General features: G+C 38.2%; 2 protein-coding genes across 41 annotated transcripts; both read left to right on the forward strand.

Moving 5' to 3' along the window:
- Positions 1–52: 52 nt before the first annotated feature.
- Positions 53–3,806, forward strand: LOC130908817 (uncharacterized). Of its 5 annotated transcripts, XM_057824667.1 has the most exons (3): positions 53–1,111; positions 2,055–2,180; positions 2,259–3,806. In XM_057824667.1, the coding sequence occupies exons 1-3, from the start codon at positions 1,070–1,072 to the stop codon at positions 3,804–3,806; spliced, it is 1,716 nt and encodes a 571-aa protein (XP_057680650.1). In that variant the 5' UTR covers positions 53–1,069. The 5 variants fall into 5 exon arrangements, with proteins under 5 accessions (XP_057680650.1, XP_057680649.1, XP_057680653.1 ...); XM_057824666.1 differs by having other exon boundaries at positions 2,055–3,806; XM_057824670.1 differs by having other exon boundaries at positions 53–1,106; positions 2,055–3,806.
- Positions 3,807–6,364: 2,558 nt separating this feature from the next.
- LOC130908814 (uncharacterized) lies at positions 6,365–34,410 on the forward strand. 36 transcript variants are annotated; one of them, XM_057824652.1, is made up of 6 exons: positions 6,365–8,151; positions 14,382–15,188; positions 21,418–22,224; positions 28,468–29,274; positions 30,218–30,343; positions 30,422–34,410. In XM_057824652.1, exons 4-6 carry the CDS (start codon positions 29,233–29,235, stop codon positions 31,967–31,969), a joined length of 1,716 nt encoding a protein of 571 aa, XP_057680635.1. In that variant the 5' UTR covers positions 6,365–8,151; positions 14,382–15,188; positions 21,418–22,224; positions 28,468–29,232; the 3' UTR covers positions 31,970–34,410. The 36 variants fall into 28 exon arrangements, with proteins under 36 accessions (XP_057680635.1, XP_057680624.1, XP_057680615.1 ...); XM_057824641.1 differs by having other exon boundaries at positions 28,468–29,269; positions 30,218–30,323; positions 30,403–34,410; XM_057824632.1 differs by having other exon boundaries at positions 30,218–34,410.
- Positions 34,411–55,486: the final 21,076 nt, after the last annotated feature.

Raw genomic sequence — 55,486 nt, forward strand, 5'->3', positions numbered from 1 at the left:
AGTCACCCCTACTGAAAATTGACCCTAGATAGTACTGACCCTAAAGGTTTTTAACCCTAATGATTATTATGTATAATAATTTGATTTTATTTACAGAGGGGATGGCCTGAAATGCCACCATCTGGAGGAGTCCTTTGGGTACTGCACCCAGAGGAAGAGGGAACCGTTTTGCAGCACTTCTATTTTAGTGTATTTAATTTGTAAATAGTTTTAATTGTAAATAGTTTGTTGTTATATTTGATTTTACTGCATGTTTTTTTAAAGCACTTATAGGTTCCCTCTTCTTCTGGCTTATGTATCCAAGGACTACAGTGGAGAATTTTGGAAAGGGCGAAAGGAAGGGGCGAATTCCGAGACAGGAAGTAAAGATTTTTTTTCTTTCAGGACCAAAATGTGGAAATTAAGGTAATTTTTATTAATTTGTGGCCATTATGTATGTATATGTAAAATTTAGGAAAATATAGTTAATTGTTGGGACCTAATTATTGATCGTTTTTAATGAACCAATTTTTGGATTTTATTGAAAGTATATTTTTTTAATAGGGATATTATTCCCCCCAAAAATACTATTAGAATTTTTTATTTTTATTAAAAAAATTTTTTTAAAACGATACTTACCAGGAAGGTTTTTTGATATTGAGTTTCTGTGCCAGTGCACGCACATTCCGTAGGAATGCGCTTCCTTTTATACCAACTAACCATAGCCAGAGCCAGACAGAGAAGTATATAAATTCTTAAAATTCCTTACCTGTGAAACCAGACCGCGTGGGACGATCGCCAAAAGTTTGTTTAGCCCGGAATGGGAACCGGAAGGGTGGGACTTCTACGAAAATACTTCCGGTAAAAACGGGGTCTCCCGGAAATAAAAGTCCATGCAAAAAAGTTTGACAGCACACCCTCTGATGAAGCCGATCCAGGCGAAACGTCAGGCTGCTGTCCTCATTCTCCTCCTGTGGACTTCAGGTTTTTGAAACATTTTTTATCTAATATTTTTGGTCTACTTTTTTGGACTCACCTTGGAAAAACGTCGACTATCCCCGTCACGGCAGAGAAGACTCCTGGACCTCGAATGACCCTCGCCCCCTTGTTTCAAGCTTCTGTGAACAGTAAGGTGTGCGCACACCCCACTGGGGGGGTTTTCTTGGGGGGTTTTGGGAGGGGGAGTACAGCCGGACACACAAATGTGACACATCATGGTTCTGGCGGCCCAAGAGTGACGAGTCCTTTTTTGGAAAAGGCAACGATTGCAGTCCACAGACGAATGTGGTTACTAATTTTATTTTTTTATTTTTTATTTTTATTACCCACAAGGTAAATTACCCTTTAAAGAAAAATTATTATTTTTTTAAAAAAATATAAATATATGCGATTAATGGTTTGGTCCCAGTAATTAATGTTTAGTGGTTAAAATTATAATATTTGATCTTTCTTGTGTCCAAAAGGTAAAAAAACAACAAGCGGCTCACTGTTGAATTCGGGAGTGAGGGAGGAAGGAAAGAAAAAAATTTTTTTTGTTTCTTTTCTCTCCTCCTTCTTGACTTACCGTTCTGTTTCAAGCCAACATGCCCCCGGTTATGCACGAACCGGAGGGGAATAAGCGTCTGCATTGGAAAAGTGACAGGTATGAAAAACAGCTTGCTATTGATCGGAATGTAGATTTACGTATAGGTTCTAATTCTAATTTTAATTTTCAATTAACGAAAAAGTATTTTAAAATTTTACAGTCTATTCATCATTTAAACACGTTGGAAGGCCACCATCCTCAAGCCCCCCCAGGCATGTTACTTAAAACTAACAAGTTAGCGAGTTTTATTAAACCCGCAGCTCCAACTACTAACACTTTGGATAAAATTAGAAATAATACGGAAAATTGGCTGTTTCAAAATATAGCCATTTTGAAAGATCATTATGTGGACACTTTGTCCAAAGAATTGAGGGGACTGGGGCAGTTTGAGGAGGGGGCCTTTTTAACGGCAATAAAATGGGGGAAGCAAAGATATAAACGAAAACTCACTAACAATACTTTAGATTCATTCAATGAATGGATTCACCAGGAGGCGCAACAGCATGCGGACCTGAAAACAGTGGAAGGTGAGAACATGGTCGCCGATCGTGTCGAAACCTACGCACAGGCTTTGAAGAAAGGTCTGAAATCAAAAGGTGAACCGGCGCAAAAACAGGTATTGCGTAATCCAATTTGGACGTCGAAGCAGGTCATTCCTTCTCTACAATGTGTCAGAAACGATCCGTTGCCACAGAGACGAGAGCGGCGGGAGCGGAGCAAGAAGGACGAACCACCGAGGGCTGGGAGCCAAGACTTGCTACGGAAGCGAAATGAAAATTTTAATTGTGTTAAGACAATAAATTGTAATAAAATGACTAAACAAAGTGAAAATGCAAGCTTGTTAGATTTACCGTTAGATCTCCCAATAGATGTACCAGTAGGTGATTGGCCCACGGGTCCTACAAATGAAAACCTCGTACACATTGATTTTAAACAAAATCAGAATAAGTCTGATGTTATACTTACCGAACGTGTGGAAAAATTTGCGGAAAGGGACCCGAGTGGTCCAGAAAAGACGTTACTTACCAATACCGCATCCGAACCGGCTGTTGAATCTGAAAAAGAAAAAGTAAAAGAGAAAGTTACGGAGGGTGAAATAAGTCTTATGAATTTTGACGAAGAAACTATTAAAAATAGTGTGACGCCTATTATGATAGGCCGAATTCGTCCAAAACCTAATACGCTACTTGCTACGGATAGCAGGATACTTACCAGTACACCTAATGCTTCATCTGTGGAAACCGGAAAACAAAAAATCGTACTTACCAAACCGGATAAAAAAATTACCGAAAATAATGAAATATCTATCAAATCTAGCGAGACGTTACGTACGGATAATCAGTGTACGCTTCAGAAAAAAACAATTCTTTCCAATTCGGACAGTCTTAATTCCTCCCCGGTAGTTACAAAAATACTTACCGCGCTTCCGCCATGGATCCCGTCAGACGCTAAAAAGAGTGAACTTAAACAATTAATATCATTAGAGGAGGAGGAAAAAATAGCGGAGGAAAATTTAGATCAACTATTGCGTGTACTTTCTCCCTCGTCAGTTGCCATGGGGATGGAAGCTCCGATTGGGAAAAAGACACTCCACCCAGAAAACGAACATATTGCCGTATTGGAGGCGGGAGAGGAGTCTAGTGTAGATTCTGATTTTTCTTCCTCCCCTATACTGGTTAATTGCGAACAAGGGAGTTCGGAACCTATGCGCCATCAAATTACGCAAAAAAAGATAGTGGATTGGACAGTACAAATACGGAAACCGATTGTCTTTCTTGGCGATTCCAATTTATCCAGAATTCCGCCATTCTTTCATAATTCAATACAAGTAGATAGTTATCCTGGAGCTACGTTTCACCATATTCGCGAAATATTGGAAAAAACACACGAGGAATATCACATGACTCAAAAAGTTATTCTCTCATTAGGCTTAAACAACTGTCTTAGCACTCAAACTACGACTACAACTTGCAAACAATTGCAGCAATTGGTCCGGACTTGTGAGAGGAAATTTCCTTGTGCGGAAATTTATATTCCAGTGATCCATTATTCGGATTTATTGCCGTCAATTACACAGCAAAAATTGGAGAAGGTCAACAAGGTCATTATGGAAAAATATTCTTTTTTGAATGACATTAATAAATTGATTTTTAAAGTCAACCCCCGTGATCCGGTTCATTGGACTGCTGAAACAGCTCAGATGATTTTTAGCTCTTGGATTGAACAATTAAACTACATATAGAGGAGAATGCAATTTCACCTCCGTATCGCTCGACAGATTTATTTAAAGCAACACTAGGTCACTTTTCTATGGAGCTTGGAAAAAGTCCGAAAAAATTAAAATCAAGTAATATTACTAATCTTTCCTCGAAATTTCGTCTCACAAATATGGAACAACAGCTTTTGGAAAAAGGTTTGACATATATACCCACTCCTAAATTGATAGATAAAAAGGACCTTAAAAGAGATTTATTTCTATATCATCGACGGCTTAAACTTTTGGATTATTTTGGCTTTCATAATCAATTTAGGTCATTACCGTTCACAGATAAATCGAATTGGTCTCCAGCAGAGGGTCTTCTCTCACCAGCTGTGAAAGAATTGATTATAAAAGATAAGGAAATTTTTGGGGAGGCGAGACCCAAGGTTGCGTCCAGGCTGAATTTGAAGCCGGAGGAGCTGAAGGCCTTGCATTCCTTAAAGAGAAATCAGGATATTGTTATCAAACCAGCTGATAAGGGTTCGCAAATTGTTATTATGGACCGTTCTGACTATATAAAGGAAGCCATGAGACAACTTACAAATTCAAAACATTATATTCCGTTAGCACATTCCATTCAAACGCAGTCGGCTGCTCTATTTAAACTTGTCCTGCAAGACATGAAGGACAATGGTTATATTACTCATAAACAATTCTGTTACTTATTAGGTCCAAATCCACCGAGAGCTCGTCAATTCTATCTTCTTCCAAAAATTCATAAACCTCCACATACGTGGACAGTACCAGGGATTATTCCACCAGGCAGGCCTATAGTTAGCGATTGTAGTTCAGAGTCGTACAGAATTGCGGAATATATTGATGCGGCGATTAATCCTTTGTCCCAAAATCATAAGAGTTACATCAAAGATACATACGATTTTATTAATAAATTGGAATTATTGACAGTACCGGAAACATCTTTTTTGTTTTCCATAGATATAACGTCATTATATACTAACATTGATACTCATTTAGGTTTGCAGGCGGTGGCGCAGATCTTTCGGGAAAACCCGGACCGCAATAGACCGGATCAGGCTCTCCTAAAACTCTTAGAACTAAGCCTAACGCGTAATGATTTTGTTTTTAATGATCGTTTTTATTTACAAATTCATGGGACCGCGATGGGGAAGAAATTTGCCCCGGCTTATGCTAATTTATATATGAAAATGTGGGAGGAATCTGTATTTGAGAAATGTTTACAACTTCCGTTAGTATATTATAGGTATTTGGATGACATTTTTGGTATATGGCCTTATTCTAAGGAAGAATTTGCGACCTTTATTGAGGTTTTAAATGCTCATCATACAGCCATAAAAGTAACTGCAAATTTACAAGAACACCAAATACAATTTTTGGATACTGAGGTATTTTTTATTCGTCATGAAGAGAGGGACACTAAGTCCTTGGGGACTAGAGTATTTTTTAAGGATACAGACAGACATGCTTTATTGCATAAGACAAGTTTTCACCCGAAGCATACTTTTAAGGGTATTATTAAGTCCCAATTAATTAGATTTAATAGGATTTGTACCTACCAGAAAGACGTCGAAATAGCAACACGTACACTGTTCAGGGCTCTCAGACCTAGGGGTTATACCAAAAGATTCCTACGACAAATCAAAAAAGAAGTTAGGGAGGAATTAGGCACAATTAAACAAATTAAAAAAAATAATAAAAAAAGTCAAAAAAATACTCACCTGGTGCCGTTTGTCACTACGTTTTCGAATTTGTCTAGACCTATAGTAATGGGTCTAAAAAAGAATTTTAATGAATGGAAAAAGGAACGCCCTAATTGGCAGGATTGCCAAGTTTTACCTGCTTATAGAAGAAACAAAAATTTGGGCGATATTCTTGTACATTCTAAATTACGGGCCCTAAAACAGAAAGAGAGTGTACTGGAATGGACTCCGACCGCAATTTTTAAACCTCTTCCGATTTTAACAAATATTTTTTCAAAACTGAGCCGTCCGATTTTACAAGATATCTCTTTGGACACAATAAATGTCATTTATGGCCTTAGGTGTAGACACTGTCAAAGGATTTATATAGGGGAAACAGGCAGAATGCTGAAGGCCAGATTAAAACAGCATATATATGAAATAACGAAAGGAAAAGCTACGGAATATCTGTATGTACATTTCAGAGAACAAGGTATAGAAAATTTACAGGCATTTGGTCTACAGTCAAACATAACATGGTCACAATTACAAAGACGTCGAAATGAAAGGATATGGATCAAATCATTGAAAACATTGAGGCCATATGGACTGAATGACAGATAAATGTGGGAATGAGCAGGAAACTAGTTTCTCTTTGATGGGAGTTACGTAATTTTGTAATTGAATTGGGGTTTAATTGGATTATTTAAATTTGGGGACCTGTCTAATTAAGACAGGATTTCTGTTTTTGTAGGTTATAAATTTAAAAAGGAAAAAAATAATAAATAAAAATATATAAAAAAAAAAAAAAAAAAAAAAAAAAAAAAAAAAAAAAAAAAAAAAAAAAAAAAAAAAAAAAATTTTTCTCTTCCTTCTAGGACATATAAAAGTAACTGTTGACTTTTGACTGTGTGATGTATTTATTTGTAGGTGTAGGGGTATGTAAATGCCGGCATCTAGTGGTGATTTAATGGTGTTGCACTCAGAAAAAGGAAAAAACTGTTTTTTTTAAAAAAAAGCACTTATATGGGTGCATATAAATGCACTTATTATTGTGATTTGGAGCACTTAATGTTTTTTATTCTATATTGAGATTTTATTGGTTTGATTTTGTGTATATAGTTTGATACAGCACTTATACATTCCTTTTTCTGAGTATTGGTAACCATGGTAACCGCTGGGACGGCATAGATAGAAGGAAGAAAGGGTTTATGTAACACCCGCTATTGGCACTTACCTGCTCTTTCTCCATTTATTGTATACGGGATCCAAAAAGGAAAAATAGAATTTTGATTTTTGATTCATTAAACTTTTTTATACTTACCTTAATACTTACCTTAATACTTACCTAATCCGGCCAACGAATAGATTTCTAGGTTAATCCAGAATCGAAAGACGACCACGGGATCTCTGGGTGCCTGAAAAGGAGAAAAACAGAAAGAAGAGAGAAGAATATTAATAATCCTCTCTTCTTTTTCTAAATTTAACATCTTCTTACTTACCTGGATTCCGGACCCCGCCCTCTGTTCTAAACTTAACCCCTCCCAATTGAAGGGACAGTCACCCCTACTGAAAATTGACCCTAGATAGTACTGACCCTAAAGGTTTTTAACCCTAATGATTATTATGTATAATAATTTGATTTTATTTACAGAGGGGATGGCCTGAAATGCCACCATCTGGAGGAGTCCTTTGGGTACTGCACCCAGAGGAAGAGGGAACCGTTTTGCAGCACTTCTATTTTAGTGTATTTAATTTGTAAATAGTTTTAATTGTAAATAGTTTGTTGTTATATTTGATTTTACTGCATGTTTTTTTAAAGCACTTATAGGTTCCCTCTTCTTCTGGCTTATGTATCCAAGGACTACAGTGGAGAATTTTGGAAAGGGCGAAAGGAAGGGGCGAATTCCGAGACAGGAAGTAAAGATTTTTTTTCTTTCAGGACCAAAATGTGGAAATTAAGGTAATTTTTATTAATTTGTGGCCATTATGTATGTATATGTAAAATTTAGGAAAATATAGTTAATTGTTGGGACCTAATTATTGATCGTTTTTAATGAACCAATTTTTGGATTTTATTGAAAGTATATTTTTTTAATAGGGATATTATTCCCCCCAAAAATACTATTAGAATTTTTTATTTTTATTAAAAAAATTTTTTTAAAACGATACTTACCAGGAAGGTTTTTTGATATTGAGTTTCTGTGCCAGTGCACGCACATTCCGTAGGAATGCGCTTCCTTTTATACCAACTAACCATAGCCAGAGCCAGACAGAGAAGTATATAAATTCTTAAAATTCCTTACCTGTGAAACCAGACCGCGTGGGACGATCGCCAAAAGTTTGTTTAGCCCGGAATGGGAACCGGAAGGGTGGGACTTCTACGAAAATACTTCCGGTAAAAACGGGGTCTCCCGGAAATAAAAGTCCATGCAAAAAAGTTTGACAGCACACCCTCTGATGAAGCCGATCCAGGCGAAACGTCAGGCTGCTGTCCTCATTCTCCTCCTGTGGACTTCAGGTTTTTGAAACATTTTTTATCTAATATTTTTGGTCTACTTTTTTGGACTCACCTTGGAAAAACGTCGACTATCCCCGTCACGGCAGAGAAGACTCCTGGACCTCGAATGACCCTCGCCCCCTTGTTTCAAGCTTCTGTGAACAGTAAGGTGTGCGCACACCCCACTGGGGGGGTTTTCTTGGGGGGTTTTGGGAGGGGGAGTACAGCCGGACACACAAATGTGACACATCATGGTTCTGGCGGCCCAAGAGTGACGAGTCCTTTTTTGGAAAAGGCAACGATTGCAGTCCACAGACGAATGTGGTTACTAATTTTATTTTTTTATTTTTTATTTTTATTACCCACAAGGTAAATTACCCTTTAAAGAAAAATTATTATTTTTTTAAAAAAATATAAATATATGCGATTAATGGTTTGGTCCCAGTAATTAATGTTTAGTGGTTAAAATTATAATATTTGATCTTTCTTGTGTCCAAAAGGTAAAAAAACAACAAGCGGCTCACTGTTGAATTCGGGAGTGAGGGAGGAAGGAAAGAAAAAAATTTTTTTTGTTTCTTTTCTCTCCTCCTTCTTGACTTACCGTTCTGTTTCAAGCCAACATGCCCCCGGTTATGCACGAACCGGAGGGGAATAAGCGTCTGCATTGGAAAAGTGACAGGTATGAAAAACAGCTTGCTATTGATCGGAATGTAGATTTACGTATAGGTTCTAATTCTAATTTTAATTTTCAATTAACGAAAAAGTATTTTAAAATTTTACAGTCTATTCATCATTTAAACACGTTGGAAGGCCACCATCCTCAAGCCCCCCCAGGCATGTTACTTAAAACTAACAAGTTAGCGAGTTTTATTAAACCCGCAGCTCCAACTACTAACACTTTGGATAAAATTAGAAATAATACGGAAAATTGGCTGTTTCAAAATATAGCCATTTTGAAAGATCATTATGTGGACACTTTGTCCAAAGAATTGAGGGGACTGGGGCAGTTTGAGGAGGGGGCCTTTTTAACGGCAATAAAATGGGGGAAGCAAAGATATAAACGAAAACTCACTAACAATACTTTAGATTCATTCAATGAATGGATTCACCAGGAGGCGCAACAGCATGCGGACCTGAAAACAGTGGAAGGTGAGAACATGGTCGCCGATCGTGTCGAAACCTACGCACAGGCTTTGAAGAAAGGTCTGAAATCAAAAGGTGAACCGGCGCAAAAACAGGTATTGCGTAATCCAATTTGGACGTCGAAGCAGGTCATTCCTTCTCTACAATGTGTCAGAAACGATCCGTTGCCACAGAGACGAGAGCGGCGGGAGCGGAGCAAGAAGGACGAACCACCGAGGGCTGGGAGCCAAGACTTGCTACGGAAGCGAAATGAAAATTTTAATTGTGTTAAGACAATAAATTGTAATAAAATGACTAAACAAAGTGAAAATGCAAGCTTGTTAGATTTACCGTTAGATCTCCCAATAGATGTACCAGTAGGTGATTGGCCCACGGGTCCTACAAATGAAAACCTCGTACACATTGATTTTAAACAAAATCAGAATAAGTCTGATGTTATACTTACCGAACGTGTGGAAAAATTTGCGGAAAGGGACCCGAGTGGTCCAGAAAAGACGTTACTTACCAATACCGCATCCGAACCGGCTGTTGAATCTGAAAAAGAAAAAGTAAAAGAGAAAGTTACGGAGGGTGAAATAAGTCTTATGAATTTTGACGAAGAAACTATTAAAAATAGTGTGACGCCTATTATGATAGGCCGAATTCGTCCAAAACCTAATACGCTACTTGCTACGGATAGCAGGATACTTACCAGTACACCTAATGCTTCATCTGTGGAAACCGGAAAACAAAAAATCGTACTTACCAAACCGGATAAAAAAATTACCGAAAATAATGAAATATCTATCAAATCTAGCGAGACGTTACGTACGGATAATCAGTGTACGCTTCAGAAAAAAACAATTCTTTCCAATTCGGACAGTCTTAATTCCTCCCCGGTAGTTACAAAAATACTTACCGCGCTTCCGCCATGGATCCCGTCAGACGCTAAAAAGAGTGAACTTAAACAATTAATATCATTAGAGGAGGAGGAAAAAATAGCGGAGGAAAATTTAGATCAACTATTGCGTGTACTTTCTCCCTCGTCAGTTGCCATGGGGATGGAAGCTCCGATTGGGAAAAAGACACTCCACCCAGAAAACGAACATATTGCCGTATTGGAGGCGGGAGAGGAGTCTAGTGTAGATTCTGATTTTTCTTCCTCCCCTATACTGGTTAATTGCGAACAAGGGAGTTCGGAACCTATGCGCCATCAAATTACGCAAAAAAAGATAGTGGATTGGACAGTACAAATACGGAAACCGATTGTCTTTCTTGGCGATTCCAATTTATCCAGAATTCCGCCATTCTTTCATAATTCAATACAAGTAGATAGTTATCCTGGAGCTACGTTTCACCATATTCGCGAAATATTGGAAAAAACACACGAGGAATATCACATGACTCAAAAAGTTATTCTCTCATTAGGCTTAAACAACTGTCTTAGCACTCAAACTACGACTACAACTTGCAAACAATTGCAGCAATTGGTCCGGACTTGTGAGAGGAAATTTCCTTGTGCGGAAATTTATATTCCAGTGATCCATTATTCGGATTTATTGCCGTCAATTACACAGCAAAAATTGGAGAAGGTCAACAAGGTCATTATGGAAAAATATTCTTTTTTGAATGACATTAATAAATTGATTTTTAAAGTCAACCCCCGTGATCCGGTTCATTGGACTGCTGAAACAGCTCAGATGATTTTTAGCTCTTGGATTGAACAATTAAACTACATATAGAGGAGAATGCAATTTCACCTCCGTATCGCTCGACAGATTTATTTAAAGCAACACTAGGTCACTTTTCTATGGAGCTTGGAAAAAGTCCGAAAAAATTAAAATCAAGTAATATTACTAATCTTTCCTCGAAATTTCGTCTCACAAATATGGAACAACAGCTTTTGGAAAAAGGTTTGACATATATACCCACTCCTAAATTGATAGATAAAAAGGACCTTAAAAGAGATTTATTTCTATATCATCGACGGCTTAAACTTTTGGATTATTTTGGCTTTCATAATCAATTTAGGTCATTACCGTTCACAGATAAATCGAATTGGTCTCCAGCAGAGGGTCTTCTCTCACCAGCTGTGAAAGAATTGATTATAAAAGATAAGGAAATTTTTGGGGAGGCGAGACCCAAGGTTGCGTCCAGGCTGAATTTGAAGCCGGAGGAGCTGAAGGCCTTGCATTCCTTAAAGAGAAATCAGGATATTGTTATCAAACCAGCTGATAAGGGTTCGCAAATTGTTATTATGGACCGTTCTGACTATATAAAGGAAGCCATGAGACAACTTACAAATTCAAAACATTATATTCCGTTAGCACATTCCATTCAAACGCAGTCGGCTGCTCTATTTAAACTTGTCCTGCAAGACATGAAGGACAATGGTTATATTACTCATAAACAATTCTGTTACTTATTAGGTCCAAATCCACCGAGAGCTCGTCAATTCTATCTTCTTCCAAAAATTCATAAACCTCCACATACGTGGACAGTACCAGGGATTATTCCACCAGGCAGGCCTATAGTTAGCGATTGTAGTTCAGAGTCGTACAGAATTGCGGAATATATTGATGCGGCGATTAATCCTTTGTCCCAAAATCATAAGAGTTACATCAAAGATACATACGATTTTATTAATAAATTGGAATTATTGACAGTACCGGAAACATCTTTTTTGTTTTCCATAGATATAACGTCATTATATACTAACATTGATACTCATTTAGGTTTGCAGGCGGTGGCGCAGATCTTTCGGGAAAACCCGGACCGCAATAGACCGGATCAGGCTCTCCTAAAACTCTTAGAACTAAGCCTAACGCGTAATGATTTTGTTTTTAATGATCGTTTTTATTTACAAATTCATGGGACCGCGATGGGGAAGAAATTTGCCCCGGCTTATGCTAATTTATATATGAAAATGTGGGAGGAATCTGTATTTGAGAAATGTTTACAACTTCCGTTAGTATATTATAGGTATTTGGATGACATTTTTGGTATATGGCCTTATTCTAAGGAAGAATTTGCGACCTTTATTGAGGTTTTAAATGCTCATCATACAGCCATAAAAGTAACTGCAAATTTACAAGAACACCAAATACAATTTTTGGATACTGAGGTATTTTTTATTCGTCATGAAGAGAGGGACACTAAGTCCTTGGGGACTAGAGTATTTTTTAAGGATACAGACAGACATGCTTTATTGCATAAGACAAGTTTTCACCCGAAGCATACTTTTAAGGGTATTATTAAGTCCCAATTAATTAGATTTAATAGGATTTGTACCTACCAGAAAGACGTCGAAATAGCAACACGTACACTGTTCAGGGCTCTCAGACCTAGGGGTTATACCAAAAGATTCCTACGACAAATCAAAAAAGAAGTTAGGGAGGAATTAGGCACAATTAAACAAATTAAAAAAAATAATAAAAAAAGTCAAAAAAATACTCACCTGGTGCCGTTTGTCACTACGTTTTCGAATTTGTCTAGACCTATAGTAATGGGTCTAAAAAAGAATTTTAATGAATGGAAAAAGGAACGCCCTAATTGGCAGGATTGCCAAGTTTTACCTGCTTATAGAAGAAACAAAAATTTGGGCGATATTCTTGTACATTCTAAATTACGGGCCCTAAAACAGAAAGAGAGTGTACTGGAATGGACTCCGACCGCAATTTTTAAACCTCTTCCGATTTTAACAAATATTTTTTCAAAACTGAGCCGTCCGATTTTACAAGATATCTCTTTGGACACAATAAATGTCATTTATGGCCTTAGGTGTAGACACTGTCAAAGGATTTATATAGGGGAAACAGGCAGAATGCTGAAGGCCAGATTAAAACAGCATATATATGAAATAACGAAAGGAAAAGCTACGGAATATCTGTATGTACATTTCAGAGAACAAGGTATAGAAAATTTACAGGCATTTGGTCTACAGTCAAACATAACATGGTCACAATTACAAAGACGTCGAAATGAAAGGATATGGATCAAATCATTGAAAACATTGAGGCCATATGGACTGAATGACAGATAAATGTGGGAATGAGCAGGAAACTAGTTTCTCTTTGATGGGAGTTACGTAATTTTGTAATTGAATTGGGGTTTAATTGGATTATTTAAATTTGGGGACCTGTCTAATTAAGACAGGATTTCTGTTTTTGTAGGTTATAAATTTAAAAAGGAAAAAAATAATAAATAAAAATATATAAAAAAAAAAAAAAAAAAAAAAAAAAAAAAAAAAAAAAAAAAAAAAAAAAAAAAAAAAAATTTTTCTCTTCCTTCTAGGACATATAAAAGTAACTGTTGACTTTTGACTGTGTGATGTATTTATTTGTAGGTGTAGGGGTATGTAAATGCCGGCATCTAGTGGTGATTTAATGGTGTTGCACTCAGAAAAAGGAAAAAACTGTTTTTTTTAAAAAAAAGCACTTATATGGGTGCATATAAATGCACTTATTATTGTGATTTGGAGCACTTAATGTTTTTTATTCTATATTGAGATTTTATTGGTTTGATTTTGTGTATATAGTTTGATACAGCACTTATACATTCCTTTTTCTGAGTATTGGTAACCATGGTAACCGCTGGGACGGCATAGATAGAAGGAAGAAAGGGTTTATGTAACACCCGCTATTGGCACTTACCTGCTCTTTCTCCATTTATTGTATACGGGATCCAAAAAGGAAAAATAGAATTTTGATTTTTGATTCATTAAACTTTTTTATACTTACCTTAATACTTACCTTAATACTTACCTAATCCGGCCAACGAATAGATTTCTAGGTTAATCCAGAATCGAAAGACGACCACGGGATCTCTGGGTGCCTGAAAAGGAGAAAAACAGAAAGAAGAGAGAAGAATATTAATAATCCTCTCTTCTTTTTCTAAATTTAACATCTTCTTACTTACCTGGATTCCGGACCCCGCCCTCTGTTCTAAACTTAACCCCTCCCAATTGAAGGGACAGTCACCCCTACTGAAAATTGACCCTAGATAGTACTGACCCTAAAGGTTTTTAACCCTAATGATTATTATGTATAATAATTTGATTTTATTTACAGAGGGGATGGCCTGAAATGCCACCATCTGGAGGAGTCCTTTGGGTACTGCACCCAGAGGAAGAGGGAACCGTTTTGCAGCACTTCTATTTTAGTGTATTTAATTTGTAAATAGTTTTAATTGTAAATAGTTTGTTGTTATATTTGATTTTACTGCATGTTTTTTTAAAGCACTTATAGGTTCCCTCTTCTTCTGGCTTATGTATCCAAGGACTACAGTGGAGAATTTTGGAAAGGGCGAAAGGAAGGGGCGAATTCCGAGACAGGAAGTAAAGATTTTTTTTCTTTCAGGACCAAAATGTGGAAATTAAGGTAATTTTTATTAATTTGTGGCCATTATGTATGTATATGTAAAATTTAGGAAAATATAGTTAATTGTTGGGACCTAATTATTGATCGTTTTTAATGAACCAATTTTTGGATTTTATTGAAAGTATATTTTTTTAATAGGGATATTATTCCCCCCAAAAATACTATTAGAATTTTTTATTTTTATTAAAAAAATTTTTTTAAAACGATACTTACCAGGAAGGTTTTTTGATATTGAGTTTCTGTGCCAGTGCACGCACATTCCGTAGGAATGCGCTTCCTTTTATACCAACTAACCATAGCCAGAGCCAGACAGAGAAGTATATAAATTCTTAAAATTCCTTACCTGTGAAACCAGACCGCGTGGGACGATCGCCAAAAGTTTGTTTAGCCCGGAATGGGAACCGGAAGGGTGGGACTTCTACGAAAATACTTCCGGTAAAAACGGGGTCTCCCGGAAATAAAAGTCCATGCAAAAAAGTTTGACAGCACACCCTCTGATGAAGCCGATCCAGGCGAAACGTCAGGCTGCTGTCCTCATTCTCCTCCTGTGGACTTCAGGTTTTTGAAACATTTTTTATCTAATATTTTTGGTCTACTTTTTTGGACTCACCTTGGAAAAACGTCGACTATCCCCGTCACGGCAGAGAAGACTCCTGGACCTCGAATGACCCTCGCCCCCTTGTTTCAAGCTTCTGTGAACAGTAAGGTGTGCGCACACCCCACTGGGGGGGTTTTCTTGGGGGGTTTTGGGAGGGGGAGTACAGCCGGACACACAAATGTGACACATCATGGTTCTGGCGGCCCAAGAGTGACGAGTCCTTTTTTGGAAAAGGCAACGATTGCAGTCCACAGACGAATGTGGTTACTAATTTTATTTTTTTATTTTTTATTTTTATTACCCACAAGGTAAATTACCCTTTAAAGAAAAATTATTATTTTTTTAAAAAAATATAAATATATGCGATTAATGGTTTGGTCCCAGTAATTAATGTTTAGTGGTTAAAATTATAATATTTGATCTTTCTTGTGTCCAAAAGGTAAAAAAACAACAAGCGGCTCACTGTTGAATTCGGGAGTGAGGGAGGAAGGAAAGAAAAAAATTTTTTTTGTTTCTTTTCTCTCCTCCTTCTTGACTTACCGTTCTGTTTCAAGCCAACATGCCCCCGGTTATGCACGAACCGGAGGGGAATAAGCGTCTGCATTGGAAAAGTGACAGGTATGAAAAACAGCTTGCTATTGATCGGAATGTAGATTTACGTATAGGTTCTAATTCTAATTTTAATTTTCAATTAACGAAAAAGTATTTTAAAATTTTACAGTCTATTCATCATTTAAACACGTTGGAAGGCCACCATCCTCAAGCCCCCCCAGGCATGTTACTTAAAACTAACAAGTTAGCGAGTTTTATTAAACCCGCAGCTCCAACTACTAACACTTTGGATAAAATTAGAAATAATACGGAAAATTGGCTGTTTCAAAATATAGCCATTTTGAAAGATCATTATGTGGACACTTTGTCCAAAGAATTGAGGGGACTGGGGCAGTTTGAGGAGGGGGCCTTTTTAACGGCAATAAAATGGGGGAAGCAAAGATATAAACGAAAACTCACTAACAATACTTTAGATTCATTCAATGAATGGATTCACCAGGAGGCGCAACAGCATGCGGACCTGAAAACAGTGGAAGGTGAGAACATGGTCGCCGATCGTGTCGAAACCTACGCACAGGCTTTGAAGAAAGGTCTGAAATCAAAAGGTGAACCGGCGCAAAAACAGGTATTGCGTAATCCAATTTGGACGTCGAAGCAGGTCATTCCTTCTCTACAATGTGTCAGAAACGATCCGTTGCCACAGAGACGAGAGCGGCGGGAGCGGAGCAAGAAGGACGAACCACCGAGGGCTGGGAGCCAAGACTTGCTACGGAAGCGAAATGAAAATTTTAATTGTGTTAAGACAATAAATTGTAATAAAATGACTAAACAAAGTGAAAATGCAAGCTTGTTAGATTTACCGTTAGATCTCCCAATAGATGTACCAGTAGGTGATTGGCCCACGGGTCCTACAAATGAAAACCTCGTACACATTGATTTTAAACAAAATCAGAATAAGTCTGATGTTATACTTACCGAACGTGTGGAAAAATTTGCGGAAAGGGACCCGAGTGGTCCAGAAAAGACGTTACTTACCAATACCGCATCCGAACCGGCTGTTGAATCTGAAAAAGAAAAAGTAAAAGAGAAAGTTACGGAGGGTGAAATAAGTCTTATGAATTTTGACGAAGAAACTATTAAAAATAGTGTGACGCCTATTATGATAGGCCGAATTCGTCCAAAACCTAATACGCTACTTGCTACGGATAGCAGGATACTTACCAGTACACCTAATGCTTCATCTGTGGAAACCGGAAAACAAAAAATCGTACTTACCAAACCGGATAAAAAAATTACCGAAAATAATGAAATATCTATCAAATCTAGCGAGACGTTACGTACGGATAATCAGTGTACGCTTCAGAAAAAAACAATTCTTTCCAATTCGGACAGTCTTAATTCCTCCCCGGTAGTTACAAAAATACTTACCGCGCTTCCGCCATGGATCCCGTCAGACGCTAAAAAGAGTGAACTTAAACAATTAATATCATTAGAGGAGGAGGAAAAAATAGCGGAGGAAAATTTAGATCAACTATTGCGTGTACTTTCTCCCTCGTCAGTTGCCATGGGGATGGAAGCTCCGATTGGGAAAAAGACACTCCACCCAGAAAACGAACATATTGCCGTATTGGAGGCGGGAGAGGAGTCTAGTGTAGATTCTGATTTTTCTTCCTCCCCTATACTGGTTAATTGCGAACAAGGGAGTTCGGAACCTATGCGCCATCAAATTACGCAAAAAAAGATAGTGGATTGGACAGTACAAATACGGAAACCGATTGTCTTTCTTGGCGATTCCAATTTATCCAGAATTCCGCCATTCTTTCATAATTCAATACAAGTAGATAGTTATCCTGGAGCTACGTTTCACCATATTCGCGAAATATTGGAAAAAACACACGAGGAATATCACATGACTCAAAAAGTTATTCTCTCATTAGGCTTAAACAACTGTCTTAGCACTCAAACTACGACTACAACTTGCAAACAATTGCAGCAATTGGTCCGGACTTGTGAGAGGAAATTTCCTTGTGCGGAAATTTATATTCCAGTGATCCATTATTCGGATTTATTGCCGTCAATTACACAGCAAAAATTGGAGAAGGTCAACAAGGTCATTATGGAAAAATATTCTTTTTTGAATGACATTAATAAATTGATTTTTAAAGTCAACCCCCGTGATCCGGTTCATTGGACTGCTGAAACAGCTCAGATGATTTTTAGCTCTTGGATTGAACAATTAAACTACATATAGAGGAGAATGCAATTTCACCTCCGTATCGCTCGACAGATTTATTTAAAGCAACACTAGGTCACTTTTCTATGGAGCTTGGAAAAAGTCCGAAAAAATTAAAATCAAGTAATATTACTAATCTTTCCTCGAAATTTCGTCTCACAAATATGGAACAACAGCTTTTGGAAAAAGGTTTGACATATATACCCACTCCTAAATTGATAGATAAAAAGGACCTTAAAAGAGATTTATTTCTATATCATCGACGGCTTAAACTTTTGGATTATTTTGGCTTTCATAATCAATTTAGGTCATTACCGTTCACAGATAAATCGAATTGGTCTCCAGCAGAGGGTCTTCTCTCACCAGCTGTGAAAGAATTGATTATAAAAGATAAGGAAATTTTTGGGGAGGCGAGACCCAAGGTTGCGTCCAGGCTGAATTTGAAGCCGGAGGAGCTGAAGGCCTTGCATTCCTTAAAGAGAAATCAGGATATTGTTATCAAACCAGCTGATAAGGGTTCGCAAATTGTTATTATGGACCGTTCTGACTATATAAAGGAAGCCATGAGACAACTTACAAATTCAAAACATTATATTCCGTTAGCACATTCCATTCAAACGCAGTCGGCTGCTCTATTTAAACTTGTCCTGCAAGACATGAAGGACAATGGTTATATTACTCATAAACAATTCTGTTACTTATTAGGTCCAAATCCACCGAGAGCTCGTCAATTCTATCTTCTTCCAAAAATTCATAAACCTCCACATACGTGGACAGTACCAGGGATTATTCCACCAGGCAGGCCTATAGTTAGCGATTGTAGTTCAGAGTCGTACAGAATTGCGGAATATATTGATGCGGCGATTAATCCTTTGTCCCAAAATCATAAGAGTTACATCAAAGATACATACGATTTTATTAATAAATTGGAATTATTGACAGTACCGGAAACATCTTTTTTGTTTTCCATAGATATAACGTCATTATATACTAACATTGATACTCATTTAGGTTTGCAGGCGGTGGCGCAGATCTTTCGGGAAAACCCGGACCGCAATAGACCGGATCAGGCTCTCCTAAAACTCTTAGAACTAAGCCTAACGCGTAATGATTTTGTTTTTAATGATCGTTTTTATTTACAAATTCATGGGACCGCGATGGGGAAGAAATTTGCCCCGGCTTATGCTAATTTATATATGAAAATGTGGGAGGAATCTGTATTTGAGAAATGTTTACAACTTCCGTTAGTATATTATAGGTATTTGGATGACATTTTTGGTATATGGCCTTATTCTAAGGAAGAATTTGCGACCTTTATTGAGGTTTTAAATGCTCATCATACAGCCATAAAAGTAACTGCAAATTTACAAGAACACCAAATACAATTTTTGGATACTGAGGTATTTTTTATTCGTCATGAAGAGAGGGACACTAAGTCCTTGGGGACTAGAGTATTTTTTAAGGATACAGACAGACATGCTTTATTGCATAAGACAAGTTTTCACCCGAAGCATACTTTTAAGGGTATTATTAAGTCCCAATTAATTAGATTTAATAGGATTTGTACCTACCAGAAAGACGTCGAAATAGCAACACGTACACTGTTCAGGGCTCTCAGACCTAGGGGTTATACCAAAAGATTCCTACGACAAATCAAAAAAGAAGTTAGGGAGGAATTAGGCACAATTAAACAAATTAAAAAAAATAATAAAAAAAGTCAAAAAAATACTCACCTGGTGCCGTTTGTCACTACGTTTTCGAATTTGTCTAGACCTATAGTAATGGGTCTAAAAAAGAATTTTAATGAATGGAAAAAGGAACGCCCTAATTGGCAGGATTGCCAAGTTTTACCTGCTTATAGAAGAAACAAAAATTTGGGCGATATTCTTGTACATTCTAAATTACGGGCCCTAAAACAGAAAGAGAGTGTACTGGAATGGACTCCGACCGCAATTTTTAAACCTCTTCCGATTTTAACAAATATTTTTTCAAAACTGAGCCGTCCGATTTTACAAGATATCTCTTTGGACACAATAAATGTCATTTATGGCCTTAGGTGTAGACACTGTCAAAGGATTTATATAGGGGAAACAGGCAGAATGCTGAAGGCCAGATTAAAACAGCATATATATGAAATAACGAAAGGAAAAGCTACGGAATATCTGTATGTACATTTCAGAGAACAAGGTATAGAAAATTTACAGGCATTTGGTCTACAGTCAAACATAACATGGTCACAATTACAAAGACGTCGAAATGAAAGGATATGGATCAAATCATTGAAAACATTGAGGCCATATGGACTGAATGACAGATAAATGTGGGAATGAGCAGGAAACTAGTTTCTCTTTGATGGGAGTTACGTAATTTTGTAATTGAATTGGGGTTTAATTGGATTATTTAAATTTGGGGACCTGTCTAATTAAGACAGGATTTCTGTTTTTGTAGGTTATAAATTTAAAAAGGAAAAAAATAATAAATAAAAATATATAAAAAAAAAAAAAAAAAAAAAAAAAAAAAAAAAAAAAAAAAAAAAAAAAAAAAAAAAAATTTTTCTCTTCCTTCTAGGACATATAAAAGTAACTGTTGACTTTTGACTGTGTGATGTATTTATTTGTAGGTGTAGGGGTATGTAAATGCCGGCATCTAGTGGTGATTTAATGGTGTTGCACTCAGAAAAAGGAAAAAACTGTTTTTTTTAAAAAAAAGCACTTATATGGGTGCATATAAATGCACTTATTATTGTGATTTGGAGCACTTAATGTTTTTTATTCTATATTGAGATTTTATTGGTTTGATTTTGTGTATATAGTTTGATACAGCACTTATACATTCCTTTTTCTGAGTATTGGTAACCATGGTAACCGCTGGGACGGCATAGATAGAAGGAAGAAAGGGTTTATGTAACACCCGCTATTGGCACTTACCTGCTCTTTCTCCATTTATTGTATACGGGATCCAAAAAGGAAAAATAGAATTTTGATTTTTGATTCATTAAACTTTTTTATACTTACCTTAATACTTACCTTAATACTTACCTAATCCGGCCAACGAATAGATTTCTAGGTTAATCCAGAATCGAAAGACGACCACGGGATCTCTGGGTGCCTGAAAAGGAGAAAAACAGAAAGAAGAGAGAAGAATATTAATAATCCTCTCTTCTTTTTCTAAATTTAACATCTTCTTACTTACCTGGATTCCGGACCCCGCCCTCTGTTCTAAACTTAACCCCTCCCAATTGAAGGGACAGTCACCCCTACTGAAAATTGACCCTAGATAGTACTGACCCTAAAGGTTTTTAACCCTAATGATTATTATGTATAATAATTTGATTTTATTTACAGAGGGGATGGCCTGAAATGCCACCATCTGGAGGAGTCCTTTGGGTACTGCACCCAGAGGAAGAGGGAACCGTTTTGCAGCACTTCTATTTTAGTGTATTTAATTTGTAAATAGTTTTAATTGTAAATAGTTTGTTGTTATATTTGATTTTACTGCATGTTTTTTTAAAGCACTTATAGGTTCCCTCTTCTTCTGGCTTATGTATCCAAGGACTACAGTGGAGAATTTTGGAAAGGGCGAAAGGAAGGGGCGAATTCCGAGACAGGAAGTAAAGATTTTTTTTCTTTCAGGACCAAAATGTGGAAATTAAGGTAATTTTTATTAATTTGTGGCCATTATGTATGTATATGTAAAATTTAGGAAAATATAGTTAATTGTTGGGACCTAATTATTGATCGTTTTTAATGAACCAATTTTTGGATTTTATTGAAAGTATATTTTTTTAATAGGGATATTATTCCCCCCAAAAATACTATTAGAATTTTTTATTTTTATTAAAAAAATTTTTTTAAAACGATACTTACCAGGAAGGTTTTTTGATATTGAGTTTCTGTGCCAGTGCACGCACATTCCGTAGGAATGCGCTTCCTTTTATACCAACTAACCATAGCCAGAGCCAGACAGAGAAGTATATAAATTCTTAAAATTCCTTACCTGTGAAACCAGACCGCGTGGGACGATCGCCAAAAGTTTGTTTAGCCCGGAATGGGAACCGGAAGGGTGGGACTTCTACGAAAATACTTCCGGTAAAAACGGGGTCTCCCGGAAATAAAAGTCCATGCAAAAAAGTTTGACAGCACACCCTCTGATGAAGCCGATCCAGGCGAAACGTCAGGCTGCTGTCCTCATTCTCCTCCTGTGGACTTCAGGTTTTTGAAACATTTTTTATCTAATATTTTTGGTCTACTTTTTTGGACTCACCTTGGAAAAACGTCGACTATCCCCGTCACGGCAGAGAAGACTCCTGGACCTCGAATGACCCTCGCCCCCTTGTTTCAAGCTTCTGTGAACAGTAAGGTGTGCGCACACCCCACTGGGGGGGTTTTCTTGGGGGGTTTTGGGAGGGGGAGTACAGCCGGACACACAAATGTGACACATCATGGTTCTGGCGGCCCAAGAGTGACGAGTCCTTTTTTGGAAAAGGCAACGATTGCAGTCCACAGACGAATGTGGTTACTAATTTTATTTTTTTATTTTTTATTTTTATTACCCACAAGGTAAATTACCCTTTAAAGAAAAATTATTATTTTTTTAAAAAAATATAAATATATGCGATTAATGGTTTGGTCCCAGTAATTAATGTTTAGTGGTTAAAATTATAATATTTGATCTTTCTTGTGTCCAAAAGGTAAAAAAACAACAAGCGGCTCACTGTTGAATTCGGGAGTGAGGGAGGAAGGAAAGAAAAAAATTTTTTTTGTTTCTTTTCTCTCCTCCTTCTTGACTTACCGTTCTGTTTCAAGCCAACATGCCCCCGGTTATGCACGAACCGGAGGGGAATAAGCGTCTGCATTGGAAAAGTGACAGGTATGAAAAACAGCTTGCTATTGATCGGAATGTAGATTTACGTATAGGTTCTAATTCTAATTTTAATTTTCAATTAACGAAAAAGTATTTTAAAATTTTACAGTCTATTCATCATTTAAACACGTTGGAAGGCCACCATCCTCAAGCCCCCCCAGGCATGTTACTTAAAACTAACAAGTTAGCGAGTTTTATTAAACCCGCAGCTCCAACTACTAACACTTTGGATAAAATTAGAAATAATACGGAAAATTGGCTGTTTCAAAATATAGCCATTTTGAAAGATCATTATGTGGACACTTTGTCCAAAGAATTGAGGGGACTGGGGCAGTTTGAGGAGGGGGCCTTTTTAACGGCAATAAAATGGGGGAAGCAAAGATATAAACGAAAACTCACTAACAATACTTTAGATTCATTCAATGAATGGATTCACCAGGAGGCGCAACAGCATGCGGACCTGAAAACAGTGGAAGGTGAGAACATGGTCGCCGATCGTGTCGAAACCTACGCACAGGCTTTGAAGAAAGGTCTGAAATCAAAAGGTGAACCGGCGCAAAAACAGGTATTGCGTAATCCAATTTGGACGTCGAAGCAGGTCATTCCTTCTCTACAATGTGTCAGAAACGATCCGTTGCCACAGAGACGAGAGCGGCGGGAGCGGAGCAAGAAGGACGAACCACCGAGGGCTGGGAGCCAAGACTTGCTACGGAAGCGAAATGAAAATTTTAATTGTGTTAAGACAATAAATTGTAATAAAATGACTAAACAAAGTGAAAATGCAAGCTTGTTAGATTTACCGTTAGATCTCCCAATAGATGTACCAGTAGGTGATTGGCCCACGGGTCCTACAAATGAAAACCTCGTACACATTGATTTTAAACAAAATCAGAATAAGTCTGATGTTATACTTACCGAACGTGTGGAAAAATTTGCGGAAAGGGACCCGAGTGGTCCAGAAAAGACGTTACTTACCAATACCGCATCCGAACCGGCTGTTGAATCTGAAAAAGAAAAAGTAAAAGAGAAAGTTACGGAGGGTGAAATAAGTCTTATGAATTTTGACGAAGAAACTATTAAAAATAGTGTGACGCCTATTATGATAGGCCGAATTCGTCCAAAACCTAATACGCTACTTGCTACGGATAGCAGGATACTTACCAGTACACCTAATGCTTCATCTGTGGAAACCGGAAAACAAAAAATCGTACTTACCAAACCGGATAAAAAAATTACCGAAAATAATGAAATATCTATCAAATCTAGCGAGACGTTACGTACGGATAATCAGTGTACGCTTCAGAAAAAAACAATTCTTTCCAATTCGGACAGTCTTAATTCCTCCCCGGTAGTTACAAAAATACTTACCGCGCTTCCGCCATGGATCCCGTCAGACGCTAAAAAGAGTGAACTTAAACAATTAATATCATTAGAGGAGGAGGAAAAAATAGCGGAGGAAAATTTAGATCAACTATTGCGTGTACTTTCTCCCTCGTCAGTTGCCATGGGGATGGAAGCTCCGATTGGGAAAAAGACACTCCACCCAGAAAACGAACATATTGCCGTATTGGAGGCGGGAGAGGAGTCTAGTGTAGATTCTGATTTTTCTTCCTCCCCTATACTGGTTAATTGCGAACAAGGGAGTTCGGAACCTATGCGCCATCAAATTACGCAAAAAAAGATAGTGGATTGGACAGTACAAATACGGAAACCGATTGTCTTTCTTGGCGATTCCAATTTATCCAGAATTCCGCCATTCTTTCATAATTCAATACAAGTAGATAGTTATCCTGGAGCTACGTTTCACCATATTCGCGAAATATTGGAAAAAACACACGAGGAATATCACATGACTCAAAAAGTTATTCTCTCATTAGGCTTAAACAACTGTCTTAGCACTCAAACTACGACTACAACTTGCAAACAATTGCAGCAATTGGTCCGGACTTGTGAGAGGAAATTTCCTTGTGCGGAAATTTATATTCCAGTGATCCATTATTCGGATTTATTGCCGTCAATTACACAGCAAAAATTGGAGAAGGTCAACAAGGTCATTATGGAAAAATATTCTTTTTTGAATGACATTAATAAATTGATTTTTAAAGTCAACCCCCGTGATCCGGTTCATTGGACTGCTGAAACAGCTCAGATGATTTTTAGCTCTTGGATTGAACAATTAAACTACATATAGAGGAGAATGCAATTTCACCTCCGTATCGCTCGACAGATTTATTTAAAGCAACACTAGGTCACTTTTCTATGGAGCTTGGAAAAAGTCCGAAAAAATTAAAATCAAGTAATATTACTAATCTTTCCTCGAAATTTCGTCTCACAAATATGGAACAACAGCTTTTGGAAAAAGGTTTGACATATATACCCACTCCTAAATTGATAGATAAAAAGGACCTTAAAAGAGATTTATTTCTATATCATCGACGGCTTAAACTTTTGGATTATTTTGGCTTTCATAATCAATTTAGGTCATTACCGTTCACAGATAAATCGAATTGGTCTCCAGCAGAGGGTCTTCTCTCACCAGCTGTGAAAGAATTGATTATAAAAGATAAGGAAATTTTTGGGGAGGCGAGACCCAAGGTTGCGTCCAGGCTGAATTTGAAGCCGGAGGAGCTGAAGGCCTTGCATTCCTTAAAGAGAAATCAGGATATTGTTATCAAACCAGCTGATAAGGGTTCGCAAATTGTTATTATGGACCGTTCTGACTATATAAAGGAAGCCATGAGACAACTTACAAATTCAAAACATTATATTCCGTTAGCACATTCCATTCAAACGCAGTCGGCTGCTCTATTTAAACTTGTCCTGCAAGACATGAAGGACAATGGTTATATTACTCATAAACAATTCTGTTACTTATTAGGTCCAAATCCACCGAGAGCTCGTCAATTCTATCTTCTTCCAAAAATTCATAAACCTCCACATACGTGGACAGTACCAGGGATTATTCCACCAGGCAGGCCTATAGTTAGCGATTGTAGTTCAGAGTCGTACAGAATTGCGGAATATATTGATGCGGCGATTAATCCTTTGTCCCAAAATCATAAGAGTTACATCAAAGATACATACGATTTTATTAATAAATTGGAATTATTGACAGTACCGGAAACATCTTTTTTGTTTTCCATAGATATAACGTCATTATATACTAACATTGATACTCATTTAGGTTTGCAGGCGGTGGCGCAGATCTTTCGGGAAAACCCGGACCGCAATAGACCGGATCAGGCTCTCCTAAAACTCTTAGAACTAAGCCTAACGCGTAATGATTTTGTTTTTAATGATCGTTTTTATTTACAAATTCATGGGACCGCGATGGGGAAGAAATTTGCCCCGGCTTATGCTAATTTATATATGAAAATGTGGGAGGAATCTGTATTTGAGAAATGTTTACAACTTCCGTTAGTATATTATAGGTATTTGGATGACATTTTTGGTATATGGCCTTATTCTAAGGAAGAATTTGCGACCTTTATTGAGGTTTTAAATGCTCATCATACAGCCATAAAAGTAACTGCAAATTTACAAGAACACCAAATACAATTTTTGGATACTGAGGTATTTTTTATTCGTCATGAAGAGAGGGACACTAAGTCCTTGGGGACTAGAGTATTTTTTAAGGATACAGACAGACATGCTTTATTGCATAAGACAAGTTTTCACCCGAAGCATACTTTTAAGGGTATTATTAAGTCCCAATTAATTAGATTTAATAGGATTTGTACCTACCAGAAAGACGTCGAAATAGCAACACGTACACTGTTCAGGGCTCTCAGACCTAGGGGTTATACCAAAAGATTCCTACGACAAATCAAAAAAGAAGTTAGGGAGGAATTAGGCACAATTAAACAAATTAAAAAAAATAATAAAAAAAGTCAAAAAAATACTCACCTGGTGCCGTTTGTCACTACGTTTTCGAATTTGTCTAGACCTATAGTAATGGGTCTAAAAAAGAATTTTAATGAATGGAAAAAGGAACGCCCTAATTGGCAGGATTGCCAAGTTTTACCTGCTTATAGAAGAAACAAAAATTTGGGCGATATTCTTGTACATTCTAAATTACGGGCCCTAAAACAGAAAGAGAGTGTACTGGAATGGACTCCGACCGCAATTTTTAAACCTCTTCCGATTTTAACAAATATTTTTTCAAAACTGAGCCGTCCGATTTTACAAGATATCTCTTTGGACACAATAAATGTCATTTATGGCCTTAGGTGTAGACACTGTCAAAGGATTTATATAGGGGAAACAGGCAGAATGCTGAAGGCCAGATTAAAACAGCATATATATGAAATAACGAAAGGAAAAGCTACGGAATATCTGTATGTACATTTCAGAGAACAAGGTATAGAAAATTTACAGGCATTTGGTCTACAGTCAAACATAACATGGTCACAATTACAAAGACGTCGAAATGAAAGGATATGGATCAAATCATTGAAAACATTGAGGCCATATGGACTGAATGACAGATAAATGTGGGAATGAGCAGGAAACTAGTTTCTCTTTGATGGGAGTTACGTAATTTTGTAATTGAATTGGGGTTTAATTGGATTATTTAAATTTGGGGACCTGTCTAATTAAGACAGGATTTCTGTTTTTGTAGGTTATAAATTTAAAAAGGAAAAAAATAATAAATAAAAATATATAAAAAAAAAAAAAAAAAAAAAAAAAAAAAAAAAAAAAAAAAAAAAAAAAAAAAAAAAAAAAAAAAAAAAAAAATTTTTCTCTTCCTTCTAGGACATATAAAAGTAACTGTTGACTTTTGACTGTGTGATGTATTTATTTGTAGGTGTAGGGGTATGTAAATGCCGGCATCTAGTGGTGATTTAATGGTGTTGCACTCAGAAAAAGGAAAAAACTGTTTTTTTTAAAAAAAAGCACTTATATGGGTGCATATAAATGCACTTATTATTGTGATTTGGAGCACTTAATGTTTTTTATTCTATATTGAGATTTTATTGGTTTGATTTTGTGTATATAGTTTGATACAGCACTTATACATTCCTTTTTCTGAGTATTGGTAACCATGGTAACCGCTGGGACGGCATAGATAGAAGGAAGAAAGGGTTTATGTAACACCCGCTATTGGCACTTACCTGCTCTTTCTCCATTTATTGTATACGGGATCCAAAAAGGAAAAATAGAATTTTGATTTTTGATTCATTAAACTTTTTTATACTTACCTTAATACTTACCTTAATACTTACCTAATCCGGCCAACGAATAGATTTCTAGGTTAATCCAGAATCGAAAGACGACCACGGGATCTCTGGGTGCCTGAAAAGGAGAAAAACAGAAAGAAGAGAGAAGAATATTAATAATCCTCTCTTCTTTTTCTAAATTTAACATCTTCTTACTTACCTGGATTCCGGACCCCGCCCTCTGTTCTAAACTTAACCCCTCCCAATTGAAGGGACAGTCACCCCTACTGAAAATTGACCCTAGATAGTACTGACCCTAAAGGTTTTTAACCCTAATGATTATTATGTATAATAATTTGATTTTATTTACAGAGGGGATGGCCTGAAATGCCACCATCTGGAGGAGTCCTTTGGGTACTGCACCCAGAGGAAGAGGGAACCGTTTTGCAGCACTTCTATTTTAGTGTATTTAATTTGTAAATAGTTTTAATTGTAAATAGTTTGTTGTTATATTTGATTTTACTGCATGTTTTTTTAAAGCACTTATAGGTTCCCTCTTCTTCTGGCTTATGTATCCAAGGACTACAGTGGAGAATTTTGGAAAGGGCGAAAGGAAGGGGCGAATTCCGAGACAGGAAGTAAAGATTTTTTTTCTTTCAGGACCAAAATGTGGAAATTAAGGTAATTTTTATTAATTTGTGGCCATTATGTATGTATATGTAAAATTTAGGAAAATATAGTTAATTGTTGGGACCTAATTATTGATCGTTTTTAATGAACCAATTTTTGGATTTTATTGAAAGTATATTTTTTTAATAGGGATATTATTCCCCCCAAAAATACTATTAGAATTTTTTATTTTTATTAAAAAAATTTTTTTAAAACGATACTTACCAGGAAGGTTTTTTGATATTGAGTTTCTGTGCCAGTGCACGCACATTCCGTAGGAATGCGCTTCCTTTTATACCAACTAACCATAGCCAGAGCCAGACAGAGAAGTATATAAATTCTTAAAATTCCTTACCTGTGAAACCAGACCGCGTGGGACGATCGCCAAAAGTTTGTTTAGCCCGGAATGGGAACCGGAAGGGTGGGACTTCTACGAAAATACTTCCGGTAAAAACGGGGTCTCCCGGAAATAAAAGTCCATGCAAAAAAGTTTGACAGCACACCCTCTGATGAAGCCGATCCAGGCGAAACGTCAGGCTGCTGTCCTCATTCTCCTCCTGTGGACTTCAGGTTTTTGAAACATTTTTTATCTAATATTTTTGGTCTACTTTTTTGGACTCACCTTGGAAAAACGTCGACTATCCCCGTCACGGCAGAGAAGACTCCTGGACCTCGAATGACCCTCGCCCCCTTGTTTCAAGCTTCTGTGAACAGTAAGGTGTGCGCACACCCCACTGGGGGGGTTTTCTTGGGGGGTTTTGGGAGGGGGAGTACAGCCGGACACACAAATGTGACACATCATGGTTCTGGCGGCCCAAGAGTGACGAGTCCTTTTTTGGAAAAGGCAACGATTGCAGTCCACAGACGAATGTGGTTACTAATTTTATTTTTTTATTTTTTATTTTTATTACCCACAAGGTAAATTACCCTTTAAAGAAAAATTATTATTTTTTTAAAAAAATATAAATATATGCGATTAATGGTTTGGTCCCAGTAATTAATGTTTAGTGGTTAAAATTATAATATTTGATCTTTCTTGTGTCCAAAAGGTAAAAAAACAACAAGCGGCTCACTGTTGAATTCGGGAGTGAGGGAGGAAGGAAAGAAAAAAATTTTTTTTGTTTCTTTTCTCTCCTCCTTCTTGACTTACCGTTCTGTTTCAAGCCAACATGCCCCCGGTTATGCACGAACCGGAGGGGAATAAGCGTCTGCATTGGAAAAGTGACAGGTATGAAAAACAGCTTGCTATTGATCGGAATGTAGATTTACGTATAGGTTCTAATTCTAATTTTAATTTTCAATTAACGAAAAAGTATTTTAAAATTTTACAGTCTATTCATCATTTAAACACGTTGGAAGGCCACCATCCTCAAGCCCCCCCAGGCATGTTACTTAAAACTAACAAGTTAGCGAGTTTTATTAAACCCGCAGCTCCAACTACTAACACTTTGGATAAAATTAGAAATAATACGGAAAATTGGCTGTTTCAAAATATAGCCATTTTGAAAGATCATTATGTGGACACTTTGTCCAAAGAATTGAGGGGACTGGGGCAGTTTGAGGAGGGGGCCTTTTTAACGGCAATAAAATGGGGGAAGCAAAGATATAAACGAAAACTCACTAACAATACTTTAGATTCATTCAATGAATGGATTCACCAGGAGGCGCAACAGCATGCGGACCTGAAAACAGTGGAAGGTGAGAACATGGTCGCCGATCGTGTCGAAACCTACGCACAGGCTTTGAAGAAAGGTCTGAAATCAAAAGGTGAACCGGCGCAAAAACAGGTATTGCGTAATCCAATTTGGACGTCGAAGCAGGTCATTCCTTCTCTACAATGTGTCAGAAACGATCCGTTGCCACAGAGACGAGAGCGGCGGGAGCGGAGCAAGAAGGACGAACCACCGAGGGCTGGGAGCCAAGACTTGCTACGGAAGCGAAATGAAAATTTTAATTGTGTTAAGACAATAAATTGTAATAAAATGACTAAACAAAGTGAAAATGCAAGCTTGTTAGATTTACCGTTAGATCTCCCAATAGATGTACCAGTAGGTGATTGGCCCACGGGTCCTACAAATGAAAACCTCGTACACATTGATTTTAAACAAAATCAGAATAAGTCTGATGTTATACTTACCGAACGTGTGGAAAAATTTGCGGAAAGGGACCCGAGTGGTCCAGAAAAGACGTTACTTACCAATACCGCATCCGAACCGGCTGTTGAATCTGAAAAAGAAAAAGTAAAAGAGAAAGTTACGGAGGGTGAAATAAGTCTTATGAATTTTGACGAAGAAACTATTAAAAATAGTGTGACGCCTATTATGATAGGCCGAATTCGTCCAAAACCTAATACGCTACTTGCTACGGATAGCAGGATACTTACCAGTACACCTAATGCTTCATCTGTGGAAACCGGAAAACAAAAAATCGTACTTACCAAACCGGATAAAAAAATTACCGAAAATAATGAAATATCTATCAAATCTAGCGAGACGTTACGTACGGATAATCAGTGTACGCTTCAGAAAAAAACAATTCTTTCCAATTCGGACAGTCTTAATTCCTCCCCGGTAGTTACAAAAATACTTACCGCGCTTCCGCCATGGATCCCGTCAGACGCTAAAAAGAGTGAACTTAAACAATTAATATCATTAGAGGAGGAGGAAAAAATAGCGGAGGAAAATTTAGATCAACTATTGCGTGTACTTTCTCCCTCGTCAGTTGCCATGGGGATGGAAGCTCCGATTGGGAAAAAGACACTCCACCCAGAAAACGAACATATTGCCGTATTGGAGGCGGGAGAGGAGTCTAGTGTAGATTCTGATTTTTCTTCCTCCCCTATACTGGTTAATTGCGAACAAGGGAGTTCGGAACCTATGCGCCATCAAATTACGCAAAAAAAGATAGTGGATTGGACAGTACAAATACGGAAACCGATTGTCTTTCTTGGCGATTCCAATTTATCCAGAATTCCGCCATTCTTTCATAATTCAATACAAGTAGATAGTTATCCTGGAGCTACGTTTCACCATATTCGCGAAATATTGGAAAAAACACACGAGGAATATCACATGACTCAAAAAGTTATTCTCTCATTAGGCTTAAACAACTGTCTTAGCACTCAAACTACGACTACAACTTGCAAACAATTGCAGCAATTGGTCCGGACTTGTGAGAGGAAATTTCCTTGTGCGGAAATTTATATTCCAGTGATCCATTATTCGGATTTATTGCCGTCAATTACACAGCAAAAATTGGAGAAGGTCAACAAGGTCATTATGGAAAAATATTCTTTTTTGAATGACATTAATAAATTGATTTTTAAAGTCAACCCCCGTGATCCGGTTCATTGGACTGCTGAAACAGCTCAGATGATTTTTAGCTCTTGGATTGAACAATTAAACTACATATAGAGGAGAATGCAATTTCACCTCCGTATCGCTCGACAGATTTATTTAAAGCAACACTAGGTCACTTTTCTATGGAGCTTGGAAAAAGTCCGAAAAAATTAAAATCAAGTAATATTACTAATCTTTCCTCGAAATTTCGTCTCACAAATATGGAACAACAGCTTTTGGAAAAAGGTTTGACATATATACCCACTCCTAAATTGATAGATAAAAAGGACCTTAAAAGAGATTTATTTCTATATCATCGACGGCTTAAACTTTTGGATTATTTTGGCTTTCATAATCAATTTAGGTCATTACCGTTCACAGATAAATCGAATTGGTCTCCAGCAGAGGGTCTTCTCTCACCAGCTGTGAAAGAATTGATTATAAAAGATAAGGAAATTTTTGGGGAGGCGAGACCCAAGGTTGCGTCCAGGCTGAATTTGAAGCCGGAGGAGCTGAAGGCCTTGCATTCCTTAAAGAGAAATCAGGATATTGTTATCAAACCAGCTGATAAGGGTTCGCAAATTGTTATTATGGACCGTTCTGACTATATAAAGGAAGCCATGAGACAACTTACAAATTCAAAACATTATATTCCGTTAGCACATTCCATTCAAACGCAGTCGGCTGCTCTATTTAAACTTGTCCTGCAAGACATGAAGGACAATGGTTATATTACTCATAAACAATTCTGTTACTTATTAGGTCCAAATCCACCGAGAGCTCGTCAATTCTATCTTCTTCCAAAAATTCATAAACCTCCACATACGTGGACAGTACCAGGGATTATTCCACCAGGCAGGCCTATAGTTAGCGATTGTAGTTCAGAGTCGTACAGAATTGCGGAATATATTGATGCGGCGATTAATCCTTTGTCCCAAAATCATAAGAGTTACATCAAAGATACATACGATTTTATTAATAAATTGGAATTATTGACAGTACCGGAAACATCTTTTTTGTTTTCCATAGATATAACGTCATTATATACTAACATTGATACTCATTTAGGTTTGCAGGCGGTGGCGCAGATCTTTCGGGAAAACCCGGACCGCAATAGACCGGATCAGGCTCTCCTAAAACTCTTAGAACTAAGCCTAACGCGTAATGATTTTGTTTTTAATGATCGTTTTTATTTACAAATTCATGGGACCGCGATGGGGAAGAAATTTGCCCCGGCTTATGCTAATTTATATATGAAAATGTGGGAGGAATCTGTATTTGAGAAATGTTTACAACTTCCGTTAGTATATTATAGGTATTTGGATGACATTTTTGGTATATGGCCTTATTCTAAGGAAGAATTTGCGACCTTTATTGAGGTTTTAAATGCTCATCATACAGCCATAAAAGTAACTGCAAATTTACAAGAACACCAAATACAATTTTTGGATACTGAGGTATTTTTTATTCGTCATGAAGAGAGGGACACTAAGTCCTTGGGGACTAGAGTATTTTTTAAGGATACAGACAGACATGCTTTATTGCATAAGACAAGTTTTCACCCGAAGCATACTTTTAAGGGTATTATTAAGTCCCAATTAATTAGATTTAATAGGATTTGTACCTACCAGAAAGACGTCGAAATAGCAACACGTACACTGTTCAGGGCTCTCAGACCTAGGGGTTATACCAAAAGATTCCTACGACAAATCAAAAAAGAAGTTAGGGAGGAATTAGGCACAATTAAACAAATTAAAAAAAATAATAAAAAAAGTCAAAAAAATACTCACCTGGTGCCGTTTGTCACTACGTTTTCGAATTTGTCTAGACCTATAGTAATGGGTCTAAAAAAGAATTTTAATGAATGGAAAAAGGAACGCCCTAATTGGCAGGATTGCCAAGTTTTACCTGCTTATAGAAGAAACAAAAATTTGGGCGATATTCTTGTACATTCTAAATTACGGGCCCTAAAACAGAAAGAGAGTGTACTGGAATGGACTCCGACCGCAATTTTTAAACCTCTTCCGATTTTAACAAATATTTTTTCAAAACTGAGCCGTCCGATTTTACAAGATATCTCTTTGGACACAATAAATGTCATTTATGGCCTTAGGTGTAGACACTGTCAAAGGATTTATATAGGGGAAACAGGCAGAATGCTGAAGGCCAGATTAAAACAGCATATATATGAAATAACGAAAGGAAAAGCTACGGAATATCTGTATGTACATTTCAGAGAACAAGGTATAGAAAATTTACAGGCATTTGGTCTACAGTCAAACATAACATGGTCACAATTACAAAGACGTCGAAATGAAAGGATATGGATCAAATCATTGAAAACATTGAGGCCATATGGACTGAATGACAGATAAATGTGGGAATGAGCAGGAAACTAGTTTCTCTTTGATGGGAGTTACGTAATTTTGTAATTGAATTGGGGTTTAATTGGATTATTTAAATTTGGGGACCTGTCTAATTAAGACAGGATTTCTGTTTTTGTAGGTTATAAATTTAAAAAGGAAAAAAATAATAAATAAAAATATATAAAAAAAAAAAAAAAAAAAAAAAAAAAAAAAAAAAAAAAAAAAAAAAAAAAAAAAATTTTTCTCTTCCTTCTAGGACATATAAAAGTAACTGTTGACTTTTGACTGTGTGATGTATTTATTTGTAGGTGTAGGGGTATGTAAATGCCGGCATCTAGTGGTGATTTAATGGTGTTGCACTCAGAAAAAGGAAAAAACTGTTTTTTTTAAAAAAAAGCACTTATATGGGTGCATATAAATGCACTTATTATTGTGATTTGGAGCACTTAATGTTTTTTATTCTATATTGAGATTTTATTGGTTTGATTTTGTGTATATAGTTTGATACAGCACTTATACATTCCTTTTTCTGAGTATTGGTAACCATGGTAACCGCTGGGACGGCATAGATAGAAGGAAGAAAGGGTTTATGTAACACCCGCTATTGGCACTTACCTGCTCTTTCTCCATTTATTGTATACGGGATCCAAAAAGGAAAAATAGAATTTTGATTTTTGATTCATTAAACTTTTTTATACTTACCTTAATACTTACCTTAATACTTACCTAATCCGGCCAACGAATAGATTTCTAGGTTAATCCAGAATCGAAAGACGACCACGGGATCTCTGGGTGCCTGAAAAGGAGAAAAACAGAAAGAAGAGAGAAGAATATTAATAATCCTCTCTTCTTTTTCTAAATTTAACATCTTCTTACTTACCTGGATTCCGGACCCCGCCCTCTGTTCTAAACTTAACCCCTCCCAATTGAAGGGACAGTCACCCCTACTGAAAATTGACCCTAGATAGTACTGACCCTAAAGGTTTTTAACCCTAATGATTATTATGTATAATAATTTGATTTTATTTACAGAGGGGATGGCCTGAAATGCCACCATCTGGAGGAGTCCTTTGGGTACTGCACCCAGAGGAAGAGGGAACCGTTTTGCAGCACTTCTATTTTAGTGTATTTAATTTGTAAATAGTTTTAATTGTAAATAGTTTGTTGTTATATTTGATTTTACTGCATGTTTTTTTAAAGCACTTATAGGTTCCCTCTTCTTCTGGCTTATGTATCCAAGGACTACAGTGGAGAATTTTGGAAAGGGCGAAAGGAAGGGGCGAATTCCGAGACAGGAAGTAAAGATTTTTTTTCTTTCAGGACCAAAATGTGGAAATTAAGGTAATTTTTATTAATTTGTGGCCATTATGTATGTATATGTAAAATTTAGGAAAATATAGTTAATTGTTGGGACCTAATTATTGATCGTTTTTAATGAACCAATTTTTGGATTTTATTGAAAGTATATTTTTTTAATAGGGATATTATTCCCCCCAAAAATACTATTAGAATTTTTTATTTTTATTAAAAAAATTTTTTTAAAACGATACTTACCAGGAAGGTTTTTTGATATTGAGTTTCTGTGCCAGTGCACGCACATTCCGTAGGAATGCGCTTCCTTTTATACCAACTAACCACAAGATACCCTAACCACAAGATACCCTAACCACAAGATACCCTAACCACAAGATACCCTAACCACAAGATACCCTAACCACAAGATACCCTAACCACAAGATACCCTAACCACAAGATACCCTAACCACAAGATACCCTAACCACAAGATACCCTAACCACAAGATACCCTAACCACAAGATACCCTAACCACAAGATACCCTAACCACAAGATACCCTAACCACAAGATACCCTAACCACAAGATACCCTAACCACAAGATACCCTAACCACAAGATACCCTAACCACAAGATACCCTAACCACAAGATACCCTAACCACAAGATACCCTAACCACAAGATACCCTAACCACAAGATACCCTAACCACAAGATACCCTAACCACAAGATACCCTAACCACAAGATACCCTAACCACAAGATACCCTAACCACAAGATACCCTAACCACAAGATACCCTAACCACAAGATACCCTAACCACAAGATACCCTAACCACAAGATACCCTAACCACAAGATACCCTAACCACAAGATACCCTAACCACAAGATACCCTAACCACAAGATACCCTAACCACAAGATACCCTAACCACAAGATACCCTAACCACAAGATACCCTAACCACAAGATACCCTAACCACAAGATACCCTAACCACAAGATACCCTAACCACAAGATACCCTAACCACAAGATACCCTAACCACAAGATACCCTAACCACAAGATACCCTAACCACAAGATACCCTAACCACAAGATACCCTAACCACAAGATACCCTAACCACAAGATACCCTAACCACAAGATACCCTAACCACAAGATACCCTAACCACAAGATACCCTAACCACAAGATACCCTAACCACAAGATACCCTAACCACAAGATACCCTAACCACAAGATACCCTAACCACAAGATACCCTAACCACAAGATACCCTAACCACAAGATACCCTAACCACAAGATACCCTAACCACAAGATACCCTAACCACAAGATACCCTAACCACAAGATACCCTAACCACAAGATACCCTAACCACAAGATACCCTAACCACAAGATACCCTAACCACAAGATACCCTAACCACAAGATACCCTAACCACAAGATACCCTAACCACAAGATACCCTAACCACAAGATACCCTAACCACAAGATACCCTAACCACAAGATACCCTAACCACAAGATACCCTAACCACAAGATACCCTAACCACAAGATACCCTAACCACAAGATACCCTAACCACAAGATACCCTAACCACAAGATACCCTAACCACAAGATACCCTAACCACAAGATACCCTAACCACAAGATACCCTAACCACAAGATACCCTAACCACAAGATACCCTAACCACAAGATACCCTAACCACAAGATACCCTAACCACAAGATACCCTAACCACAAGATACCCTAACCACAAGATACCCTAACCACAAGATACCCTAACCACAAGATACCCTAACCACAAGATACCCTAACCACAAGATACCCTAACCACAAGATACCCTAACCACAAGATACCCTAACCACAAGATACCCTAACCACAAGATACCCTAACCACAAGATACCCTAACCACAAGATACCCTAACCACAAGATACCCTAACCACAAGATACCCTAACCACAAGATACCCTAACCACAAGATACCCTAACCACAAGATACCCTAACCACAAGATACCCTAACCACAAGATACCCTAACCACAAGATACCCTAACCACAAGATACCCTAACCACAAGATACCCTAACCACAAGATACCCTAACCACAAGATACCCTAACCACAAGATACCCTAACCACAAGATACCCTAACCACAAGATACCCTAACCACAAGATACCCTAACCACAAGATACCCTAACCACAAGATACCCTAACCACAAGATACCCTAACCACAAGATACCCTAACCACAAGATACCCTAACCACAAGATACCCTAACCACAAGATACCCTAACCACAAGATACCCTAACCACAAGATACCCTAACCACAAGATACCCTAACCACAAGATACCCTAACCACAAGATACCCTAACCACAAGATACCCTAACCACAAGATACCCTAACCACAAGATACCCTAACCACAAGATACCCTAACCACAAGATACCCTAACCACAAGATACCCTAACCACAAGATACCCTAACCACAAGATACCCTAACCACAAGATACCCTAACCACAAGATACCCTAACCACAAGATACCCTAACCACAAGATACCCTAACCACAAGATACCCTAACCACAAGATACCCTAACCACAAGATACCCTAACCACAAGATACCCTAACCACAAGATACCCTAACCACAAGATACCCTAACCACAAGATACCCTAACCACAAGATACCCTAACCACAAGATACCCTAACCACAAGATACCCTAACCACAAGATACCCTAACCACAAGATACCCTAACCACAAGATACCCTAACCACAAGATACCCTAACCACAAGATACCCTAACCACAAGATACCCTAACCACAAGATACCCTAACCACAAGATACCCTAACCACAAGATACCCTAACCACAAGATACCCTAACCACAAGATACCCTAACCACAAGATACCCTAACCACAAGATACCCTAACCACAAGATACCCTAACCACAAGATACCCTAACCACAAGATACCCTAACCACAAGATACCCTAACCACAAGATACCCTAACCACAAGATACCCTAACCACAAGATACCCTAACCACAAGATACCCTAACCACAAGATACCCTAACCACAAGATACCCTAACCACAAGATACCCTAACCACAAGATACCCTAACCACAAGATACCCTAACCACAAGATACCCTAACCACAAGATACCCTAACCACAAGATACCCTAACCACAAGATACCCTAACCACAAGATACCCTAACCACAAGATACCCTAACCACAAGATACCCTAACCACAAGATACCCTAACCACAAGATACCCTAACCACAAGATACCCTAACCACAAGATACCCTAACCACAAGATAGGTTTTGCCACCCTGTCCCAGATCATTGAAACACTGAACATTGAAAGTCCCATTTTGGGACACCCTGGGATCCACCCCCTAGCCAAGCCTTGGTTTGGTAAATGGGGCCATTACTTATGCACCACCAGCTGCATCCTTTTTCTTCCTCCACCCCTTGGCCCTTCAAATAAAGCAAGGAGTAGGGCTTGAAACGTCAACCCTACGAATTGGGACACCTCTTTACACTCACGAACGTCATAAGTCCGTTCGTCCAGTTGTTACATAACCAAAAGCGACGATAAAAAGTGCACTTGTGCGTTGAGAAAAACCAAACATTTCAAATGAAGAAACAATGGACAATAAACTAACATTACAATTAGTGGTGTCGTTTTTTATTTATTACAACCCTAATTAGTGCACTTTTTATCGTTACTAATCTTTTTTCAACTATTACTTTTCTGACTGAAAAAACACATTGAGAGTAGATAATACTGGTCAGCTGTTAGAATATTATTTGGATGTATTAAACTTTTTTCAATTTTAGCAAAAACAAAAAAACACATGTAACTAATGGAAGGGTGCACACCACATGCACATAGATCTGGCGCACTAGTTCAGTTTAATTTGGTTTCAAATCCAATGTAATATTTACACCATTGTATGAAACCTGAATGATGGTTTCTGAACCAAGAGTGGTATTTACTAATCTGGCATATTTTTTTCCCCAGAATTTCATGTAGTGCTCTTCATTTCACCACTGTGTCTTAGTGTGCTTAGTTATAGTATTTCTAAATATCTATGTATATCCACAGCAAATTGTTAAAATATCTTTTCCAAAAAAATTTAACATTTAGAGGGTGTTCAAACAAATACCAACCTGCCTGACTGGTTTGACTCTTCCTAAGTCAAGCTACTTTCTCTTTACTTGGAAATTCAGCCATTAGCTCATGAGGGGGTTGGGCAAAAACTTCCTTAGTAAGGCTACTTTGAGACACATTACTTGACACTAAACTGCTAAACTTCTGAGGATATTTTAATAGCATTTTAATAATTCGAATGTATTTGTTTGAATACCCTCTACAGGTTAACCTTTTTGAAAAGATCAATTCACCATTTGCTGTGGATAGAAATTGATGTTTAGAACTACTACAGCTAAGGACACCAAGCAACAGTGGTAAAAAGAAAAACCTCTCTAATTAAATTGCTGGAAAAAATATGCAAGGTAGTTTAGTAAATACCACTCTTGGTTCAGAAACAATCATTCTGGTTTCATACAATGGCGTAAATATTACATTTAATTTGAAACCAAATTAAACTGAACTAGTGCTCCACATCTATGTGCATGTGTTGTGGACCCTTGCGTTAGTTACAAGTGTTTTTGTTTGCTTTGCTTAAATTAATTGAGAAGTTTGATACATCCAAATAATATTCTAACAGTTGATGACCAGCATTCAGTCAGAAAAGTAATAGTTAAAAGATTTATCACGATAAAAAGTGCAGTAATTAGGGGTGTAATAAAAAATAAAATTGACACCACTAATGTAATGTCTGTTGATTGCGTTTCTTCGTTTGTTTTGTTTTGTTTTGTTTTTCAGTTTTGCTCAACGCACAAGTGTACTTTTTATCGTCGCTTTTTGGTTACGTAACAACTGGCCGAAAGGACTTATGACGTACGTGAGAGTGTAAAGAGGTGTCCCAATTCGTAGGGCTGACGTTTCAAGCTTTACTCCTTATTGCTTCGTTTGAAGGGCCAAGGGGTGGGGGAAGAAAAATAGAAATGGGATGCGGCCGGTGGTGCGTAAGTAATGGCCCCATTTACAACAAAAAAAGGCTTGGGGACGGATCCCAAAATGGGACACCTTTGAGGATGATCCGACTTACTTCTAGTGTTACAGTTCCCTCCAGGCTCACCAAAAGGCAAAACAAAACACTTTCTACCATGTTGGGAAGCTCACCTGCATGGTACTTTGGGCTGACCAATATGGCAGATAAGGAGTGCAAAAATGAAATGTACATATAGGTGTCATCAAAATGCTTCTAATTTCAATTTGTTCCTTCATTCATTTTTTTATTTAAATCAACCCTGACCCCAAATAAATAAATAAGTGAAGAAATAAATGAAGTGAAATAAATAAAACTGAAGTGAAAATAAAACAGTGAAATAAAATAAATGAAGTGAAAACAAATATTGAAATAGAAGCATTTTAATGACATTTAATGGTATTTCCATTTTCACTCTTTGTCCTCCATACAACAAAGGCAAACAGCCACTTTCTACCATGCTAGAAAGCTAGCCTGTATGATACTGTCAATTCCCCCAGGCCCACAAATAGGCAAAACCACCACTTTCTACCATGCTAGGAAGCTAGCCAGCATAGCACAAAATTCCCTCTATGCTCACAAATGGGCAAAAACAGCCACTTTCTACAATGCCAGCTTGATACTTTAATTCCCTTGAGGCTCACAAATGACAAAAACAGCCACTTTCTACCACGCTAGGAAGCTAGCCAGCATTGCTCACTACTTCAGCCAACAATTGCACACCTACAAATAATGAAGGCATTTTTTAATCTCCTACATAGTCATTTCTAATCCAAATTCCATCCCCTGCCAATTTCCACACACTGGATCAACTATGTCGCTCGGCTGGCCTGGGAACGCCTTGGAATCCCGCCGGAGGAGCTGGCTGGGGAGAGGGAAGTCTGGGCTTCCCTGCTAAAACTGTTGCCCCCGCGACCCGACCAACTACTTTTGACTATGCTCGAAAGATCGCAGCCAACGATCACCCACCTTTTTGCAAATGATGAAATTTTTACCATCTACACGAGCCGCTTCTACTAATTATATTTTGTAAGCTATAGCAAATCCAACAGACTCATTAGGAACCTCAATTTAAAAAAAAAAAAAAAATTCAACCATCACAACTCCGCCCCCCCCCCCCCCAAAAAAAATGGGAACCATCCCAGTTCAAAACAGTAATATAGTCAATTGGTATATTTCTTGGAAAATGCCACTTAATAAATTGCGTTTGGTGCCACCCGCATCCATCTATATTCTCAAACCTAACCCTACCCCAAATGTTGCCCGTTCAAATTTGCCCTATGTGGTGCAAGATGGGCTGTTGCATGAGCGGGGCTGATCCCCATAGAAGACTGGGCAACGATTAAGGTCCTGATGCCCTGGACCACCACACCCGCGTGCTTTGTCCCTATAAGCGGGACGCAAGGGGGCCGCATACTTACCGCCTACACAGAACAGGTCGTTTGTTAACACCGCTAGGTTACCCCGACCTGACCGGATAGGCTTGAAGAGCAGGAAGTCTGGCAGCACATCCCAGGCTTTAAACATAAGTTTAAACATACAATTGGTCACATACAGTCAAAAGAAACAGTTGCGACTCACCTGCAGCTGTTGGCCCTTGGCTTCTCTCCCACACGACTGAAGGGAGATGAGTCAAGGCAGCTTATATGGTGCCCAGGTGACTGCTGAGTGGGTAATTGGCTAATTGGAATCATGTGAGACTTATCATGTGACTTGGTGCATTCAGGCAGTGTGGGGGAAACCAGCACTGGGCTAAAAAATGGTCATCTAGGCAGTGTGGGGAAAACCAGCACTGGGCTAAAAATTGGTCATCTTTACACAGGTTACAGATAATTTAACAGACCTAACCTCATCATTCTTTTTTTCCATTGTATTGCAGGCTTCAGGTGAATCCAGTAGGAGGGCATTCCACTTGCCTCTGACAAGAAAAGACAAGTAGTATTTTGAAATAATACCGTTCCTTTTTTTTCTACCTCTTTAATTGTCTTTTTAATCCTTTTTAATCCTGTTTTATAACCTGAAAGCCAATAAATATAATTAAATTAGTGGAGTATTTATTTTCTAATATACATCTATAAATTGAATGACTCTGATAAATCCGATACATTATAGACTATAAACATGTAAACATGGCACGTCACTTTCTACATTGAAAACTCTACAGAGTTAAAACAGTGCTTCAGTTAAAGAACTACAATCATGTCACCAAAATGACTACAAACATATTTGTCACAATACTTACTACTTTTAAAAACTACAAATTGACTCCTAACATGGGCACATGTGCTTAACATTCACTTAAAAACAACTACAAACATGTTCAAATGGCCACCTTGCTGAAATGAAAAAAATTACAAACATAACCCCCACGCTGAAATTAAAAGAACTACAAACATGGCCACAACTCGTGCTACACACAAAAACTTAGAAACACTACGAACATAGTTATCATAATACCTACTACTTTTAAAAACTACAAATTGACTCCTAATGTGGCCACATGTGCTTAACATGCACTTAAAGAAAACTACAAACATGTTCAAATGGCCACCTTGCTCATATGAAAGGAACAACAAACATGGCCACCATTCTGATTAGAAAAGAACTACAAATGTGGCCACCAGGCTGAAATTAAAAGAACTGCAAACATGGCCACCATTCTGATTTGAAAAGAACTACAAATATGACCACCAGGCTGAAATTAAAAGAACTACAAACATGGCCACAAGTCGTGCTACACAAAAAAAGCAAGAAATTACTCCTAAAATGCTTACTGCATTATCTAGAACTTTAAGTAATACATGTCTACTAATTGAAATTTAATCCAATAATTGACATTGAATGTGGACGACAAACAACATTATAGTCCTAAAAACTACAAATTGAAGTTATTATAATTTCATATTGGAACCCCTCTTGAGGTTTTCGTTTTAATACAATTTGTGAAATTAGTTTAACTAGTAGGTCGCCATTGTTGTTGACGTCACAGGGCCACGCTGCCAGAGTTCCACCTGTCACTCTTAAAAAAAAAAACTGTCACTCTTAAATTAGGTAAGGTAGGGATTTAAAAACACCACAAGATGTCAATGGCGAGTTTTACATTAATTAGGCATCAAGCCAATGAGTGCGTTTTTTTTCCTTTGACTGACGCTGTAGTTTCTTTGATCCACAGTGGGAGAGAGAAGGGAGAGTGGACACAGGCATTCAGATTCGTAACTCGGACCGCGCCGTTTATTGGCATAAGCTTGGGCAACTCTTTCACCACACACATAGGTATCATATAGTGAAAATACTACAAAACTATAGTTCAGTGACGTGCGGTCAGGGGAGGCAGGTGAGGCAGAGCCTCACCTGTCATCATGACAAAAAAAATGATTATAGCATCAAATTTATATGAATATTTGTCCATTGCTCTTTATGTATGACTCATTTCAAACATTTTTTATAGTCAAAATCGCTGAATTTGTCTATTTCCTGTTCAAATAAAGAAATGAAACGAGAGGTGCGGCAGCAACGAGTAAAGCCTCACCTCTGATTGCGCAATCCATAACAAACTGGGTTGATACATGGAATTGGAGCGTGCTGGTTGCCGTACATCTGCATGTCGCCATTATAATGTTTCCAGATACGTTTATTTGACCTGATTTTCCACATTCTGGCTAATGTCTTTATCCCTTAAAGTTTAATGTTTGTTAGCGACATATTTAGTTTTGCTGATGGGACATAAAACCGCAGTGAAAAGGCACATGCTGCGGCAGATAGTACTCTGCCGCACTGCAAGGGGGCGTACGTGAAACTGGACTTTCCGTTAAATGTGGACGCGGTTAACACAACACCGGAGCTAGAAGGTTTGCTTCAAACTATGGGACAGAAGATAACTCGCGCTTTTCAAACAGACTGGTACACCCGAAAAGACTGGCTATGTGGCTGTCCTTCGAAAAATCGCCTTTGCTGCTTTCCCTGCCTTTTCATCTCAACTTGTGCCAATGTCTGGACTAACACGAGATATTGTGACATTAAAAAACTACGACGAAGCCTCAGCAAACATGAGAGCTCGACCACTCACATTCAAAGCCTGATTGCTTTATAAACTTTTGGAAGCTCAAGGATCGATTTGGCTTTGACGAACAGCGGAAGCTCAACGGTAGCATCCTCAATGCTAAGGTAAAGAAAAGAGTTTGAAAGACCTCATTAATGCAACCTGCATCCTAGCTAAACAGGAGTTAACATTTCGTGGTAACGATGAGCGTGTAAGCTCTTCTAAACGTGGCATATATGTAGAACGATTACATGGTTTTGCTGAGAAAGATGAAAGGTTAGCTAGACTTTTGGACACATCCACTGTGTTTTCTAGCTTGTCAAATAGAACACAGAACGATCTAATTGAAGCAATCCTCTCCATTGAGGCGGAGAGATTTTCTTTTTTTAAGTAAAGGAAAATAAGGAGGACTTTTACTAAAAGGGCGTAGGTTTGCATAGGGACGGTAGGGACATAACACTACCAATTTTTCAGGATGCTAAAATTGTCCCCACCAACTTTTAAGCAGCCTTACCTATTTTTTGCATGATATAATGTTCAGTTATATAGAGAATTTAGATCTTTCAATAGTTCCATATGTTGTAAGGATAGAATTAGATCTTTCAATAGTTCCATATGTTGTAAGGATAGAATTGACCCTACCATTATTAAGTGAATTATTTTCATTATGTTTATGTTTGCTAATAAAAACCAGACATTTATTCAGGAAGTTTTCAAAATGTTTCTTTAGTATTTTTTGAAAACAAAGATTTGAATCGAACAGTGTATCATCTGAACCAATGCATGTAAAAGTTATTATCAGAAGATAAGGATTTATTTTGCATTGATCATTTTGCCTATTAATTAATTAGGTTCATATACATGAGAAATGTGGCCCTTTGCCCCCTGCATCCAATCTGTTTGGTCTAATTAATGTCCCGTCCCCAGCAAAAAGTGTACCTACATGCAGGTTATGCTGTTATATCGTCCCTACGAATGTTGATACCAAACCTATGCCCTTCCAAAGTAATGCCGGTTTTTGTGGTGAAGGACAGGCGCAAGAGCACAAAGTTTTCATTTCAATCTTATAAAAAAAAAAATTTTTTTAAAAGAAAAAGAAAAAAGAGCTTCGACCAAGAAAAATACAATAGAATATTTAAAAACTAAATTTTGGCCTTAAATAAAATATTCTTTGTTTTTCTTTTCACACTTTTTGTTTAGCAATCTGTAATAAATTGATTAAAGTATCAGAATTAAAAGTTTTAAAAACAACTGAATATTTCACTAAAGGTCAGAATTGAATTCTGTGGCACCACTCTTTACTCTCATTTATGTTGCATGAATTATAGAATTGCGACGACCAACACATTGAGGGTGTGGGGCAAATGCATGTTATTTACTTACTTTTACGTATAGATAATATGTACCGTGTGTGCGTGTTTTGTGAAGAATGCTGATGAGATATGAAATAACCAGTAGCCAATTGAATAAGCTACCGTTTTTGGTTTATATATTTGGAAATCTGACACTAAAGGAGTCAGTGCCTCACCAACCATGAACCTCACCGCACGTCACTGCTATAGTTATATTTCTGAAATAATGCCACCAAGAAAAAAAGCGCTTCAATCTGCATTACTGAGGCCCTATTCTCACACTGTTAACACAACAATGCAAAAAGAACTGGCATTCGCAATCAAAATATATGCGCAAAATACACATTACTCTTACTCAGACTTTGGTCAAACTATATTTAAACATTTTAGCAACTCCTTTAGCACAACAAATACACTGGAGGGCAATATCTAGTCACAGTACACAAACTATGATGCTGGGAGCCATTTTCAGGAATCTTGTGAAGACAACATTCAAATGGCCGTGAATCATAATAGACCCAGTCTAGAAAAATAGAAACCGGGAGCTACGGTGTCAGTCGAGGGACAAAACACACTCATTGGCATGATGTCTTACTGATGTAAAACTCGCCATTGACACCTTGTGGTGTATTTAAATCACTACCTTACATAGTTAGCGTGACTGTGAAGTAGTGAAGGGATATGTCGTTCACTTGAGTAAACGAATCCATTCCGGTTTGTTCAGTAAAAAGATTCGTTCAAACAAGTCGTTCAACGAATCATTCGCCCCCCTCATTTCCCCAACCCCCCCCCAAACGAATCGTTCGGTTAGTGAACGGGAAGTGACGTTGCCAAACGAACCACTAAAGACCGCTTAGCAATATAACTGAAAGGGAGGTGACGTTATTGGTCCCGCCCCCCCTTACACACAGGCCCCTAATTGGTCGCTCGTCGGAGATTCAGAAGTGAGTGACAGACTATATCAGGGGTCGGCAACCTATGACACGCGTGTCAGCACGGGCACGCGAAGGGTTAACCAGTGACACGCGAGGGCATGGCAAAAAAAAAAAAATGCGTGTTATGTTTATTGCCGGTTGTATCTTTATCAGTTGCTGAAGCGCCCCATCTTGTGGCCGTTTTATTTGTTGGTTATAAAACAGTAGAAGAAAAATGTAAATAGGAAGTTCTTCAAATGTGATTCAGTGTGTTACATGGCAGCTCCACTCTCAAAACTTGAGTGGCATTTGTGTTCTTTAGAGCAACGTCTGTGAGTATTTTGTTGTCCAATTGAGAATTACACTCTTTATATTGTCTTTAGGTTGCATGTTTGAGGGGAAATGTGTTTGATATTTCTAATTAAGAACTACTGAATACAGGCTAATTGTGTTTGCATATATGGACGGCATTTTTGTTATTTGCAGCATTGTTGCTGATTGCATGTATTTTTTCATTGTTTTAGTTTCACAAAAAAGAAAAGAGACGCATAAAGGATTACTGAAAACATCCGGAGTGTGAACCTTTTCATGTTTAGCTGTTTGGATAGCAGAAGCGAGCTCATTTACAATGCGCCTTTTTACCGAAAATTAAGGCATTTTCAGTTGCGCGCCCTGTTATTTAGGGGCTTTACGGGACCGTCCCTCTCACCCACTCTGCCTGTGGCGTTATATGCGATCAATAATGGATTTTGAGCACACCTCCAGCTCTTCCCCAATTTCTCGACTCCTGCGCTTGTCGGATTTTTTTCTCTGCGCGTTTAATTCAGCCCACGCTACTAACATGTCACGAAGCCGACCAATCAGAGAGCTGGCGGAAGTACACTGTGTTACCAATTGCACTTTTTGGTAATTGCAACTCTGCACCGTAGTGTGTAGTGGACAGGCGATTAACGTGGCTTGTTGTCGTCGATTCGCCCAGTGCTTACTTCAGAGAGGTGGTGATGTGTATAAAAACCACAGTGACACGTTGGATGGTATTTTGCTGGAGACTTTTATTAACAAAACTAAAACCAGCATGGGCTAGCGCTAACACTATCATGGCTGCCTCTCTTTTTCTTACGCTTAACTAGTAAGCTGGTTATACTGTAGGGGACAGCGGCCCCTTGGGGGTGCCGGTAACAACTGGTTGGCTGGTTACTTCCGCTTGCTCTGTGCATTATGCCTCGAGAGCGTTGTGTGTGTGTCGCACAACAAGTGTCAAACGCCACTACGAGACAAAACATGAAATTCATGGAAAACAGGGCCAGGGATCACATTAAGGTAGGCATCTTTTGTATTTGTTATATAAAATCTAAAATTGTGCATAGAATTCACTGTTAGTGAAAAAGACAAAGTAGTCGCCTGTTCTGACTTTGAAGGTTAAAACAGCCCGCTCTGTACTGTGAGAGACCTGCACTGAGAATCACGGTTGTTCCCCTTTTCTTGCTGGGTTGTGTGTGTGTGTGTGATATGTTTACATAAGATGATGCTCAAGTTTTGATATTTTCTACAATATACTTTTATTTTTTAGTTATTTGATTAAGAAGAATGGTAGTTGTAAAATTTCAACGTATGTTCATGTTGTTTTCTTTGGAGTAAAATTACAGCTCTGTTGGATATAAAAATTCGGATGTGCGTCATTAATCTTGGTGTGGCACACTGATTGACAAGAAAATTTGAAAGTGGCACGCCACACCAAAAAGGTTGCTGTTTGGAAGCAGTCACCACCAGCGAATGGGCGACACCAATTGTGCCGGTTCCGAAAAAGAATGGCGGAATTCGCACATGTGGTGATTTTAAAATGACTTTGAATCCGGTGCTTTGTGTGGAGCAGTACCCACTTCCATTGATCGATGATTTGTTTGCAGGGAATGTATATATCCATCTTGTCTTATCTTTCCATTCCAACAACAATATGTCATATTTTATAGATGGTTTGAATTGCGATTAATTCCGATGAATTACGATTAAAAATTTTAATCGCTTGACACCCCAAATAAAAAAGTTTCATTGCAAATCAGTATTAAGAGGATCTTATTGTACTATCATTTTTGCACTGGTATTAATAAATAACTAATCCAGTCAGCTCTCCTGTCGTTCCCTCATCTCAGATCGTCAAATGCTGACGAGAAAGAATTGTTTGCTCTTTACAATGTCGCCTATCTACCCTCATTAATCTGTTAAGAAAAATGTAGACATATTACACATATTGCTCCGTGCCCGCGTGCGTTGTATTTGGGCACCTGACACACTTTGAGATGGGAAAAAATTTAAAACACTGGGAAAGTAATTGAAATGTATATACTGTTTCATTGCATATCAGTATTATGGTGATCACACGAAATATTCATTTTCTTTTGCACTGCACAGATGAGGTAAGCAAGCCTGCATAGATTGACAGTTCTCTGCCCCCTGCGCTGCTGTGACACTTCCGCATGCTGTGACACTTCCGCAGCTCACCTTTTGCTTGCCTCGTAGCTGCTGGCGAAAGAGTTTTAAACTAATGTAAATTTGATAGGATGTAGTCCCGAGTTTGTTGAGAAAAGTAGTACACGAAACCATGCTCTCTAGGTTTGCATGGTGTTTTTGTGTGTTTGAGCAGCACATGATAGGCTCCACATTAACAAATATGCGACATAGTCCTTTCCTTTCACTTTTAGACTCGTTCACTGCGTGACTGGAAAGTCAAGTTAGCAGCAATCTCGGTCAGGCGGCGGAGGACCGAGTCACTGAACGGGAAGTGACATAACTCAGTCTTGCCCCCCGCCTGCACGCTGGCTGCTTATTGGCCACACGTGGAAATGAGTGACTGACGCTCCGATTCTGTTTCCGCTCCCTCCCCCTGCCCGCGATGAGGCTGGCATCTGATTGGTCGTGCGCAATGTCAGACGCTGCCGCTTGTGTAAATCTCACTGGAACAGCACCAAAAAAAAGTTCCAGCATTATCACCTTGCCAAGAGTCAAGAATTTGAATTGGACAAGATGTCAAGAGTCAAGAATCTGCATTGGACAAGGTGATTTTTTGCATTAGAAAAAAGAAATCGGAAGAGAAACAATATTACAACTCTTTACATAAATGGTTGTGAGAAATACACTACCCAAGGTCATCTCTGATTATCTTTCAGCATTATACAATAACTTGTATGAATCACAATTTATTCAGGCAAAATGTGAAATTTCTCAACCAAATTAAAGAATTTACACCTACAATCTCTGAAAATGATTTTTTTTTTTTTGTTAGAAAGGCTTGTGATGCTGAACTGTCATACAATGAAATATCTGCGGTTCTCCGTTCAATGAGTCCGAGGAGGTCTCCAGGAAATGACGGTCTGACGATTGAGTTCTACCTTTGCTTTTGGCATTTAATAGGTGAACATCTTTTGCTTATGTTCAAAGAATGTATAAGACGAAAGGAGATGACAGTAACAATCCTGTTCCCTCACTCTATTGCATTTCTATAAACTGTAACTACTTCTGCTAATTCCCATTAGCAGTCCTGGTGCATCTTGTCTATCCATCCTGGGAGTGGATCTCTCCTGACTGTGGTTCTCAACAAGGTTTCTCATTTTTTCCCAAAGAGTTTTTGGAGTTTTTCCTTGCCGACAGGGAGGGTCTAAGGATGAGGGATGCCCAGGACTTGGACTAGAACTTGATTTAATTCATCAGTTTTTGACTGTGTAGCATATTGCCTCTGCAAAGCCCTTTGAGACAACCTTGTTGTGATATACTATAGGGCTATACAAATAAAATTGAATTGAATTGAACAATGAAGCAAGGTTTGTTAACCTTCATACAAAAACATGGAAAAGACCTCTTGTCAATTGAGAACTGGAGATCTATATCTACTGGAGATCTATATCTATTGTAAATAATGATTACAAAATAATTGCTCAAATTTATGCTAAGCGATTAAAGGAAATAAGTGAAAATCAAAATGGCTTCATAGCTGAGCGTCATATTTGTGATAATGTTAGGCTAGTATTGGATCTAGTTGATTATGCTGAATTAATACAAACGGATGCGTTAATGATTTTTCTAGATTTTTACAAGGCATTTGATTCAATAGGACATCCCTTCATTTTTCAAACATTAAAAATATTTGGTTTTGGGAAGAACTTAATGTAATCACAGAACATGGCAATAATATTGATCAACGGCTCTGTTATTTTGTGTCTCACAATGTCCGAAAGTTTCTCTGTCTCCAGGGGTGTTCGTCAAGGCTGCCCGATTTCTTGTTTTTTTTTATTTCATTCTTGTGGCTCAACTCCAGTTTGTAAGCATTACAAAGAATCCAGATATTCATGGTTTATGTATATTTGAACAGGAGGTAAAGATCTCACAGCTGGCAGATGACACCGTTTTATTTCTGCGAGACAATTCTCAAATTAGAGCAGCATTGCAAACCACTCAGGAATTTTCTGACGCCTCGGGTCTTAAACTCAATAAATCTGAAATATTGTGTCTATATGACACTGTGGAGCAACTTATATTTGATATTCCGGTCAAAAAAACTTTTAAATACCTGCGTGTTCATATAGCTAAAAACCCTTCTCAGGCACAGCACCTAAATTGTTCCTCTCGAATTCAGAAGGCAAAGTCAATTTTCAATTTGTGGTTACAACGAGAACATCCCATTTACGTAAGAGTCTTGTTATCCAAAGCAGAAGGTGTGTCAACATTTGTGTACCCTGCTCTTTCACTGTTTATAACTGGAAAACTTTGTAAGGAAATCAATCATTTGTTTGTACATTTTGCTTGGAAGAACAATCGTCACCATCTGAAAAAAAGAGATTCTCAGGTTAGAAAGAGCAGAGGGGGGATAAGAAGTGCTGGACTTTTTTCACCTCAATTCCACTTTCACAATTAAATGGCTTAGGAAATGTATTGAAAGATCAAAGTCGCTCTGGAATTTTATTCCTCACAATGTATTTAGAATTGCGGGTGGTTTACTTTTTCTTTTGAAATCCAATTTTGATGTGGTTAAATGACCTGTAAAATTGTCCAAATGTGATCAGCAAGCTTTATTAGCTTGGAAATGGTGTCACGTACAAAACTTTTCACCACATCAAGAAATCATTTGGAACAATGTAAATGTTACTATTCGGTGTAAAACACTTTACAATGAAGGCTGGATAGATAGGGGTATTATCTATATCTCAGATATGTTTGATAGTAAGCGTAATGTTTCTACATATGAAAATTTTACGACGTTTAAATGACCTTGCTCATAATTGTACGTGTTTGTAATTCATTTCCGTTTATTGAGAGTTCATGCTTATTTTGAAAGGGCAAAGGCAAAATGTATCAACTGCTGAAAAGAAGGAAGTAGGCAAAACGGCGCGCCGAAGACACGTGACTGTGAAAGTAAGAACTAATAGGCTACGTTCATACTACAGGTCTTAATGCACGAATCCGATTTTTTCGTGTTTTTCCGACTCGAGTGAGGCATTAACTTGACGGTCTGAACGTGACAAGTCGCATAGAACGGGACCATTTCAAATCCGATCTGGGTCACTTTCGTATGTGGTCTAAATCCGATCTGGGCCACATTTCTCCAGACTGTCGCGGCGGTCTGTACTGTCCAGTCCCGCAAATCGGATTTCATGCAGCAATTACGTCATCAAATAGCGAGAGAGTCGTTACCGTAGCGATGCACCTGTGCGTTATTAGCTTTTGGGGAAGGGCTGCGCTTGACAACAGTCATAAAAAATAAAAATGGGTTGAGGATAAGCCTGAGAATGCTCAGTTTTCTCTCTGTTCCAAGTGAGCAATATTTCAACATTGCCTCCACGGCCGAGAGTCGGGACAAACTGCCCGTATGTGTGTGTGACGTGCACGGACAGTGCGTGCATGCTATCGATCCATATAAACTTTGAATATAAGCCTAAACGGGGATTATTTATGTCTGTTATTTGTGTCCACCTTTTGAAAAGCAAAATATGATATCCCTGGAATGACGGATGACGTCTGTCATTTGTTTTGATGCTTCTGCGCATGCGGGTCTTCTTGCTTAGCGCGTGTCCGACTGCGAATTAGTGTGCATGCGTAATACTTGAACGGTCTCAATGGATAAAGGCAGTCTGAACGGGCACGCCAAAAAAACGGATATGACAAAAAATCGGATTCGTGCATTAAGACCTGTAGTATGAACGTAGCCATAGAGTATTCAAAGCTGCTAAAAGTTCTTTGTACCTGTTTGGTGAGGGAACAAGGTTTGTATTGAAGGTTTCATTTTGTAAATAGGCTCATTACATTTTGCTACGTGTAAGAGTTGTCATCTGTTTGAGTCTGTAGTACTTCCAATCATTTTCTGTACACCAGAGGGTGCTGTCGCCTTACTGAATAATGGCGCTTCATCAACAAAGGGCCGATAAGTACCATTGGTATTGTGTGTAATGATAATGACGTACCGCAAGCAACAGGTCACTTCCACTCATTATTAATATTCATGACATTAGCTACTGTTGCTAAGTAGGGACAAGCCACCGTTTGTCCCTAATAGGAAATGAATGGAAATCGTGTACGAAGGAGATGTTTACAGAGCTAAACCTACCAATTCTCCCTGAAAATGATGTGCCTGGTGCCAAATTCACTGGCAAAGATGTGGAAGAACATAAAAATGTTCAGTTAAAAAGATGGCTTGAGTGTCGAAGGCTGAAAAAGACAAAAAAAACGAGCCCACCTAAGCATAGCCTTAGCTTTTTTATCGACGCGTCTGACAATGACATTCTCCTGTTTCAACAAGCTATCCTTTACCATTAGCCCTGTCTTTCTTATATATCCTCTGGTTGTCCTACGTCTCTTACCGTTCTTGGGGGTAATTTAGTTAGCTTTGTGTAGCGATCGCAAATGCTACTCAGTGACAGCCAACAAACACTTATGATTTTTTCATTGATAACAAATCTTAATTCTATATTCATTTACATATATATATGTATAGTTAAACAGAAACAGTAACAGTGGCAGTTAGGTACCATTGTAATTCTTTTCTGGTCATTCATTGTCAGACAGAAGCAGTACGGCACGACGTTACGCTAAAAAAAGTTAAAAATATAAAAATGCCTTACCTCTTTGTCCTCTGAAGGACCATGCCAACCCAACAAAATGTTTACTGCGTATGAAATGTGAATTGATTCAGCGAGCTGGTGTTAAAATCCGCGCAAGTTGTTTTTGGTCTCTGGAAACGTATGAAGAAAACATCCTTCATGTGTCGTAATGTCTAGAGTGGTTTCTACAAGTTCCAAAAAAACAATGTGTGATCGGCATGTTCGATTTTGAAAGATTACCGGCGAAAAGTAGCACATATTACGTTGTTTCTATGCGAGGGCGGGTCTATAATGTCCCACTGTGGCTTTAGTTCCGCTTTACGATGCGACGTCACGGTCTAAAAATAGCATGCGTGCGGTACGCCATTGAATGGCTTGTATTCGTGGTACTCACCCTTTTTGGAGTCCTTGGAGGGTGTGCTGGAGAGCGCCCCCTCTGGGAACTCCCTCGTTCTGCTGGGGGACTTCAACGCTCATGTGGGTAATGACAGTGAGACCTGGAAGGGCATGATTGGGAGGAACGGCCCCCCCCGATCAGAACCCGAGCGGTGTTCTGTTATTGGACTTCTGTGCTTGTCACGGATTGTCCGTAACGAACACCATGTTCAAACATAAGGGTGTCCATATGTGCACTTGGCACCAGGACACCCTAGGCCGCAGTTCCACGATCGACTTTGTAATCGTGTCATAGGACCTGCAGCTGCATGTTTTGGACACTCGGGTGAAGAGAGGGACGGAGCTGTCAACTGATCACCACCTGGTGGTGTGTTGGCTCCGATGGCGGGGGAAGATGCCGGTCACATCTGGCAGGCCCAAACATATTGTGAGGGTCTGCTGCACCATTAACACTGTAGATAGTAAAGATGGGATACTGCTGACCTCGACTCGGGACGTCGTGAGTCGGTGGGGAGAATACTTCGAAGACCTCAATTCCACCGACACGCCTTCCTTTGAGGAAGCAGGGTCTGGGGACTCCAAGGTGGGCTCTCCGATCTCTGGGGTTGAAGTCAACGAGGTGGTCGGAAAGCTCCTCGGTGGCAAGGCCCCGGGGGGCGATGAGATCCGCCCGGAATTCCTAAAGGCTCTGGATGTTGTGGGGCTGTCGTGGCTGACACGCCTCTACAACGTTGCGTGGACATCGGGGACAGAGCCTCTGGATTGGCAGACCGGGTGGTGGTCCCCCTTTTTAAGAATGGGGACCGTAGGGTGTGTTCCTATTATAGAGAGATCACACTCCTCGGCCTCTCCGGTAAAGTCTATTCAGGGGTGCTGGACAGTGGCGCCTGCAGAAATTTTTCATAGGGGTGGCCAGACGGGGCCACTTAAAATCTTGGGGTGGCACACCAAAACTAAAAGCCACAATTTCAGGTTTTCATTATATTATTGCAGTAAAAAGGTCA

The sequence above is a fragment of the Corythoichthys intestinalis genome, chromosome 20 (genome assembly GCF_030265065.1).
Source record: "Corythoichthys intestinalis isolate RoL2023-P3 chromosome 20, ASM3026506v1, whole genome shotgun sequence".
Taxonomy (NCBI): Eukaryota; Metazoa; Chordata; class Actinopteri; order Syngnathiformes; family Syngnathidae; genus Corythoichthys; species Corythoichthys intestinalis.

Coding starts and splice junctions, on each gene's coding strand:
- LOC130908814 (XM_057824627.1), top strand. CDS start 8,603: ATGCCCCCGGTTATGCACGAACCGGAGGGGAATAAGCGTCTGCATTGG.
- LOC130908817 (XM_057824665.1), top strand. CDS start 1,563: ATGCCCCCGGTTATGCACGAACCGGAGGGGAATAAGCGTCTGCATTGG. Junction 2,181..2,258: donor GTGAACCGGCGCAAAAACAG/GTATTGCGTAAT, acceptor CCGTTGCCACAG/AGACGAGAGCGGCGGGAGCG.